This window comes from Cryptomeria japonica, chromosome 11 (assembly GCF_030272615.1).
Source record: "Cryptomeria japonica chromosome 11, Sugi_1.0, whole genome shotgun sequence".
NCBI classification, from domain to species: Eukaryota; Viridiplantae; Streptophyta; class Pinopsida; order Cupressales; family Cupressaceae; genus Cryptomeria; species Cryptomeria japonica.
In genome coordinates, this window is record NC_081415.1 from 336,398,986 (window position 1) to 336,461,900 (window position 62,915).

The following is a 62,915-nucleotide window of genomic DNA, read 5'->3' on the forward strand; positions in this document are numbered from 1 at the left end:
TATGATTTATGTTTATTCTTAATTATTATATCTTCTCTTCCAGTATTTGGTTTATGCATTTCGGTAAAAGGTTTTGTGTGCTTAAAGTTTCATAATCTATTCACAACTGATTCCCCCCCCCCCCCCCCCCCACTCTCAGTTGTTCACCGGTTATCCTAACAGAGTATTTTGGGTGACAGGGCTGAGTGAATTATTTTCTCCCATGCTTTCATCAAAGTCATCATCAATTTTGGCAAATTGTTCTCATTCTTCTTCTTCTTCTAATGGGAGTTCTATGATTGGTTCCTTTTTTTATGCTAGATTTGAAGTCTCTTCATCAGTAATGTCCATTTTTAATTGCATTTCTTGAATAGATTCTTTTCAGAATCTTTATCTTGCTCAGCATACACAAGTTCACTAATTTGTTCAGTTACCCCATTTTCTTGTAACCAGTCTATTTCTACCACAACGCTAGTGTGTTCCTTTGTGTTGTGAGACCTAAGAACCTTTTCGGGTTCATCATCATCAGAAATCCCTTTCCTTCTTTGTATAATAACTTTTCTTTGTTTTGTTTGAGCTTTCTTGTTATCTTCTTCTTCAGAACTATCATATTTGGAGTGAGTTGCCCTCTTCATAACTATATTTTTGACATAAGCTCTAATCTTATCTATCTTTCTAGAGGCTAAATCAACCAATTCTTTATTTTTTGATATATCTTGTTCAGTCCTTTGTTGGCTAAAAGGTTAAATAATAATGATCCTGGATGGGTAATACGATTAGTGCCTATCCTATGGAAAACAGAGTCTAACTACAAGTTAATGTCAAACAACACTACGGTAACTCATCATTATAGCAATATTTCAAATATCCCATGTGTGACATAAAATATTCAAGTGACTACTTCAAATTTCCTCACCCCTCCCAATGGATATGCTGCAATTTTCTTTGAATAGACTTTAGTTCATTTTCTTGAAATGAAATTGATCATGAAAAACATACATTCTATATTTAAGAGAAGATGAATCATAGCATTATTAACACTATAACTCATACAACATGAACACAAAAGAATGGGAGCAAACTAAAAGTGATCTCTTTTATTGATTTTCAAAAGATATGAGATACGTCACATAAAAGTTGCTTTCCAAAAAACTTTCAGGAAAAACACTATCTTCTATTACCTTAACTTCTAATACATACTACCATGATTTTTCATAATCCTTCTTGCTTGGCCCTGATTTCCCTTTTATAGGACAAGGGAGCAAAACCAAGCTTCAAGACAAGTAAGACACTTGTCAAATTTATATTGCCGATAAGCTAGATCTTGCCCTAAGGCATCTTTACATGTACATTTCAAAATTTCCATGATATCATTAATGATGATGGTAGAGTTGACAGCTTCTGGAGACTGGAGCAATGGGCTTGATGTGACTGGTGCAAGGGCGTTCTTCTGCAACATCATCTGTCAGAGTCAAATTGTACTCAAGTGTTGGCTCTGTCAGGTACTTTGGGGGCTGATGAGTGAAGAATGAGTGCTCTTATCACCCCATCTTAAATAGGAAACCTATCCAAAAATGTAGGAGGTGCAAAAATGGAAAAACTCAGACTAATCCTCCTCCTCAAGCTGACCCTCTTCTAGATAATAGTTCTTTTTGTGCCACGAGTCAATTTCATCAACTGGCCAAACAAATTTCTTTAAGACTTGCAGCTTATCCATTGCCTCTTTTGTATAATGAGCTGGCACAATTGCGGCCTCCAAGGTGAATTTATGGTACATAGAATAAACCTCCATAATTTTTTCAACAATTAAGTGATATGTATCACCTTGGGAAGAGTCATTAGCCAATGAATTTAAAATTGCATTGATTGCATCTTGGAATCATTGCTTCCACATACCTATATCCTTGATTTGTCCTTCACTTGTCAAAATAGTGTGAATATACCACTTCTAAAGGCCATTGAATAATTTCATCCTTCCACCCAATGCTTTATTCTCCTCTTCAATGTGGGGAAACTCTTTAATCAACAAATTGTACTTTTCCCACATTGTCCCCACAATTTGGGGTGTAGATGGCACATATTTCACTGCCAAAAGAATTTCCTTTCATGTTGGACCCTTAGGAAGCCAAACAACTCTGATGGGTTGAAAGAATTAAAGAATCTCATCCAATTTGTTGAGGAGTTGTGACATCAAAGAATAAGAAGCATGCACCTCATTTAGCTTATTAATAACATTATTAGAAACCCGCAAAATCATTGACCTTCTTATCTCAAAATAATTTATTTTTTCACCTTCCTTTGCCTTATGAAGGTCTTCCTTTAATTTCTCAAAATCTTCTGGCTTAGGTCTTGCCAGGGTCCCAATATCAGTCTTGGCCAACTCCTTTGTTAACCTCACATTTCTAATGTATAATTTATTGTGATCGTGTGTGAGGGCCACATGCATGTCCCTCAAAGTACCATGACTCTTTTCATCCTCTTCATCTACCAACTTCAAAAAATGTGTAGCGTGATATGTAATTGTTGTTGCCTAAATAGATGGAGTGTCAGCTAAGGTTTTGATTATTGCATTCCTAACCTTCTTCTCAACCCCGTATAACACAATTGGCTTATTAATTTTTGGGGCCTTTGGCCAAAGTGCAAAAGCCTTTACACTTGGATTAATCCCTAACCCATTCTTACCAAATTCTAGAGCATAGATTGGGTCCCTTTACCTCATAACCTGATCCAATAAGAAAATATTTTATAAGTCCCACGCCGGGATAAGCATTATATCACTTTTTCTTACCAATTCCCTTCCTCTTCAGGGGTGCACTTAATACTTTCTCTATCAAAACTCTACAGCTCATCCTCAAATTAATTTTTCAACTTCTCCCTCATCCAAAATGACCTAAATTTAGGAGTGTTGACAAAGTCATCATCTGACATAAATTGCATAGAAGCAATTATCCTTTCATATGTTGCTTCTTCCAATGGAATAGTGCTTGGGATGAGAGGCCTGACAAGGTCTATAAGTACTTCTACTTCCTCATCCTCTTGGAAGGTGTCCATTGGTGGAGAAGGTGGGTGGAAACTTGCATCAAATTCAAGCTAAATGTGTCCAAGAGCTTTTCTTTTCCCTTTTCCACCTTCTTTATTGGACCTGATGTAGGTTCCTCATTTTGTGGAGAGGCTTATCATGGGATAGCTTGAGAGGATTCCCCGGTTAGGACTTACTTTCCCTTTGACCTTGTAGGCTCATAATTTGGCCATTCTTCAAATTTCTCTTCTACTTGCTCACCATCTCTTCTTTTCAACTCAGTAGAAAGTATACTATCAAAATTCATTACCTTGTTCATCATTCTAGCAAGGTCATTCTAAATATTTGAACAAAAACCCTTGAAATTAGGGTCCTTCTCTTTCCTTTACCTCTCTAATTTTTGGAGATAATCTCATTTTGATCTTCTTTGAATAGCATCAAAGGGGCTAGTATTCCTAATTAAATCTTCTCTCTCATTGAATTGATGAGAGTACTCCCTTACCTTTATCCTATGGGTTCTTAGGTCATTTATATACCCTTCAAGGTCAAAATTTCTTGCCTGACCTACCTTGAGCCTATTAATTTATTAAGAAATTTTGCACCTGCTCAAGTGTATTGTTTCCCACCAAGAGGTCTTCAAAAATTGTCATCCTCGGGAGGTGTTGCCCCTTCTTCCCTGTTCTTACTATTTCTTTCTCCATCCACATTGTCTACCACATGAATTAAATGAAGGCAAGTCATGGGAGGACTATCACTGGCATGATATGTGGTGGTTGGGGGTACCCATAAACCCTGATTATGGTACAGTCTTAATAGAAGAAAAAATCTCCAAAATTGTGGGAGAAGTTGCCCTCTGGATATTTAGTGTTTTTTTCACCGACATCCTTCATTCTTAGGACCGTATCTATATGCACAGGGAATCTCGGTATCCTTGCTCCACATATCCCAAAAATTTCATGATAAAATGATCACAAAAATATTTGTAATCAAAAAACCTAGACCCCTTATCCCAAATTTGGGTCCACCTTTGGACTAGCCACCTTTCCTTTCTCCTTGGGTCAAATTTATTTATTTGTAGGGCATCATCCCAATCCATTCTATTCTGGAAAATAATCATGTGGCAAATCAAAGAATAATGCTTAAACTTTAAATTTTCCTTTTGATCACTGGCCTCCAATAGGCCATCATGCAGCTTATCTTCAAGATATGAAACAAAGTCATAGAGCTCCGTTGTTTCAAGGTGCTGAATTTTCATTTCTATTACAATGAAATCAATCGGCATCTGGGTTAACCCACAGTCCTCTCCTAGCACCTAGCATAAGGCATAATAAGTCCTTACAAAGTAATCTTCAAAAATGTTGAGCTCAAAGGACTCCCTCTCAAAGTCAAAAAGATAACTCCTTGATCCCTTGTACATTTTCTTCATGTAGAGGGGTAGAATCTTTCCCCTATATAGTTTCTTCTTTGAATAATAATCTGCCTCTAACATGTTCTTATTTATCTTGGTCGGGGCACTCCTATCTAGATCAAAACATTCAACTATGGCCTCCTTGGAGACATCCAGCAAAATATACCCATTGGCTACTCTTATAGTCATGCTCTCTGGATGTTATCTTTTGGCCAACTCGTTGATTAGTAGCGGCTCCACAAAAAATATTTAAAACAACCAAGTTCCCTAAATTATGGTTCCAGGGGTTTGAAACAGGGGCAACTTTATCCCTATTTCCATAGAAAAAATGGAAAATGTCCCACCCCCTCTCAGTGGTATGAGCATCCTTGCATTAGGAGCTAAGATCTCTTAAATTTGCCTTAAATTTCTCAATCAATTTTGACCCCTTGAACATCTCTAGGAGATCTTGGCTAAGACTGTGGGTTTCCTTCTTCTTTTTCCATTTAGCCTCTTCCAATTTTTCTGCAAGCTCCTTTGTTATTTCCTTGGGAGTCTTGGCTAGGACAAATGAGGATGGAACCTCTCCAAATTGCTCCTATTGAGCTTCAATCGAATTTTCGGTGGTAGGAAGCACGGGTTCTGTATCAGCAACCTGTTCTGATGTAGTTGTCACTGAGGATGTTATTTCTTCACGGGAGCCCTTCTTCTTTTAGGCTTGGGGGCCTCCTCTTAAGGATTTTCTATAGCTGGGGAATCTTGTGTGGATGGTTGAGCTGATGGCTCTTTAGGAGCGACTTTCCTTCTCTTGGGGGTAGGTCTTCTTTCTTTTGGAGAAGGGCTCGACTCAACAGAATGTTCATTGTCAGATGGGACCATAATAACATTCTTGACTACTCTCTTTCTCTTTGGTTTAACGACTTCCTGCTGCAGTGGTACACTTGACTCACCAGCCTGAGAAGTTTGAGCAGAAATTGGAGGGTTTTTCTCTTTGGAGGGTTTGTCAGTGATGGCATGGACTAGTGGGATAGTAGCCAAAGAGATTGCATGGGTGATCCTAGGCTGAGAAGAGCCCATTCTCATTTTAGGAATCTCTTGGGAATCAGTGGGAGTGGTTTTATTAGTTGGAGAGGCCATTACTATATCTAAGAATATAAACCCTTAAAACACCTTATACAGACAGACCTCTTCCTACGGCTAGGAAAAAGCTCAAACAAATTTACACAGACGCTCGCAAATTTTGCTACAAAAGTACAGAGAGAGGCTTGAAGAGTTAACTTACTATTTTGGATGCAAATGGGTTCTATTGAAAAACTTTGGAGATGCTTCAATCGCCTCTGGTTCGCCTTTTCTCTCTATCCTTCGCTCTTCAATCATAGGGTAAGAGACCACACTTTGAATTTTTCTTTTATTGCTTGTAGATGAATCACCATTACTCCATACGTGCAAGCTTCAAATGGTGGGTGAATTTTGAAATTCAAACACTATCATTGATCTTTAGATGAACAACCTCGATCTCCTGTTGACACCTTTGACTGCTGACATGGCACCCTCCTCATGTTACTCTGCCACCTTTGAAAACACATTGAAATTCACATTGAATTTGCCAATGAAATTATAACCTCTGCGGGATGGCAGGGTCCCCATGTTTCCTTGTCATTCATTATCCCGCATGGGTCTCATTATACCTTTCTCTAGGCTACGAGATAGCGGGAATTCACTAATTCCTTATTACTTGCTATCCCACGGTGTTTTTCCTTTTGCTATTTGGTGCAGCAGCACCTGATGGACTTTATGCCTCCATGAGGTAGTTTTGTAAATTTTGCTTTAGCATTGTGTTTTGATAACATAAGGTATTTTAGACAATTTTGTACTTATTTGTATTGATTTGGAGTCTTAGGAGGTCATTTGTGGGTTATATGGAAAATTATGTAAAATGTTGTTATGTTGTCAAATGTTGTCATGCAATTTTGCATTTTTGGTTGTATGTGGAAGGTGAAGGGTCAAGTCATTTAAAATTCAATTGTAATTGATCATTGTTTGTTTTAAAAGGCATAAATATGTCCTCCAACATGAATTCCATGAGTTTTTGAAGGTTTTTGAAGGTTGGAGAAGGACGGAATAAAGAAGGAATTTATTTTTGTAGCATCCCTACATTGTTTTTTTTTTAGTTTTTAGAATTTGCAGTATGAAACATGCTATTTTGTGGGCCTTTAGTGGTTTCATATTGAGTACTATAATATATGGATGGAAATATATTTGTTTCTAGTTTCAAAATATTTTTGTCTCATTAAATTTTATTGAGTTTTGTGTAAGATATGGTGATTTTGGTGAAGGTTGTCCAGTTTGATAGTTTTTGGTGAAGATAACAGTCTACAAAATTTGTGGTATGGAAATTATCGGTACAATTAAATCTCTCAAAAAAATTGGAAAAGTTAAAAAAATTAATATAGTTTAATCTAAAGGTGTTTTGGTTCAATTTTACTAAGTCTTTCAAAAGTTATAATCAATTTGGTGCACGTTGCTCGAACCCTAGCTAGGGTTAGCAATTTTGGGAAAAGTATCATAACTTTTGTTTTAACCATTGGATTTGGCTATAACTGACAGTAATTTTTTTTATTTATTCTTTCTTAAATCTAACCGAAGAGATTGGCTTAATTATGTTTCTAGTGAAATCTATTAAGGATTGTTCTCAAGTGGCAGATTTTGTCCTAGTACGTTGATATGGTTAAAGGGTTACAAAAATCAATCTATTGTGTTGATGTGAATCCTCCCTCTTTCATCACTATTCACCCTGTGGGATAGCATGGCCTCATTATTCACCTACCGCATTGATATCCCGCAGCACTCCTTCCTTTCTTGTAAAACACCTGCAGGATGGCGGGGAAGGTAAAATACTTACCCCGCTTTCCTGCTTCGCTTTCCTTGATGCTCCTCTTCTAAGAGTCTTGACTCCATCTTGCTATCCTACATCACATGTTTTCACTATTTGTTTTCATTATCGTCCTCATGCTTTCCTCCCTACGGGATAGCAGGGCCTTATCTCTTTGCATGTGAAAGTCATCCCACAATGTCTTAACTGCATCGCTTTCAACACAGCAGGATGGAGGTGTCTTCATTCTGTTCATTCGGCACTCTCTCCTGTTATCCTACAATATATTCCTTTCATCCACCAGGTCTCTGTGGGTGAAAACTATTTTCATTTATTTGTATCTCGTCATCCCATAGAGGACCATTGCTTTAATTTTTATAAGACAACGATGCCCTTCACTCCCCTTTGTATCCCATTGTCCCACATTGGCATCTACATTCTTGATAGCACCTTGTGGGGTGGCGGGCCTTCATTTCTTTAGATCCTTCTATCTTGCACAAATATTTCTTGCCTTTTGTTTTGCTTGCGGGAATCCGTTTTCTTGGCCTTGAAGTACATCCCGCTATCCCGTACGCCAGAGCTGGTCATACTAAACACTTTGCGGGATAAGGATCTTGTTGTTAACTAAGCTTCCCGCTATCCCACACCCTCTAAAAACTCATAACAAATGACCTATGGGATAGGAACGAAGGGCTCCTAAACAATGATCCTGCTATCCCGCAAAGACCTGGAACACAGGGGTGGATTCAAGTGAAATATTTTCAACATGTGGTGACTTAGTGAGGGGAAAAGGGGTAGTAACGCGGGGCACACCTAGGACTCACAAGCTTATAAAACATGGAACTTACACACGAATCATTGAGCCCTTAAGAAAAAATAAAAGCAATTGGCCCAAAAGGTAAAACCTAATGCGTAGGGATAGTAAACACATGACTTAGAACCCTTCGACGAATAACTTAACATGCAGAGACTGGCAATTCACAGTCAACAAACAATTTGAATAGATCCAAGGATAAATCAAAGGGCATTTAGAAAATATTGAAACCCCTCTAAAACCTTACCACCAAGGACATTTTAGAAACATAGAAGGCTCAGTTACAGCAAAAATTATCACTCCCAACACTCTCTTTTTTCCAAAGAATCTATAATTGTCTCGTGATCTTCCAAAGAAATTGTCCACAACTCTTTATTAGTAGGTCTCCCACAATATTTGACTAGTTGCATATTTGTTGAAACAATCAAATGTGAGTAGTGTATATTCCTCTTATGTGTTTCATAATCATTGAAAGCAGACAAACCATTCTTCCTTGTCAGATATTTCCTTAGCCAAGTTCCAACAACCACCACTAAACCAGTTGGATAATGATAGCCATCTTCATCTTCTCAAGGTTTAATTAACTTGTTTTTAGTCTCAACACGTCGAGCCAACCAATATTTTGTTTCCTCTTCATTTTCCTCAAGTGCAACAATGGCATAAACATGTCCTACAAACAAAATTAATTTTATAATTTCACCAATTTCCACATAATATAAAATATAAAATAAAAAAAAATTAATTAAACATGTTCATCAAAATTTGAAACAAAATAATCAAAGTACCTTTTTGTACAAGGTCTGAAATATGATCATAATCATTTGATGCAAACAGTTGATCATTATCTTCAATTGTTGTGTCAATCTGATCTTGTGTTTGATCAGGTGTCAATGATCTTTGGTTCCACTCCTAAACCCATTCACTATTCTCACATACATCGAAATCACCTTAAATACAAAACTAACAAAAACATGCAAGCTCCCTTATCCAGATAGTCCATGTGCTTGCATTTGAACTCTTAAATGAATGTCATTTTGTTGATCCGCTAATTATTTCACAATCAAGTCTGGGCACAATGTTTTTTTCTTCAACTAACCAAAAGAATCGCTAAATTATAGAGTTCACACTTAATCCAGTAGATAATGTTGTATTGCACCAATCCACAATTGCACGTGCATCTTTAAATTTTACATTATCCTCAAATTTTAATTTCTCTCTAGCAAGAATTCTTTTAACACATGCACTAGCTCCATCATGTTCTCCTTTACCATGTCCACCTTAAAAAAAACTCCATATATGTTGGATATTGTATTCCTTGTGAGCCCTCCTTAACCAATAAAACATTCAACATTCTTGAATTGTCCTATACAATTATCTAACCATATAAGATGTTCTATCATGTGGTTTCCTCTTTCTCTTAAATTTGTATAAATATGTTGAAACAATATTGAACAAACTCTAACGAGTACATCCGATTATCACTCACATAGAAATGGTACTCCCTTACAAAAATTATATCATCATATGTACTATCATCTACATGTCTATAAATAATATGAACAAAAAATAACAACCTGGGTGAAATTATATTATTGAGATTGAATTTCCTATTGTGCCTTAAGAGAATAGTTTTTTGCAAAGTCCACCACAGATAGTATACTTCCAACTAGAAATAAATTTCTACATGTGTGAAATCAAGCATCAACCATCTAGCATGTTGAGTGTGTCACATATTTTGGTACAATCTTACTCTGAAATTATGGCATGAATGCATGTACACTAATTTTTTATGTCATTAAGTCAACACACTTTTTTGTTTTGCCATCCTTTAAGGGATACTCAATATTCTTAAATCTTCTAACATCCACTAATTGTTGTCCAAAATTATTTTCACTACTCTCATGCATACATTATAATAATAATCAATTAGAACATTGTCCAAAGATACATGAACTTAAATAAAATAATTGTCCATCTGATCTTTTACAAAATAAACTTGCTACAAATTCCTTGATTGCTTCAGGTGGCATATCAATACCACATTCTTGGATAAGCATGTTACTATGCAAAACACTATATTGAAAAACATCATAATAATAATGGAATTGCACATGTATTTTACAAGAGATTCATTGCTTATTAATTTTCACATACCAGGGCTTGCATTTCTCAAATAATCTTTGACTTATGGTAATATTTCCAGGTAACACAACATCATCCAAACATTTCCTATAAAGTTCAGTTTCAGGTGTGTCTAATAGGTGTTTTGGATGAGGATCGCGACCTTTTTACCCCACTCTCAACTTCAAAACATCTCTTGCATTAGACGATACCCTTGGTTGATTGGATCATTTCCAATACTTTCTCTTCTCTTTGCCGCTCTTACCAATGTTTTAGGATGCATATTTAAAACCACTAATGTTGCTTAACATCCTTTTATTCAAGGTTGTTCTATTCACTATAGCAGTTGCTATGGCTCATCATGTCGCATTCTTATCTTTAGATTGACTCTTTTTTTCAATAGATTCAATGGCACTTGCAACAGTAGACATAGCATGCTTAACTGATTCATCTTTTTTTGTTGGTTTCACAAAGATGCCTAATTTTTTCATCACTTTTCTCATTTTCCACACTCTCATCAATTGCATCATAAGACATTGAATTGTTATTTTTTTCAATAAAAAAAATATTTGTATATTCTATTGGCATAAGCTCTTATTTGTCTCCAAGAAATCTTACTAGGAAGATTATCCAGAACATTTTTTTCAATTTTTATAAAAATATTTTCATGATCTTCAACAATAGGAGGATTTTCATTTTCAAAAATCAAAGGAATTTCATCTTCACCAACACAAGGATTTTCATTTTCAATATCTCTAAGTTTGTTCCATTTTGTCACAAACAATGCCAATCTTAGTTTTGCTATATCTTGCTTCTAATAAATCATCACCATCAATATCATCTATAATCACATTATCCATGTCTTTCAAAGGATTATTTGAAGATGTACCTGGATAATTTGAAGATGTACCTAGATTTGAGGATGTAGTAGGATTAGTCTCCATAATCGTATTATCTTCCACATCAACTTTTCCCATAATTGCATCATCTACATCCATATTATCCCCCAAGGGATCATCTTGAATGTTTGACTCTTCCATTTTCATGGATCTAGAAGCATCAAGATTATTCATTTCTCAAATCCTCATTCTTCTATCTCTTTTATGTTTTGCCTCCTCTCTTTGTGCTTGAATTTTCTCTGCAGCCATGTCTCTCCTTTGTTTCTTCTTTTGACGTTGTTTAGATCCCATGACTAAAAAATTATGGCTTTAAAAGTATGCAATGATTGACACCATCAAAAAATTGATATAAAATTGCAAGAAAAGAGCATCCACAAGACAACTAGATCGTAAAATAATGCATAAAAAATCGTACAAGAGGACATGTCATATTAGTGAAAATAAAATTGCTATAATACAAAATTAGTTTTTGAAAAAACATTAAAAAAGGGACGGGATCCTATTTATAAAACAAGATCCCAATTTTTTTTAAAACAAGATCCTGTTTGCAAATAATTTTTCTAATTGTTTTAAAAAAAAGGAACAGGATCCCATATTCTAAAAGGGATCTCGTTCATAAAAAAATAAATCTTAGGCCCAGTTTCCCCTTTGGATTTTGGTTTAGGAAATGGCTAGGAGTGTCAACCGTTTTCCTTGGACCTGGTTTGACATGCAACTTCAAGGCCAAATCAATCTCCATGCAAAATAATGACTTTGGACATATATTTGAACACCAAATTTTAAAAAAAAAAATTAACAATGAAAACCCATTACAGAAGAAATTGTCTAAACTCCAAATATGTAATTTTAAAAAAAAATGGATTATTTTTTTTTATTTTAAAATAATTTGTAATGAAAGAGGACCATAAACTTGAAATAACAAGGTTTTTTGAATTTTTAATCTTTTTTGTATTTAAGTTTTTTGAAAAAAAAAATCATATGGCATCAAACTACAAACAATTCTATACAATTTCAAATAAGAAATGAAAAATGTTAAGTTTAGGTCAAATTATGCTTGTTGTACACAAGGATTTTTAAAAACAACAATTATGCCCAATAAAAAATTAAGAACAAAAATGCGGAAACAAATTACAAAAAAATATCCTCATCAAAGGTGAGTGAGTTACAAATCTTTTCCTAGAAGGATTCTAAAAAAAACTTTCATTTTGGTCAAATTATGTTTGTCATACATGGGCGTGGCATGGTCTTGAAAAAATGACTTTTAAACTATAGGTTTTAGTAATGCCTATTCAAACTTAATTTCTATCATCTGGGTATTACAATAAATTACATATTTGGAAACTAGACCTCAAGCACTACATTTTCTATTACTGACTTTTTTCAAGATTCATTCTTTCAGCACTTCAAATTTTTAGGTCAAACAGGACGAACTCTGAAAAACAAGGAAAACAATTCCACTTTTTGGCCAAAAAGTGGACTCAACTTCTTGCAGGCACCCAATTTCATGTTTTAAAATCAACCCCTTGCCTTGATTATTTGGAGTCTAAAAAATGCACTCATATACTCATTTAGAATGTATTATGGTAACCCATGAATGTTTCTTAAAGGTTTGTGCAACTTGATTTCATGTTTATTCATCTCCTAGGCATGCTTCAACCTTTCTTTTGTCACTTGAAACATAGTGAATCTTTAGAAGGGTGTCAATTCCTCACAAGCATATTGTTGTTCTTTGGTCTTGATCTTTGTTGAAAGTTGACATTTTATGCAATAGTGAGCAGTTTTCCCTTTAACATTTCACAAACAAACTTTTATCTTCAAAATATGGAGCCTTGTTATTCACATGGCTAACTATACCTTCAGTATTGAGATTAGATATATCCTATCCTCAAGGTAATGATGTCTTGGCAAGGGTTCAAAACAAAACTTTGGCAATGTTGTCAATACTTGACAAAGGTTTATGGCTTTTGGAAACAAATCAATGTTTATATTATAATTCTATGTCAACCCTCTGATATCAATCATGGACACAAATAGGGCATACCTATTGTAAATATGAAATCCATTCATAGGGTTAAAATTTAAGAGTAGACTCTTCAACAATCATATACGGTTTGATAGACCTCATAAGATCTTATTGATTTGAAAGAAAGGCTCAAAACTATTTGAAAACAGTAGAGCAGAAACAATATCAATCAAAGGATTTTGAATTGTATCTTTTGTTGCCAATGATGCAATATAGCTATTGGACTTGTCATGGAGTCATAAGACTTTTGCATATTCTACAACTCTCAAATTAACACTAGATATGCTACAATGTGGGAAGTTGCCTCTTATGCCATTTGCAAGGTGTCATGTTTTGGTTTAAAATATCAACATACTTTGTTTAATGCAACCAAGTAGCCAATATATTTTCCAAGACATTATATGAATATATTCTTCATTCAATGTGCCAAATAACACCTCACACAATGCACTTGGCATTGTGATGTACTTGTTGTTGGAGTCTATAGGAAGCAAGGGTTTTGTCAGTGTAGAGGGGCTTTGCAGGTGCTCTATAGGGTCACTACTGAGGAGACTAACTATATGTAGCCAAAGCTAGACATTACCGAAGGTTAAATGATCTAGCTTTCAAGAGAAAAAAATATTGTTTTGTGAAAAATGGGCATAAGGGTGGCTCCAATGGTGGTGGTAGTGGAGGTCTTTGATTATGTAGAGATATGGAGTGCTCAACTCCTAGTTTTTCAAAAAATAGTGTGGGTTGTTCTAAATAATTTGAAAGGGAGAATGTGAATAGGTGTAGGGTGACTCGTCCAATAGGGAAAACAAAGGGCCCATCAAGGCATGGATTTTGTGAAGTGAAATTATTGTTTAGACAGGAATGGATGGATGGGCTCTGTTCTTGCTAATCCACATATTACATGATCTGTCTTAGTGGCCTTAGCTAGGAAATTTGATGAAGAGGTGGCTCATAATGAAAGAGTTTTTTATGTGTTAGGTTTTATTGAGAGATTCAAGGATCTATGGCCGAGTTTATGTGAGCTCCATAAATGGATCTCTACTAACTAGGAACCCCTGATGGAGGGTTGTGTTTAAATCTACCAAATGCCAGAGGGTTTTTTGTTGTAGTTTTTGAAAATGAGAAGGACAAGAATAAGATACTCTACAATCCCCAGTGGACTTGGGAAGATAATCATGTGCTTATGTTGAAACCATTGCATCCGACTTTCAACCCATCAATTGAATCCTTTGATTGGATTCATCTTTTGGTAAGGCTACCCAACCTTCATTTACAATATTTGGTTTGATTCTTGCTTCGAGGTTGTAGGGAACTCTCTTGGTATCTTTTTTATTGTGGATAAGGGCCCCTTAAATCTTTTGAACTCTACATACGCTCGTATTTTGATGGAGATAGATGTTACTAAAGATCTTCCAGAGGAGATTTCAATTAGATCAACGAATGGTTATTGGTTCCAGTCCTTGGACTATGAGGGCATCCCTGTTAGGTGCAGAAGGTGCGTTTGGATAACACACATTGTAGCTTAATCTTTCAAGTGTAGATTAGAAAAAGCAGAAACTTGGTTGAAAGATGTTTTCTCTTTCCATTTTTGGTGGAGAAATAGGATAAGTGGCAAAAGAGTAACCCTTAAACTTTGAATGGAGAGGATGATTGCCTCAACGACCGGGTCAATGTTGTACCTTTCCCTAAATACTCATATAGGGTCTTGGCTTTAGAAATGAACAAAGTTGAAGTTGGTTGTGAAAGGGAGTTGAAGCTCTCGGTGAGCTTACAACCTCTAGCGAGCATGGAGATTTATGGTAAATAGTTTATGAGATGGAGCGAGGCGGAGAGTCAAATTGGAGAAGAAAATATCGTTGCTATTGAGAGAAAAACAAGAGGAATGATGGGAAGAGGTTAAAGGGAAGAGGGAGAAAAGACAGAAAAAAGAGGTTCTAGGTCAAATGCTTCTCTGGTCTCATTTTAACGATAAGGCAAGATTGATTTGTAATTTTTTGACCTGTTAATGGGTCTTTTATTTGCTTCATGTATCTTTGGAGAGGTCGCTCCCCTTGTGTAGCCCCACCTAGTTTGTGCTAGGCCAAAATTTGGGCTTAATAATTATCACAAACCTATTATCGACCCAAAAAACACACAATTCCCTAAATCTTCCCCTCAAACCTACAACATGGAGAACTTCCTACATGGACCTTTTCAACACCATTATCCTTTTTTGGTTGCTACAACATGGAGATAGTTGCAACAAAAAAATCATTGACCTACAATGATATGTGCCCTATGAAAAATGAAACCTCTTTTTTTCTCTTGTTTGTAATTTCAAAAAAATGACTTAAGTCCCTTTAATAAACATGTGATCAAATATTTTAGCTTGCCTTAAAATCATCCTAGTTTCTATTTTTGCTAGCGGGTGGAAAAATATCAACTAGCACAAATTCCAACATCCTTTAGTCTTCATCTTCTAGGCTATTTAGATTCTTTATACCTTGTCACATTTTCCATAACTTGTTATATTGTACCAACTAGCCTAGTCACCCTAATTCATCTCTATTATCCATTCAAAGACTCTCTATAAAATGTGTCATAAACTATCATCATATTAGTCCAAATTCTAATCTCTCTTGTATTATCATGCTCATATATGGCATAGAATTTATCATAGATAGCTACCATCTTACAATATTATAAGATGCTCTTACATAACATAATGGTCTTAGTGCTCTTATAAATTCTTACACACTTTGCAAAATAGCCAACATATGGCCAAGGGTACCACCTCAAAGGACATGTTATTGCTCACATGAGGTCAAAATAATTCATAAATATAATAATCAATAAATATGAACATTAGGATGTATGTTGAGATGTTCTGATCTTTTTTTTTTATAAGTCACAACCGAAGCGGTATTTTTTAGCTTTTACCTAGAGCTAAGAACCGGTCAAGTAGACTCGAACCCATGACCTCCCATGTAGGAGGCTCGCAACTAACCACTACGTTGTGGGGTCATCCCCGTTGAGATGTTCTGATCATATTAGAAGATAAATTATTTTTTAAGATCAATTCTTTAGGTTTATAACCCTAATGAAATTTTCCCAGATCTAATGAATGCATCCATTCAATTTTTCAATGTTTTTCTCATGAAAGAAGGGCATGTGATGGCTTACGATAGTTTATTGTTTAAAAGAGGTTGATTATGCCTCTTATGACTTGGAGTTGGCTCTATGATTCATGTATTACAAATATGGAGGTGTTTTATATCAAGAAAAAATCTTTGAACTTGGGATTAGTCATTTGGGACTAGAACGTGTGTTCACTCAACCCAACTTAAGTTCTAGGCAATAAAGGTGGCTTGAAGTTTAAGTGATATGATTTTGACATAGGATACATAAAGGTAAAGAAAATGGTGTAGTCAACAAGTTTAATTGTGGAAGGTACATTGCAACTGTGTTTACTATGTAAATCTTATTTAAAAAGGAAAGATTGAAGGGCTCGTCATGTAAATTCATGTTACAAAGTGGTTAAAACAACAATAGTTTTAGAGAAGTATAATAATATATAAGATGGAATCAAATAGATTGTTGTGTTACAAATACAAAATCTGTGTTCTCAATGTAGGAAATATGTGAAAATTTGTCTAATAGAAAAAGCATAATACACCTTATGCAATCCATCCAAATGAATAAAATGATGCTAGACTTAATACTCTATAATTTTGGCTTATAATGAATAATATAGCTAAATTTGTCTTAAGCATTTGGACTTTGAAAGTGTAAACAATGAACATATTTATCCTATTAGCATGCTTTATTCATATTATATACCTAAACATAAATGGAAAACAATTAGCATGGACTTTGTACAAGGTATTCTTAATTCAATATGTCATAACAATACTATCTTGTTAGTAATCTATAAAATTATACAAGAATCTCATTTTATAACAAATAGCGTAACCAATAATGTTCTAACCTTGGCATGAAGGCTTGTGTAGGGATTATTCAAATTGTGCAAAGTTTCCTAAGATATTGTTTCTAGTATAGCTATTAGAACTACCTCCAAATTTTAAACAATATTGTAAAATGATTTAAGAACCAATTTTTTTTATCTCGTCTTATTATCTTGAATTATATGGTTAAATAAGAAGGGTAGATCAAGTTTTAGAGGACCTATGTATGTGTTGTATAGACCAACAATACAATTAGGAAAAATATCTTGATTTGGTGGAGTTCGCTTATAATTTCATGCATCTTTAAGCATGGCACTTTTTGAAGCTTTATATTATAGGAAGTATTAAACACCTTTGAGTTGGGACCAATTGGATGATAGATTATTCATTGGCCTTGAGATGTTGGAAAAAAATGGAAAAAAGTTTGAAACTTATCAAGCAAAGACTTAAGGGCACATTTGATAGACAAATTATCTATACAAATAAGAATTAGACTTTAAGATAATATAAATCAATTAATAAGGGATTTATGAGGGTAAATGCCAAAAAGATTCATATGACATTTTAAAAAATGTCCAAGTTGGCTTCACGATATATATGTCATTTTTATTGAACTAGCATGTCTTATAGGTGCAAGACATAGATATAATATTGGTAGAATTGATGAAGATACTAGAGGTTTGGAAGGCATAACTGTATTTAATCATATAGTGGAATAATGCAAGGTCCAACATGACCAATACTTATAAGATAATGCAACAAAGGAAGAAGCTATAGAAGTCAAAAAGTTGTTTCCTCATTTTTTCTTAATAACAATTTACAAAATTAAACTATTTGAAAGAATGTTGGGAAAATAATTATTGAAATAAAAAAAAACTATAAAGGTAGATTTAATAAGACATCCAAGATGGCGATATTCTAAGGGAGTAGGATGTAATGCCCCACACTTTGACGCTATCATATGAAATATTTCATTATTACCTAATTTTTTTTACTAGTATTGTTGTCTCAATTTTTGAATTTTCAAAAAATAGACAACCCCTACAAATTTTTATTCAAAATTTGTAGTTATCTTCTCTAAGGCATATTGACAAGGTTTAAAACTCGTATTTGTTAATATCAAATCGTTTGTGGGTGTGTTTGTCATCTTTGTCCAAGTTTTGGTCGGCCTTTGTTTTTGTTTTCTTAGCCTTTTCTTCAAAATCAAGTTTTAAGTCCCTTTCTGCAAGTAGGAACTTTTTATTTAAATTGCAAGTCAATTGACTTTACTTGTAATTGGGTTTTAGAAACCCGATTACAAGCTAACTTGTTTTTATAAAGTATTTATGCACTTGCAATCAAGTTCCTAAAACCTGATTACAAGTAAAGTTCACTTTGCAAGGAAATAAAGTCACTTGTAATTTACCTTCCTAAACCCAATTTCTTGCATTTCAATTTATACAACCTGAAATCCATTTTCTTTGGCTTTATAAGCTTCTTGCAACTTGTATCGGGTTTTTCATAACCCGATTCATTTTTTTCCTCTCATCATTTTGAATTGTCATTCAGCCAAATCCGCATATGAAGGGGAACCTCATTTTGTCTTTGGGTTAAAAATGATTGCGTCTCCTTCAAAACATCTTTGTAAGCCCTTATGTGGGGTTTTGAAACTTCATTTAGACCCTTCTATTTGGAGTCGCACTTGTGATTTGTGTTGGTGAGCATACTTAACGATTCATTACCAAGTGAGTTTGCACTCATGTTTTGTTTTGATTTCTTTTTCTTTTGTTTCTTAGCATCTAAGTGTTTGCTTCTTTCTTTTATTTATTTTGTTGGTTTGTTCCAAACACATGATTGTTGCAAACTCATGTTTGTTACAAATTTGCCTTTGCTTTTAAAGTCGTGTTTTCTTCTGATTTTTTTCAAATGCGCCATGATGGGTTTTGAATAACCCGATTGCATTTTTCTATCATTCTTCTTATTATGTGTTTTTCTTGCAATCGGCCCATAGGTTTTTTTATCTTTCTTATGCAAGTTATATTTACTTGTAATTGAGTCTCTAGAACCTGATTGCAAGTCTTTCTATTTGCCTTTGCATTATAACTTGCAATCGAGTTTTAGAAACCCGATTGCAAGCATGTAACCCTATCTTCTACTCGCCAAGTTCCCTTAACTTGCAATCGGGCCTCCAAAACGCGATTGCAAGCCAATATTGCAGGAATGTTATATACCTTTGCACTTGCAATCGGGTCTTGGAGGCCCAATTGTAAGCCAATGTTTTCCTTTGCAAGTGCAAACATCTTCATTTCCTTTGTTCTTCCCAATTCGTATTCCACAAATTCCGCATTCCAAGTTAACCATGTTTCACTTGCACTTGCATTCCACCTTCCAAGATCCAAAATTTTCCTTTTTGTTTCTATATGTGTCTTTTTCATATCATGTCATACAAGCTAGTCCATTTATTTTTCCCTTTTTCCATGATAAAATATCGTGATAGGTAAATATTTGGGCATTGTTTTACAAACTCTTTCATCTAAAGAAGGTATCATGGCTTCTCCAATATCCTGTGATGATGTTTTAACTCTTTAGAGTTTTCATCGTAGCATTGCAGATTCCTACTCAATGACAGAGGAACTAGCATCCCCTTCAAACAAGAGGATGAAGTACAAATATGACAACTACTAGATTGATATTTCCCCTTCTCAAGTGGGTTCTTCTATTGATGAAATCAAAGGTATAGAGATTGGGCATGTTAATATGTCAAAATTCCTTGAGAGAACTGAAAAGTCAACAAATCATGGCATGCAATTGCTTCTTAATTGTCATATTCACTTGGTTTCCACTTTCCCAGTGGTTGCCTTGGAACCAAAGTTTGTCCTTTCTTGTGTTGCTCATTTTGATAAGGAATCCAGGATGATCAAGGATGATGATGGAAATGTTGTCATCAGACTAGATGCAGAAACCATTCACAAAATCTTTAAGGTTCTTGTTGCTATAGTGTATGCGAACATGACCATGAAGAGTGCTCTTGATCACTATAATCAAAAAAGGGAGATTACATAAGGCACATTAATTCCAAGTGGCTTGAGACACCTATAACCTACTTATCTCGATGGCCCAAGTCGTACCTTTCTGATTTCAATGAAGAAATCAATGACATGATCACACTCTTGAGCAGGATAAGGGGGTTGAATCAATCTAATGTGTTTGAGGTCTGGATGTATAAATACATCGTGGTTATGAGGAAGGCTCAGTCACATATTTTTTGGGGTGAATTGATCAATGATAATCTGTGTGAGAAACTCTCACAAGTTCCAACTACTCTCACATTCTACATGAATCCATACTCAGTATACATACCAGTGTCGCTAAGATAGTTTCCAAGTCTTTCTACCAAGGGTGATAGGTCATTGATACCAATGTGGAAATACTATGATCAGCTCACCTTGAGACCAAGAAAGGTTCATTGTAGGAGGGTGTAGGATGCTTTCTTTGGTCATTTCATGTGTTTTTGTTATAAGACACTTAAAAACAAAAGAGTGTTTGAGAGAGATAGGAAAAAACTGAACGAGTTTGAATGCATGTTCCTCCAGTTCCTGACTTTCACTTACATGAGAATTGGTTGTTTTGAAGGTCATCCATATATACATCCAATATATCCCACTGATAGGATCATCCTAATGGAATTGGGGAGACAGATGATTGTAGTTCATGCATACCAATTAGCTCGGCATAAGTCGGGTGTCAAGATATCTTCACACAATCCTTTGCAGATTAGCAGATACCCCTTGACAACTTCAACAAGAGACAAGGAAATGGAAACAAAGCTTCAGAAAATTAAGTTGAAGAAGTTCAAGGCTAGGAAGGATTTTGACTACCAAAGTATGAAAGATAAAATTAGAAGGGCTTTCACTCATGTTCATCGCATCGAGGTTATATGGGTTGATCTTCGTACAGACGAAGACATTAGGAAGATGGACTATAGCAAGATTAGTTTGGAACAAATTTTATTCATAAATCTGACTAAGATTCTAGAAGACATGGTAGATGACAAAAAAATACTCAATCTAGAGTATATAGAGAAAAGGGTTGTGGACGCTCCTCTTCCATCTATACAGGGGTCGCAAAAAGAATTCGCCTCAATATTTGATAGATTTCAATCTATCCTTGCTAATACCAATGCTTGGTTGAAGAGAAACAATATTAAAATCATAAAGATTAAGGTTGGAGCAAAGGATGATTCAACGGGACCTATTAGGTGTAAATCTGAAATAAGAGCCAAGACCAAAGAGGGTGCTTCTTCTAGTACCACAATCAAGCTTAGAGTCAATAGAGCTTTGGTTATTCCTCCAGAAGAGGTATCATTGAAAGGGAAAGAGAAGCCTCAAGTGCAAATTTAGGTAATTGATCCTGAGGATGAGAAACAAGAGGAGAATACTCCAGAATCTCTCACTACTTCAAGCATGAATTCTCCTCACATGGCCCTTCCCTAAATGTATTTGGATGTCCCTATGTCTCCAATAGACACATATGTTGATTCCTTTTTTACGGTTCATGTTGTTCATGTTGTGCCAAGTGTATCCACTTGCACTGTTGTTTCATCATTAGCTGAAAAATTATCTTTGGATACCTCACATAACAACTTGGAGAATGTTTTTGATGTAAATCCTTCATATGACATCTTATCAAGTATGTGACTTCCTCAGATTGACATCTTTGTTATGAACTTTGATAGGTTCAAGTTCTAAGCCTTTCATGATATGACATCTGAGCAAACACTTCTTGTTGTTCAAACTGAAACCTCCCCTATAATAACAATTGTAGTGCAGACTGAGCCTATTTCTCCCCAAACTATAGTTTTTGTTACTGAGTCAAGCTCATTATATTTACCACCATGGTTGACCTCCATCACTCCTAAGAGGAAGAAGTAGGAAATTTTTCCTGATGTGTTTGACTTTCAGTAGCTTAAAAATTCCAAGCCAAAGGTTGTCAAGAAAGTCAAAATGGTTTTGTGAGTCATTGTGGATAGTAACAAGATGAAGTATGCAGAGGTGGAAGAACCTCTTACTGATAAGCCACAAGGGGAAATGCAATTGTCTGACTAAGGTTCACAAGAGTGGAGCTAGGAAAACATACACATGTTGGAGTGGTGCATGATGCTCAAGACTCTATAACCTCATTAGTTCAGAGTTATGACGAGCTCTTAGCAAAGAAATATAAACTCGAGGAGGAGAATGCACAACTCATTTCAGTGATCCAAAAGATCACTAAATCTTTAGAGAAGTTTGACCCCTTGACTTCTTCCACTTCTGAAGAATCCATCAAACAAGTCGAAAGAGTTGTGCAAAAGGCAAAGGCTATTGATTCTTGGGTAGATCAACTGGCAGATCAAAGTACTTAAGTGGTGAAGAAGTCTCTACAAGTATTGGTCAATGTGAGAATAGAAAATATGAAGCTAAACCAGGCTTTTGAAGATTTTAAGAAAAGTCAGGAATCTATGGAAAAGGATTTGAAAAATTGGCATGAGTTGGATCAAGTGAAGTTAGAGATCATGTGCAAAAACACTATGATACCAACTAGAGAAAGATACATTTAATTTGAAGAGCTTGTGATCAATAAGTCATTGGTTGTCAAGGAACTAATTAAAGATGTGGAAGCTACTCTAGAAATGAGTATTGAAATGGAGCAAGATATTATTTCTAGTTTTGATCAAATACCCTGCAAGGTGGTAAATCAAGATGAGGAGTTACTTCTTGAAGATGTGATACTCTCTAAGTTGGTGTCAAGGTTTCATCAGGAGCTTGAATCTGAACGGTTTACAGTGGCTTCGATCAATAAATTTGTAAATTACCAAATCTTTCTTGATAAGATGCAAATTGTTCTTGAGGAACATAGAGTAGCGACAATAAGAAATTTCAATGTCATCATCAAAACTATTGTTGTTGCAAGAAATACAATAGGTCTAGATCTTGATGAATTGCAGGATTCAATTTGCAAATTCTATTTTTTCATGGCCAACAATAGGAAGGAACAAGAAGTGTCTCCAGACACTTGAATCATGTTTTTGTTTTGTTGTAGGATGTAATTTTCCTTTGACAAATTACATGTAATATCAAAAATTATAATTGCAAGTAGTCACATTACTTGTATTCTTATAACTTGTAATTACATGTAAACAAATTACAAGTTGAAAGACAGTAAGACTATAATTTGGAATAAGTCATAGTTAGTTGTGGAATAATTCTTAGTTAGTTGGACTTCTCCCACTTTTTTCTCTTAGCCCCTCTCTTATGTATTAGAGGGTGCTCTATTTAATAAGGATTGATCTTTTTAGCAAGCAAAAAAAACTTTGCAAAACTTTACAACGATAAAGACTTTATGTTTTATACTTGTAAATTTGACTCTCAAGCAATATAAGGAGAACGTTTGAGTTTTCAAACTTTGTGTTGATACTTTATTCATATATTAATTGTGTTCTTATGTCGCAGTGATATATTTTTCTACATATACTTGAGATTCTAGTACGGGTATTGGAAAGAGCTTTAATTTGATTTCTTGCAGACTTTGTACTGCAAATATTGAGGGTTAAATTAGCATAGTTGAGTGTTCATAATAGAAAGAAGCTAAAAGACTTTGTACTGGTAACTATTCTTGTTCATTGCAGTTTAGAAATGCTTTATATTGATAGACTTTGAGTTGTTGTATAGTTTGTACGTTGTTACCATAATAATCATTTTAGAAGGTTGATAGGATAGTAGAAGAGTTGAAGACTTTGGGCTTATGTTTCTATTTTCCAATCTCGGGCAAGCGATAGAAGGCTTTGTGCTTTTATGGAAACTCTGCTTCCTATTATATAAGCACTTTTATAATTGTTGAGATTTCCCTAAAGTTTTTGAATTTGTTACTTAAGTTGTAGTTTCTTTTTTGAAAAAAAAAAAAAAAAAAGATGTTGTCTCAACCAAGTTAAATTAGTATTTATAGGTTATAGCCAATTTGTTATAGTTAGAAGAATTAGGAAAGGGAGAGCCTTCCCTTAGAATTAGTTATAGTTAGAAGAATTAGGGAAGGGAGCACCTTTACGACGAGAGAGAGAGAACAGTCAAAAGCAAGGTGACCCGATGAGAAGCACCTTCGACAGCAAAAAGGGATGCCCTCATAATCCAGTGGTTGAGTCCAAGGCCTATCCCCAACCATAAGAACCACATCCCTAGGGAGGGCCAGAGATATGTCAACATCAATTAATAGGCGAGCAAAAGTAGAATGACCCAAGGAGAATAAGGCATCATCAACCTTCAAAAAGCTGCCAATGGAGTTACCGATGGCCTCAAAACAAGAAGGTTCCCAGAAATGGAGGGGGAATTTGGGGAGGCAGACCCAAACCGGACGAACAGAGAGAAATTTCGTAAGGGGGTTGAAGGAAGGAGTCTAGGGCTTAATAGAGAGGGAGTGATCCCCCCAAGTCCATAGCTTACCCAAAATCAAATCATGATCATGAGTATAGGTAAAGGAGGCAACAAAAAACCCCTTAGCACAAGGGAAAAGCTCAATGCCATAAGAAACAAGGGGCTTCCAAGAATCACTCACTCAGCGATAAAGGTTCGAGAGGGAAAGCCAAAACCCAGTAAAACTGCAGACTAGAGCACTGCGTAGATAGAATTTATGGCATTAGACCTATCGGCCTCCTGTTGCAGGCACTCCCCCTACAACTGCTAGTTTATTAACATTACATATGAGCATATACGTTCCTCTAGCCAAACTCATATTTTAATCATTAATTATATTTGTTCTCTACAATTATCATTTGCCTTAAAAAAATTTTTGTTGTACAAATTGTACATAGTTTGGAGAGTTAATCTCAATGAGAGGTGCTATGTTTGCTCATAGTGCACACCAAGCATGACTCAAGCATTTGATTTTGTGGAATTATTGTGTTATTAGCATTTGCTTTTCTCTCAAAATATGTAAACCTCGTAATATTAAAATGCATTTTTTATGTACATGGGTGTATACATACATATAAAAAGGTATGAAAACTCTTGAAGTATATTAGACATTGCCACATTGATATATACAAATTATTAGTTCTTAATTATTTTTTGTTGATTTACATGAGTTGATAATTCTAAAGATTTTGTATTACTTTGTTAAGTATATACAATTTAGATCTATTATTGACTTTTAGTTTAAGAATATAGATAATTTTGATTTAAATAGCGTTGATTGTTTTAAAAAGTATAATCAAATCACATTCATCGATGAGCAACTAAAAGAGTACAAGATTAACGATTATGATCTAAGGTAACGTTAACAGGGATCATAGACTAATATGAATCCCAAATCAGAAGCTCAAATCATATTCTATTAAGGATTGTAATATGCATGTCGATGCATTTAGAATTTGGGAGGGTATTTTTTGTAATCATGTGCTCTGAAATTGTGTATTTGGTCCACCCATGATTATGAAGTCTTACGATGTTTCCAAGTGATGTCTTCCATGTATAAAAAGCCCACCGTTTGTTCTTCAATAGACTGCAGGAAAGGCCTTGTGGTTGGCGGTAAAACACCCCATGACCCCTCTTTTCCCATGATGCAAAGTTTGATATTAAAAATTTTAAAAAAAAATTATTAATATTAAACACATCTTTAACACAAGCTCTTGCCTTGCAGATCTTTCGTTAGGCCTTTAGATGTCAATTTTAGTAATGAAAAGAAAAGATATCTGTGAATTTTGAATAAATATGGTATAGAATTATGTTATGATTCCCTAACTTTGTATCAATTAAGAAATTAAAGTCATGCTGTTCATGATATGTCAACTTGTGATTAATTCATAGAGAAATTTACACAATATCATGGCTAATCTCTTCAATGAAGTGAATTCGGATATACTGCTTAATCTCCAAAGAAATGAAATGGAAATTTATATTTATACATGTTTTGTAATCATTGTTGATTTGTTGTTTTAAGTTTAAAATCTATGTAGTATTTCATTAATAACTGCAAATTAGCACGACTGTATATTTAAAGAAAAAGTCTTTGTAAAGAAAAAAAATTTGTAATCATTGTTGATTTATTTTTTAAATTTAAAATATAAGCATTTCATTACAAGCAACACCAAGTAACTCAGCGCTGATTGCTAGTGTGCTGTAAATGGGCTATTTTGGCCTTTGCTGTTAGAGGTCTGTACCTGACCAGTGCTAGTCTTTGTATAAGGCCAGCACCCTTGTTTTGCTGCTTTATTAATCAAAAACACCAAATAACTCGGAAATAAAATGCTGTTTAACGAAATATGAAAATAAAATCAAACTTCAATGTCGTCTGTATTTTAAAATTCTACAAATTACTACATATCAGAATCGGAGGTTATAGATGCACATCAGAGTAAATAACATTTTACCAAGCATCTCTAATATGATGCAACATCAAAAATGCAGCAATAATATGCTGGCCAATGCAATATTAACAAAATCAAACGAGAATGTTAACCTGCATTTTTTAAATCCAATAACTAGTTCTATCATGCTTTTCAGAATTTCAGGATATAGATGTATAACGCCAAGATTTTCTTAACATTTAAAATACGCTAAAATGAACGTACCAATGCAATACCAAATAATCCAGGAATTAAAGCTGGTCAATGAAATATGAACATAATCAAACTTGAATGCTGATGTGTACTTTCAAATTTCAATAAATTAATTAAAAAATAGAACAATGTGGGCTGTTCTTAGGAAAACATGAATCTCTAACTCTTTTAAGACAATTTAATACAAGCAATGGTTACAACTCACCGGACGATATTGCAACATGTAAAGAGCTTCACTTGTTCCTAACTTGAAGAATTAGGAACCAAAAAATGTTTTGATTCTGATAACTGAAGACATGATATAGCATCAAAAGATTAATAAGCTCTACAGACAACACTGCAATAAAAAAATCATATACTACAAAAGAGCTTTTAGAGCAGAAGCCATGAAAAATGTCAGATCTGTTCATATGATGATTTGTAATGTGGAACATGGTTCTGTAACCAGGTATCAAAGTGAGTGTCGCATTGATTTCCATTGTTAATCACAATCTTATCTTGCCCAGGCAACAGAATCAACTTCATCCCGAGCTGCCTTATACAACTCAAGTCTTTTGGCACATGCAGTCCTACGCTCCATTAATGCTGGATCTTCATCTAACAAAAGTCCTAGTTGTTTTCCCTGTTTCAAAAGTCAAATAAAACCAACAGTCAATCTAAATTCTGTGCATTTCTGTAGAGCTAACATCTACAGAACCTCTAAGAAAGCAAATCCCTAACCTAAAGCACCTACCTCCTTTTTGCCAATTTGAGTATAGAAGTGATCAAGCAAAGAGCGTTTTGCCTCACGGACTTGACAATGAACCACAGCTTTAGGTATTGAATTCCTTAGAGTATCGCACACCATGCCCACATATGCAGAAACATTGGAACCTAAAAAATGAAAGTTGTAAGATAGCTGATAGACAATAGTAAGCTAAAAATGTAGACACAATGCCCTTGGGTGTGTGCTTTTCTCCCACCTATTCTTCTGAGGTGAGCTTCTGTATAACGATCCATGGCTGGTGCTGCAGGATTTCCACCTTTCTCCACTTCTTGGGGGAGTTTACGGAAAAACTCAACAGTCAAATAACTAGATTCCATCTCCACTAATCTCAATGAAGTTTTACGGCCATCTTCACGGAACCTCTCCAAAGCTTCTCCTGCAGCAGCTGCTATTTCTGCTTGAAGGGTAGGGAAGCGCTTCAACTCCTGTAAATTCCAAAGAGAAAAAATATAGAGTTAAGCTCCTCAAATATGCAACAATATAACGTCCTAATATATCTGTTAACAAAGTTAGATATTCAAGGTAAAGACTAAACCCAACCTGAGTTTCACTTAGAGATTTGCGAACAAGTTCCTTGAGGATAAAATGCACCTGCATATTCATACATGAATTGCTTAAAATTCAAACAATTGTGCATTTGATTGCAATATTGATAAATAGTAAATAGAAGAAGATGCTTTACTGCGTCAACAGATGCTTCAGAGGGACCCTTGAAATAACTAAGAGCACCATCTATAAGCCTCCGATATCCTTGTTCAGGAGCTATCAAATGAGGCTGATAACCATCAGCCTCAGAGACCACCTTCCTCACATTTTGCAAAGAAAGATGTCGATCAAAAGGTAGTTTTTTCAAAGCTGCTGGAAGCTGGTTTTCAAAAACTCCATAGATTTTCTCCCCTCCAGGTCGCCTGAAATACAAAGTTTGTTATTAAATAATATGACAAATTCCCAAAATGCAGGCAAAATTGCTGAATGCTTAATGCTGTTCTACAAAATCCCCAGCAGTTACAATGACATAAATATTCAACTACATCCAAAAATCGTTCCAGCACTAAGGATTTCCAAGGAATGAATACATTGATCAGGGTTATGCCAAGCGTTCAAGAACTTTCTTCATGCAAGAGTCACAAGATGGAACAAGATCACTACCAAAAAAATAATCCCATCAATAAATAAGTAGCTCTAAGAAAAGAAAATTAAAAAGTAGCAATTCAGAAGGGAAATTTTGCATAGACCCTTGCTTCAGCTTAAACTGCTAACTAGTCCAGTTGTACCAGACAGATGCAGACTGCATACTCCTAGACCCATGTAACAGAGGTAATTGCAATTTTGGAGGCAAAATATCCGTTTACACCAAATCTAGCTAGTCAGCATGTATAATTATTTATTGTTTGATTGTGTCTAGAGATAAACTGTTGTGCATTTCAGTTAGATCTTTTGATTCTGTTTCCATTTATGTGATACATCAATACTTAATATAGTTGAACATATATCTCACTAATTTGAAACTACAGTCTAGCATCACACTTCTGAAGTTTTCTAAGTTCTAACATCTATCTTTTTCTTAATGATTTTCTAGTTGCATGCATGTGTTTTCTCCATTAGCTGTAACTACAAGTATAGACATCTTAAATACATCTATCTAAAAGATGCAGAAATATATCAACACCATAGAATTAATATAATATATTAATTAAATAATTATTAATTTAAATATAATATTCTTATTTATATAATTATTAAACTTTCTATTATAATATTATATCAAATACTAGTAATTAAATTGATATAATTTATTAGCAACTAGTATTTAAATATTCAAATTAATTTTTTTGTGTATGAAGAATTTTTAAAAAGAACATAAAGTAAAAGAATCAAGATATAGCTGTTAAGGGCATGATGTAATGGTGATGGTAGTGGTGTTGCCATCAAGGTCCAAACCTCCATGGGGATATTGTGCTCACAGGCTTTGCACCCCTGCAAGAAAGCTGAACTTGCAGATTTGGACAGTTTGTGTTAATGCAGGGGATTAGGTCCCCAGTCTGTGGCCTTAACCAGATCAGGGTTTTTACAAACACACTTACTCCACTATAATCCACCCCTTGCTGCCATTGTATTTTCACTCTAACCATAATTACCCATAATTCTATATTTAGGCTTATAATCATTTACAGTAGGTTATGCAATCCGATTCGGCATTATGTTAGATGATAATTTCACTAGCTTCAGTCACAGCTAGCCATAAACCTAGACCATCTGAGAGCATCGTATATATATTTGCGAACACCCACTATTTTATTTATTCTATGTTAAAAAATATTTTCCCTAGCTTCAAGCACAGCTATCCACAAACCTATGCTATCTGAAAGCATCTAGTAGAATTTTAGAGCCACACTTAAGACTTCATCTGTGGTACAATTTTATCCAAAATCTACAATGCGTAAAACAAACTATTATTTGTAATATTTGATTTATGTTTTTCATCATCTATTTTTTCCAAGGGATTGTTCAATAGAAAAAGATATATTGTTTGCAGGAAATGCACTATATACAAAAGACAGACATTTCTAGTACACTAGACACATACAACTCTAAACCATCACAAAATTTAATCTAAACTTATGGGATGAATCTACTATATGCGAAAGACAGACATTTCTAGTACACTAGACACATACAACTCTAAACCATCACAAAATTTAATCTAAACTTATGGGATGAATCTCTTCAATTTTATAGGTGTTGAAGCATCAAATCATCATGACCTTGATAAAGATCCAGCTATGACCAAAGGGCATGAAAATGGCTTACGTTGAGTCAAACTTCAACATGAAGTGATAAGATTTATACAAATATATTTACTGGAGACAGATCCAAATATTAAGAATGTGAAGATAGCAGCCACCATTTATATCAAGATAATTGACTTAGCCTTGCAATTATGACTGCATATTCTATATAGACAGATAAAATATGCATAGCAACATGCAAAAAAAGAGTTCAGCAGTGTGTGTACCCTCCATCAAGATGTTCTTTGAAAATACGATCAAAAGCACGACAAAGCTCTAATATCATATATAGTTGTGCCTGCATGAATTAAAACAGCACATTACAATCAACAATTTTAAATAAAATGTCAATCTTTTAAACTAAAAATATTCCGCAGTTCCAACATTTTAACCAAAATCTGATAATCAAGAGCAAACCCTACCCCTGCATCAACAGCAATAGGTCGGCCGAGGTGGTCCATTTCTGATTCAAGCTCATCAATGGTTTTATTTATCAATGAGACAATACTTGGTATACGTGACTTAATGACACTCTCCAAATGCTGCAAGTAGCATATTAAATAGAATAAACATTCAGCTGATAAATAACAAAAGCAATCAGCAGCTAGATAACCAAAGCATTCAGCTCCAGACAATAGTAAGTCAGTAACCTTAGAGAGTAGCTTCGCTAGATATTCTGAACCCATCCGATTTGCCAAGTGCCCATAATCAGAACTGGTTGAAAAATATTCACGTTCCCTCCGTCGAGCAGCTATCATATCAACACTCTTATTGATATCAGCTTGTGAGCGATTGACAACTCCAACCCATGGACGTTGTAAACGATATGATCGCCCTTCAAGAACCTTTTTTATAAGATGAAACGCATTAGCAGTAGCTAAAAACAGAAAATTAAGTATTAAGGCATTACAATCCCCAATAACATGGCTTATTGTAATACCACCTTAAAAATAAAAAATGGCCGACTTTGGAATAGAATCCATACAAATATTTCCTTCTTCACATTTTTTAACAAAAAAACAGTTGACACAGCAAAAGAGAACCTTCTAGATATTAAGAGATTTCTAGTAATATTACAAATATCTTTAATTTAACAAAAAAGCAGTTAATTTAACAAAAAAGCAGTTGGCACAGCAAAAGGGAACCTTCTAGATGTTAATTAATCAGTTCATTAATAAACCTACTATAATAAGGGCTAGAATCATTCCATATAATTTTAAGGGAATAACCTTCCCTACAATTCTATGGGGGCCTCAGCTTGCACTCGATAGAATTTCTAGTAATATTACAAATATCTTTAACAACCACCATCTACTTCACAAAAAAAAGTAGCATCCCTAAACTCCCTTCATAGAAATGAAATGAAGCAAAACTCACATCCAAAGCATTGGTTCCCTTATCCATGAGATCAAGCTTTGTCAAGACACCAAATGTCCTTTCACCTGAAAATGGACCACAAAATTGTAAAAATTGGAACTTTAAATGAAATGTAAACAATGTGATCAGAACAAACTACATAAAATCATCCAAAATCATAACATAAAATTGAGTTCTAGCTAAAACCACTTAGCAACATGCACCTTTGGCAATAGATGACAACTAAGTAAAAGCACATTGGCATTGATCAGACATCTAGATGAAAATCCAGTTATTTTTAAAATACACATCGTCCTTTGTTTTATGTCCGTAAGGAAACAATTAAATTAAAAACTATTTTCTAGAAATAGTCAGTCATTTTCAGAGTAATTTATGTAATAAATACCTGTAGGATCCACCTCTCGGGCCAGTTTTATGGCATCTGATGTTGCAATATCTTGGTTTGCAGGAGAAATTGCCAGTATAATACTATTAGGCTGCAAACAAGGTCAATGTTACATCAGAAAAGCAACATTTACACAGTTTGTCCATATTTGTGTATACATATAAGATTCTATCCAAAACAACACCTAATCACCTGAGTATATTTTTTTTTAAATCTTAACACACGTATGATCAACTATCAGACCACCAATAGTAGAAAACTTAAGCAATCAATACAGCATACCAAAATAAAACCAATTGTGCATAGCAAAAAAAAATCAAATTCCATAAATTAAAAAATACAAGCCAACAAAGAGCATAAATAGGCTACATATAGTTGCATCTGACAGAGAATCCAGTAAACTATCCCCTACTTGACTCATAACAAGTATGAGATGCTTGCCAATGTCAACTCTTCTAAAGAACCTGAACTAAGTTAACAGGTAAGTAAATTGGCCTTTTGTCAGAAAATTAAGTGAAGCAGCACATTTCTTCTATAAAAACATGAAAGTGAAACAAAAAGAAACCTTCTAGTAAAAATATTATGGTTTCAGCTTTCAAAAACAAAATCCTGCTCTCAAATAGTTAAATGCCATACTGGCATGATATGCTCTTAGACACTGCAGACTACAGTAAAAAGAGCAAGAAATTGCTAACATCATCAAGTAATAGAAATATCATAAAAAAACATATATTCCATTCAAAGAACAGCCATTTTCAGACAAAAAGCATAGCTACTCCAGGATTGCAAATTGCAGACTTACACATACCAGAAACAGAGCAGTCCATGGAACATTTAAAAATTAGCATGCTGGGAGGGGGTTAAATTCAAATTACAAAATTCTTTGTGCAATGTTACCAAAAGAATAGTACCTTTTCAACATAACTTCGAACCATGTTTTCAATGTCACCAACAATGCTCTCTGGCTGTCCGTCTGCAACATCCAAAAATTAGCACCTCAAGATTTTCACAATATGTTTATATGCCAATACTGCTTCAAACTAAGAAGCAAAAAATCAGACAAATAATATTGAACCTCACCTACAGCAACCTTTGTTAATCCAGGCAGATCAATGAGTGTCAAATTTACAACTGCAAATGAAAATAAAGCAAAAGTCAGCTTAAGTATACATGATCCAATGTATTCTTGCATTGCTCTCTTCAAATATATTAAGCCCAACATTACATAACTTGATTTTGCACCAATTAATAATATAATATCTCTTTTGACAAACTGTTTAATAGGATGAATAGTACTTAAATGCTTTCATCAATATTTCATTACAACACATGACCCACATTTTATATGGCATAATAAATTATGGTCCTAGTAATTCTCTTCTTTTACAGAATGAAACATATAATAATAATAAGTCTTACGAAAGTACTTTTGAATGAATGACCAAAGACAAGATAATATTGGATAAAGTAAAATTCATTGAAGCAATGTCAATTGTCAAATATCAATTCAATCAATTGTTAAGTTTTTTAATGATCTGAGAATTGTTAGTTTGTACATCACATGTAGGTAACATAAGGTCGCGGGGGAAGTTATAATATCAGGCGTCACAAACATAGAAAGTCAATGGATGTTTATGGAAATTTATTTAATTATGCCTTCTTAATATTAAGAGCTGCGCATTTAATAAAAAGACACTGCTATTAAACTGTACATACAGTGTTATCTATCTTGTATGTTCATGGATTCTCTGCTTAAATTTCTAGCATATGGTATCAATGCCTGGAGCCAATTTGTTGCTATATAAAAGAGTTTTTGGAAATACTGCAGACACTGTAGAAGAAATTAAATTGGAACAATGTGGTAGTGGATAATTAAAGACTCTATGCAGATTTTGTCAAAGAAACAGCTAACTGAAGGCTGAAATTTGAATTATTGTTTGCAACCATGACAGATGTAAATAAGTTAATAACAGTTAGAAAATTCAAAATTATAGGAAACGTGCAGAAGCCTCTTTTGGGACACTAGAATGGAATAGCCAAGAGAATACATACAAATCGCAGAAAAGGAACATAATGCTGGGCCAGATGAGAAGAAATAACTCCAGATTGCCAAGAGATTGAAAAAAACACCAAGTGAAATGAAGGAACAAGTGGAAGCATATGCAATAAGAAAAAGTTACTATAGCATAAGAAGGATATATGGTGCACATAATAACCTTAAACATACGCATGACATGACCAGGGTGAGTGTCAAATGAGATTGCTACAGAGATGTGCAGCAACTTTTCCAATAGATTCAAAGTTCACCAGATGATAGCGGGGCAGGATGAACAGTACGGTCAATGGAACTTTTGAGAAATGTATGAAAGACAGATAGAGCAGGTGTTTGATGATACCATGTAATTAGACAGTGAATGAAGAATAGAGAAGGATGCTGGTATAAAAATGAACTGGTCATACACACAGAGCACATCAGAGATGTAGGTGAAGGAATGAGAATATATGGGAATGGAGTGATATGAAAGTAGGTTTACAGTAGTAAACACTGGAAATAAACATTTAACAGTTCCCAGCAAGCCACTGAATGCTAAAAATAAACAAACAGATATAGAAGACTGAGAATTTCGAAAAGGATTAACAATATCTTTGATATTCAATTTCAAAAATTTAATATAATTAAATAATATAAAAAAAAAAAACCAGGCCTGCCCCAAATTATTATCTCTACGTGTATATCGCAGTTGATTTGGTGTCTTCCTTATAATATGATGTTTAGATGTGTATTGCAGCGCTATGATTACTTTTTAAAACAGTGCAATGGAGTAATGTCAACAATATGTGATAAAAGGTATTGTGATGTCATATTTGTGAAGGGATGTGCCTGTCAGTGAGCAATCAAAGTTATCAAATAGTCAAGTTTCTTAGTTTCATGAGGAAAGTTTCATAAAAGTAAAGTCTGTTGAATTATGTCAAAGTGGAGAGTAATGATATTTTCTCAAAATTGAAAAATAAGTTAGTGTCCTAGAGTAAAATACCAGCTGAGTTTGGAATTTGAATACAATCAATCTTGAGTCATAATTTGATAAGAAGCTGCATTAAATCAAAATAGAATCAAGTTTTGAGTTAAGATTATGTACTGAAAGAACAAGAAGCACATTATTTGAGAAAACAAAACTTTAGGTTACCAGGAGCACCATTGCAGATAGATAGAAATTTGTTCAATTAATATCAAAATTGCATGGACACGGATACAGATACGGTATCAGATACAGTATCAGCCATTTTTTAAGACCCCCAATATGGATATGGCTGGATACGTCATTCATAAAAAAACACATACACATACATTTAACACAATTTTCTAAGTTATTCGAGGAGATTTTCATTACTTCAAAAGCAATATAGACATATAATTGCTAAATAAATAATGATAAGTTTATTTAACATTTTACAATATGCAAAAATAGTAGAGTTTTGGAAGATAACCCAAAAAATGGGTCACTAAAATAGAAAAACATTTCATTTGTCTTTCTCATTGGGTGTAGGTTTTGTTTATACCGATTTTGTTTTTAAAAATGCATGAATGAAGTTTTTTTAAATTAAATTTAGGAAGATTTCCGTCAAATTTAAAAAAAAACAAATCACATAGTATCTAGCATGGTTGGAAATCAAGGTTTTTTGGGCACGTGTGGGTGCAGCATTCAATGTGTATCTGGGCTGTATCGGACACGTATTTATTTTGGATACGGGAACGGATACGGTGATACGCGTGCCCAGGGAGGGACAAAAGAGTTTCCGGCTACTCTGATTAATATAATTGCAGATCCAACCAATCCGCTATTATAGATGTCCGGCATATGGAAACATGATTTAAACTAAGGTGTTGGACCCGAACCATTGAAATCAAGGTGTTGGAACAGGACACTGAAACAGCAATAAAAGCATTGACTGTAAAGTAAGAATTTATTATGTCATGGATTTCTTGGACCATCAAGAAATTCTGTCTTTGGTAACAGATTGAGTATATCAATTGTAGTAGGTATGATCAGCAATAACATTAAAGGGTGCACAAATGACAAGCCAAGTGCTTGACAAAAATACTCTCATATTGCTTAATGTTCTTTTACGTTAACAGACACTTTACCCTCCTTTCCATCACTGTAATGGTTAACTTATCATACAATTATAAGACTACCATAAGTATAACAATATTTAGGTATATTATCATATTCAAAAGTTTTTACACTTAAAAACTCTTTTCTAAAGCGTATGATGCAGTAATATCACCATCTATGTTAAACGACAACCATAGACAATCTATTTGAACAGGATGGAAGAAACCGGTCTTGACTGAAAAACATTGAAAACACAAAAATAAGAGGCTAAAGAATTTGAATCATAATTTTCTTAGCCAATGCAGAAACCATAGATGCCTACCATTTGGAGAATATATGCTGAGATGAATTGGTACAGGAGAAATCATTTTGGTGCGTCCTGTAATTCTGTCAGTTTCCTCTTGAATCTCACTACGCACCTTAGCTACAAAATACAAAGACGAATTCCAGTTTATATATGCAAACTTCAAAAATTTCTTCTCTAAATCAAATGGCATGAATGTTGTGCTAAATATACCACAGAACAATGCACAAATTGAAATGGCAAATATGCAAGTGAGCTGCATAATAAAAGAAAGTAGTTAACTTACCTCATTAAAAATTTAAAAGAAACTAACAAACCAATTTACACACATCTGATTAGAATAAAAAGGGGCCTCCAAAAAACATTAAAAACAATTTAAGATCATCTAAAGGATATACTGTTAATTGGTATACTGTTGTGGAAACTGATGAAATAAATTCATTAAAACTGTCATTCTAAGAAATTCCTACCTATCATACAAAAATTTAAACCAACAGAAATGTTGTCTTCTTAGTTATGAGAATTTAGAAAGCCCTAATTTCCTCCCATGGGTAACATAAATCCAATGATACATAAGGTACTGCAATACAATCAGCTCCCTACCTAAGTCCATCGAGTTATGCATATTTTACCAAGCCTACAAAATATTACAAGTTTCTAAAGATGAAATATATATTATTGGAAAACAAGACACTAGAAAGCATGAGAAAGAGGGAGAGGCTGGTTTGACGGTGATGCAGTATACGTGGTCTATTTCATACTGGCTTCCAAAATTATTGGAGAGTTTTCATATCTTGCATTTACTCTGGAAGCTTTTTTATTTTTCTCACCCTTTGGCATTTTACCTCTTTTTAGTGGTGCCAAAGCATTCCAGTTCATCTGGACATGCCGGAGCAGTTGGATTGGGAGCTATGTCCAATGGCACCAGCTGTTAAAAAGACCTGGAAGTTTGTTTGAATGGTCTTTCACAAGATGAGAGTTCTGAAACTCCCCTGAATGTTGTCCTTCTCATTCCTGATTTTAATAATGCATGTAAATGGTTAATTCTACTTGGGTACTCCATGGGGATAAGCAAAATGAAATCCATAACCTAACCAAGGTTTTTTTTCCTCTTCCTCTTTGCAGAAGTCAAACAAGCAGACATCATTCTTAGATATGACCAGCAACCCCTTAAAGTTCCCATCAAAACCAGTTCAGCTTGAGTTTCATGGTCTTCCTTTACCCTGTTAGCCATTCATTGGTCACATTGCTGCCTCTCTTGGGAGAGAGGTATGTGTTGAAGCAAATAAATTTTTATGTTTCATCCTCTATGCCAAGTCTGAATAAAAGGTGACTTTGCCCAGGGCCTCAAAAGATCCATTGATATATTAATTGATGATATGTGCCATGTTCAAAGATTTTGTGTATCAACTTGTGTAACACCTGTTTTTGGTGTCAATCCTTGGAACATAAAATCAAAGATTGACTGTGAGTCAATCGCAGAATCAAACCAGTATCCAAGCCAAGAAATGATTTGCCCCAAGCAAAAAATGAAGAACGATGGACTGCCACTGAAAGCCTCAGCCTCTATTCCTAACACCTGCCATACTGTCAACGACAAGGTCAAGTGAATTGTGCCACCATAACCTTCCAGGAGCCCTTCAAGGAGATTAGAAAACCTCAATTTTATAGAATGCCACAACTTCGGACTACTTTTTCCTTGTAGCAATCCAGTGTGGATATTGTTTTTCATAATACATCTTCTTCAAAGCATCATAGAAGCTCCTACATACTCCTCTTTCAATGGAAGACTGCGAAATTCCAAAAAAACACCACCTACAATATAGAGAGTTCTCTCCCAAAAACATGGCAAGTTTTTGCAGAACAATTACTCTGATTTTAGAAGGGTTGCACTTCTGATGATATGTCTTACAACATTAGTTATAATTAATTATTATCCATGGAATGTCAAGGGTCTAATGGATCCACAACACAAATTCATTGTGCAGAAGTTTCAACAAAGATTTGGTCTGGACATTTTGTCTTCAAGAGATCAAAGTATTTTTTCAGAAGCAATCATAAGCAAGGGCATAGAGGCCTAGAAACATTTGTGTCTGCCAAGAGGCAGCCTTATTACGTTGCACATGGTTGCAACCCATCAAACAAGACTTTGTGGGTCTTTTTCAACCTAGAAAACAATGCTCTTGATTTTCTAAACATCTACACCTAGAATGTTGATAATAGGACCAATCTCTAGAGTTGGCTTGCTGATGAATTATCTGAGGCTTATTATATACTTAATAACAACTTCAATATAGTTGAGATTGTAAATGATGTTCAATTCACATTCAATATGCAAGTTATATTCTATTAACTTAATCTTGTTGTATATATTATTGACTTAATGTATGAATCTGACTAACTTCTTGTTTGTGGCAGGTGAGAGGAGCATTTTATATTTTCTATGTCCTATCTCACGAATGCCACTTAATATAAGTATATAACAAATGGGGCACGGTCAAGCAATGCCTTGATCGGTCATGACCGATCAAGACATTACTTGATCATGCTCTTTGTTTATACTAAACAAATGCATGTTCAACGTAAATGCCAATCGGTGTGGGAGGAGTATTACAACAGAAGTGACCGATCAAGACATTACTTGATCATGCCTCTTTGTTTATACTAAACAAATGCATGTTCAACGTAAATGCCAATCGGTGTGGGAGAAGTATTACAACAGAAGTCTATCAGTGTTCGCTTAATGCTAACAGCCAATAGTTATCGGTGTGTTAGCCTTAACAACCGATAACTATCGGTGCAGACTAACACCCGATAACTACCAGTGACCTTTGTTATATTGCCACCCGATATATATTAATCGGTGTTTTCATTAATCATTTAGTTATCATTATTTATGTTAATCGATATACATCTAAATACAAGATTTATTAGATGGATGAACATAAACAAAATACATAGTATGATTATCAATAGGTTGTTTATATGCAAATGTAGAATGGCTATCAAAGAGGAATTAATTGCTTGAAGGTTTTATCATAGTTATCGATATGATAAATGATTGAATGAGAGACTTCATTTATCTCTCATTCAATCATTTATCTTACCGAAGCTGCATTAACACTCCCTCTTAGCTAGGTAAGATGAATGTAGACAATATATTCAAGCATCACAATTCAGTTGATAGTAATCATTTTAGACATTCATGGGAAATCATACCACCTAATCATTTGGTATGAAGTATCACCTAAACACGTGATACTAAAGTCCATCACATCAATCTTGTGATTGACAAGATATCACTTAAGCATGTGATATCAATATTGCCTAAACACACAATACTTAAGGATAATCATATGAGAAAGATTTAAATTCTCATCTTAGAAAATCATATCACCTAATCACATGATATGAAGTATCACCTAAACACGTGATACAAATGTCCACCACGTCAATCTTGTGATGATAGGATATCACCTAAGCATGTGATATGAGTATTGCCTAAACACGCAATACTTAAGGATAATCATATGAGAAAGATTTAAATTCTCATCTTAGAAAATCATATCAACTAATCACATGATATGAAGTATCACCTAAACACATGATACAAATGTCCATCACGTCAATCTTGTGATGATAGGATATCACCTAAGCATGTGATATCAGTATTGCCTAAACACGCAATACTTAAGGATAATCATATGAGAAAGATTTAAATTCTCATCTTATCCAAGTTGTGGTATGTGCACAAAACACTTTATACAAATGTTTTACCACAACACAATCATGGTACATCCATGACACACCAGAGATCCAACATGATAACTGGTTTGGATATTATAAGATCGTCACCTTACAATGTCTACATACAAGTGTTCATTATCTTGAGAGATCGTCACCTCTTAGATATGAACTCAGGGGATAAAATGCAAAATGTCTTTTCATGACAAAGAAGTTTACACATTAAACAACTTATTGATATGCAAATACAGATTACAAAGCAAATTACCTTTCTATCATACTTGAGCCTTTTCTGAAGTGATCAACCTTCACTCTGGGAAGAGGTTTGATCAGAATATCTACAGTTTGATCTCCAAGGGAAAACCCTCCTACTCGAGGGAGAAAAATCTGATTGGCCTTCTTCACAGGATCGATCTACTCTAACTAATATATAAAATGCTCTTCATATAAATTAAATGGATCAAAGAATGAGTTTGCATCTTCTATATATATATATGAGGGAGGCACCCTTTCATAAGGGGTCGGTCCTCAATGACACCATATGTCTCTTCACAAGGGTGGCCACTACAACATCAACACTCCCTCTTAGCTAGGGAGGAATCCTTGTTAATAATATAGTCATGAAATGACATCCACCATGGCTACTCCTAGAGAGTGGAACACGATTCATCACGGTACTCAACATGATGACATCCATCATGGCTACTCCCATGTATGAGAATGCATATGAACACAAGTGCTCATCATGGAGTTGCTCAACATGATGTTTTCATCTCATCATGACGTTCACCATGACTACTCCCAGAGGGTGGAACAAGGGCCTTCACCTCAAACTTCTCCCTTACAGAGAAGAGTGTATTAACAAGGGCTTGCTCCTCAAACTTCTCTCTCACAGGGAAGAATGCATTAAGCATATCTTCATGATGGTGTGGCTGCCTCTGAACCTAATATCAGCCTTTTGACCTCCTTGTCTAAGGTTGCTTCTGATGAAATGTTAGACTCCCTTTGAATCTGATATCAACCATCTGACCTCCTCTTCGAAGAACCAGATCGCAAGGACAAACTGTATGGGTTCTTCTTCTTCAATAAATTCTTTACCGCCATCAACTCAATCCTATGACTGCAAGCATCGAGTTCTGTCCTTTCTTTATCTCGAAAGATCACCTGCAAAACATGACTTATAGAACTCTGGCATGTATTTAGCAAATTCACCACTAGTAGCATAAACAAGAGCCCCTATGGTCAACATTGCTTCCTCATGGACTGTTGCACTTCTGCAGGCAAATACTTGTTTATAGAATGGAAATGCGAAGTCTCGGAATCTCCACTAAAATCCCCTCCAAAACATGACTTATAGAACTCTGGCATGTATTTAGCAAATTCACCACTAGTAGCATAAACAAGAGCCCCTATGGTCAACATTGCTTCCTCATGGACTGTTGCACTTCTGCAAGCAAATACTCGTTTATAGAATGGAAATGCGAAGTCTCAGAATCTCCACTAAAGTCCCCTCCATATTCTTCCTGAATTCTTCATCACAAATAGTACTTCAAAACTCTATAGCCTAAAGAGCAATAAGCTCTTCATCACTTTTAACTGCTTTTGTTGTGATTCTAAAGATGTCCTGCATGTAAGGGGCAAGTTTCTCATAGTACGTTGAAGAAATTGAAACAAGATATTCAAATGCAGCTTGTCGTGTGTGGACACCTACTGACAATGTTGATTCACAAATAACACGCATAATGTAATTGCATGAATTAATAACTACATATGAAATTTATGACCATTAATCAAACATGGATTACTTATCTCTTTGTTTATTAGTCTTCCTCGCAATCCAACAATTGTTCATTCCTGATGCTTTGCACTTGAAGATTTAGATCTCATTTGATGGTTGCTCTTTGATACACATACTTTTAGTTGTTGTGTTCATTTGACATAACCAAGATCTGTGAGATGTTGAGCCCATATGCCACGCACAGGACACTCAGCAGTATCACTGTGGCATTGATCTTCCTTAATAATCTTCCCAGCCATGCATTCAAATGAAGACCCTTCTTTGCAAATATGTGCATGCTTATGGAAATAGAGCATCGAATTGGTTTTGTCTATAGTAAGACCGTCGCTTCTCATGTTGCTCTCTGACTGGCAAATATATGAGTATAGTTTCCAATGTTATGGCGCTAGCGCCAAACAACATTAAAAATAAACCTTAATGCCCAATTTAATAGATGGAACTACCAATCACAAAAACTTGCTAAGTGATTCGATACACAAACAATCCATCAAATTTATGTCAGATCGAGATCTTGCCGCCTCCCTTGAACTTTCGTTGTTGATCAATTTTTTTTAATTTTTTTATTTATTTTTTATTACTTCGGCAATTTGCTCTAGTCTCATAAAGACATTTGTGACTGCATCTTGTCTACATGTAATTGCATCGTCCAGAGGTGTATATTTCCAGTCATCTTGAACGTCTACTTCAGCTCCCTTCTCAAAAGCAAATGAAACGTATTTGTGTGACCCTGCCGAGAAAACAAGATGAGGAGAAGTCTCTCCATCTTCATATTTGTTTGGAGTATTTATCAACTGTTTTCCTCCATCGCATTCCTCCAGCCAAAAATCCTACAACTTTTATAATAGCATCATCTTCAATACACCTTACAACATCTAGGGTTGTCAATGCATTATCTATTAAATAGACTAATCCAACCCAAGCTCCGTAATCTAATAAACTCATTACTGCCAATATGACATGTCCTGCCTTCTTTTCCAATCGACTAGGAGCATGGCCACCGGCTACAACGATTAGAAGCTTGTTTAGAAGATCATAATTTCCGATCTAGTTGTTGCTCTTCCACATTGCATTGCTTTGCAGTGTCTGCTTGGAACATGGAAGATCATCTCTCCCACATTTTGACGCTACATACTCTATCATCTTTGTAGCACAACTGTATCCGTAACTGTGTTCACGGGGTGTGTGTACTATGTCATCGCCTCTACAAAAACAGCCTGCGATAATATCCATCAACTTATGTTTCATTACTCTATGAATGCGATAGACCTCTTCATGCGGCATGTTCGAACCCATCCTCGTACAAAAAGGCACTTGACAAGATAATCTTGTCTCATGGTAGGAATGCCCGACAATTGATCATACAGTCGTTGTTGTCTAATGATAACAAGGCACTGCGAACAAGTGTTCATCCAGAGTGCATTGGTTACTCCTTTGATCTTATGGATAGTTAGAGACACATATCTGCCATCAAACTTTGACTTGCAACCTTCCTTATTGCCTTGTTCGATTCACATAAAATCACTCCCTGGTGATTCCACAAAGAACTTGGCTCTTAATGTGCAAACTGCAGTTGATTCCCTGAGAGTAGAGTTGATCTCCTTTAATATCCAGATTGCATTAGAATAGGCAATCGAGATATTCAAATCACCATGCTCAAAGAAGTTCAGACCTAGACGAGGAGTTGTCTGATTGCTTCAACAAATCTGATAGGATCTTCAAATCTGATGGCGCTACCCATTAGAAGAAGTTTGATGTTGAATATATGCTTGTTTGAATTTTCCACAAAATTGAACAGCCTCAGGTTCGATTTAACCTGGCTCTGATAACATGTAAATGATGTTTAATTCACATTCAATACGCAAGTTATATTCTATTAACTTAATCTTGTTGTATATATTATTGACTTAATGTATGAATCTAACTAACTTCTTGTTTGTGGCAGGTGAGAGGAGCATTTTATATTTTCTATGTCCTATCTCACAAATGCCACTTAATATAAGTATATAACAAATGGGGCACGGTCAAGCAATGCCTTGATCGGTCATGACCGATCAAGACATTACTTGATCGTGCCTCTTTATTTATACTAAACAAATGCATGTTCAACGTAAATGCCAATCGATGTGGAAGGAGTATTACAACCGATGTCTATCGGTGTTCGTTTAATGCTAACAGCCGATAGTTATCGGTGTGTTAGCCTTAACAACCGATAACTAACGGTGCAGACTAACACCCGATAACTATCAGTGACCTTTGTTATATTGCCACCCGATATCATATGCATCCCGTTATATTATATGCAATCCGATATATTATATGCAACCCGATATATATTAATCAGTGTTTTCATTAATCATTTAGTTATCATTATTTATGTTAATCGATATACATCTAAATACAAGATTTAATAGATCGATGAACATAAACAAAATACATAGTATGATTATCAATAGGTTGTTTATATGCAAATGTAGAATGGCTATCAAAGAGAAATTAATTGCTTGAAGGTTTTATCATAGTTATCGATATGATAAACGATTGAATGAGAGACTTCATTTATCTCTCATTCAATCATTTATCTTACCGAAGATATCATGCATTAACAGAGATGGCACGTAACAAGTAAGGCCACCTAGAAATAAGATGGGCAGTTAGCACAAAAAGGCATGGTTCTACATGCATAATAAATTTGATCCTTGTGGCCCTGATGTTGGTTCCTTTGCATGGTTTGAGTGGTCCAACTTGCTTCGTGAGCCTGATAGAAAAATCGAGCAGCCCTTCTCTTTTGCCAAATGTTTCACTCTCCCGATGAAGCCCTTGATGGATATTTGTCCTTTTCAATCACTTTCCAATCCACTTCCAAATCAAATTGGGTCCACGGAAGCCAATGGTAAAACCCATAGTTGAACTACTCGTCAAAAACAAAAACTCGCCTAGGCCCAAAACATAACTCAATGAAAACCCGGCAAAAAATTGGCAAAAAATCAGCAAAAACTCATCAAAAAACCCAGCAACTTAAAAAATTGCTTAAATTTAATTAGAAATGCATTTTTTTTTTTTGCAAAATTCATTGAGGAGATGCATCCAATGAGTCACTAAATGAGTACACAAAAGAAGCAAGTTGAGTCTAGATATATTTGATTGATTTAAATGCAAATTGGGTACGAAATGGCAAATTGTTTTTGTAAAACTAGAAGTAAATATTACAGAAAAAACATTTTCATCTTCCTCCTCCCACCTCAATGAAAACCAGGGGAGAGATAGAACTCGAGGGTCTAGTCCTAGGAGTCCGATGTGGCTCCTCCACCCTTCACCAAAATGAGGTTGAGGGTAGCACCCCTTACAGGGGTCTGAGGGTGAGAGGATGAGGGGTGGAGAGATAGGTCTAGATCTTGAGGGAGAGAGGAGAGAGTGAGATAGAGAGTGAGATAGAGGAAGAGTGATAGGAGATGGATAGGTCTAAGATTCGGGGCATAAAGTGAGAGATAGAGAAAGAGTTTGAAAATTTAAAAGATCTTCTAAATTCTAAAATTTGCATTATAACTCCTAGAGATCTGAAAGCACTCTCAAACATCTTGCCAATATATACATGAAATATAACTTAAAGTATAAGTAACATTTTTCTTTCTTATACTTAAATGTTATATTTCATGTATAATCTGATGAGAAAAAAAAAATTGATAGTTTCTTGATGTGTTTGGGCCTCTTTTATACACAAACTCGCCAAAAACTCGGCGACTTTTGGTGGCGAGTCAATGGCGTTATTATTCACCTGAGCCAAAAACTCGAGTTTTAGGCAAGTAGTGCATCTATGGTAAAAACGACGCAATTCTTCTTGAACACGTCACTTCTCACGAACGAACCCACTCATGCTCATACCTGTTAAAATAATATTATTATCTTCTATAATGGTCATCTTCTATTTTAAGTTGTCGACTTATTTAGCTTGTTAAGTTAGCTTTTTATTATGTAATTAGCTTTTAAGCTTTATTTAGCATTTAGCTTTTTAGTTAATTAGCTTTTAAGCTTTATTTAGCATTTAGCTTTTTCTTTTTAGTTAATTAGCTTTTAAGCTTTATTTATAGCTTTCACACTTAACTTAGCGTTTAGCTCTTTAATCTTTTACTTTAACATTATGTTCTAATTATAGAACATCGTCTTGTAACCTCTATATATACGTGTGTATATCGTTCAATGTAATCATCCGATTATTGAATCATTCATTCAATTTATTTTTCAATACCCAATGTGTCTAGAAAAGACTACCGAATGAGAAAGTTCATTGCAAGAAGCCATACAGCTAGAGTAATGGCAGACAAAAGATGCTTCTTTAATTTTGAGACTCTTCAGGATCCTTTTGTATGTGGTAGCATACTTCCAGGCTCGAGCATTATAAATGTGACATATCTCTCTAATTAATAAAATGAGGAAATGAATGACTGTGAATGAGAGTACAAACACAGAGGATTCAATTGATGGTGTACAGCAGAGTTACCAGCTATTCTTAGTTGGAATTACGTTATGCATCTTCAAGTTTTAACTCTTCCCATAGAAGTATTAGGAAGGGAATGAGAATCATGCTCTAAAAGCTCTTTGTACTGACTTCATTGCTCAAGGGAAGAAGAGGAAGGTGTTCAATTGCTCTAGGATGAAATACTAAGCATTTTCAATGCAAAATTTGAAAGAGCTTGCCCACAAATAAATAGGCAAGTTTCTCGGCTGTGTAAGAAACTGACACGTATTTGATGAATTTTAAAATTATGGTTTAAACCATAGTTGTGAGAATTGCACTATTCAGGCCTGCAGGCTTGCAGCCACCCCTGCTCAGCTCAGCAGACTCAGCTTTACATATTTAGGCAGTAATATTGAACCTGCACACCCAAATATTAAAGGGTGGGCCACTTGCTCAAACTTGTTGAAACCACAAATCCATCTTTCTCCAACCCAAGAAACAACCAGCCTTTCTAGTTGGGACACTAGATTGGAAACAGGCTCGGTTGTCCCAGATTGGTTTGACCATAGCTGTGCAGTGCACGTACCTCATTTCTGCAGTGCAGCACAGCTACAAAACAATAACTATGCAAAATATTCATTTAAGCATTTATTTGCAGGAAGAAAACTCTATATTGTCTGAAATATTCAAACCTGCCAACTAAGGTTGATGAAAAGAAATCTATTAATAGCTAATAAGCAGTGCTACTTCAATTTTGAGTAAGCCAGTTGAAGAGATCTATAATATCAAAGGAAGCATCTTATTAGGAGCAGGATGGAAACCAATTATAAGTTTTCTGATACTAACCTACAACTTCAACAGAAAATGGAGGGCTCCTCATGTTTGTATTGTTTTTTATTTATTATTTCTTTTCAGTGTAGTTCTTCTTCAATGCCTAATTATTTTCAGTAAGATACAACAAATAATGAGGGACAGCTCAATATTGTGAACATTGGTTATAATTATGTACCTCGGAAGTATGCCTGCAGATCCGAACATCTTTAACGTCAAATCAACCATAATCTAATCCAGCAAATTCATTACTTTCTGTTTTTTATATTTCCAAGTTCTGCCGAAGTTTTGACAAAAATATTGGTAAAGTTTTAGTCTCAACTCTCAACACTATTATTCATACCATGCAAAATATTTATGAGTGTGTATATCAATGTTGATAAAATCAACAATTTTGATTTCTTGGACCAAGCCATTTTATCAAAATATTTAGGGAAAACCTAATGTTAAGGAAAAAATATGGAATTACAACTCCTAAAAAATTTCAGACAGAAAGAAAGAAAAAAAGATCCCCCTTTTTTTATAATTATTATTTTTTTCAAAATTGTCCACAATAACAATTTTGATAGCACTGGTCCATGATTAAAACCTGGTGTCAATAATTTAACTGCACTTGTTACTTTTTACTTTGCAAAGCACACCAAGAAAAAGAGAGTATAAATGAGCATTTTTTGTAAGTATGACTAAAACACTCTGCTCATATTCATATGGGCAATGTAAGGCTTATGTCTAGAGCATTCCATGGGATAGATCTGGTACTGCATAATACCAAACATGATGAACATACCAAAAGAGAGACCCTCCATTGTCATTCAATGTGCCAAGCACACCAATTCAAAAGGAGGCATTAATGATTACTTATTAATGATGACATTTGAACAGCTATGCTGTCGTGTTTAGATGATATTTCTGTGGGAACCAAAGCTGTAACTTGGCTTCCCCGAAAGAAACTCTTCAAACAGATCTCTGTTGATAATTAATACCTTTAACCATTAGCCATTAGAAGTGAAAGCTATATTGTTTAAAATTCACAGGTCAAATGCAAAAATAGATGAAGTAACCATGAAATTCACAAAAAGTTTCTCTGAACCAAGACAGTTAGGACAAATTGTTAATGCATAATAGCTTCGGTAAGATAAATGATTGAATGAGAGATAAATGAAGTCTCTCATTCAATCATTTATCATATCGATAACTATGATAAAACCATCAAGCAATTAATTCATCCTTGATAGCCATTCTATATTTGCATATGGACAAACTATTGATTAATCATACTATGTATCTTCCTCATGTTCATCTATCTAATGAATCTTGTATTTAGATGAATATCGATTAAACATAAATAATGATGACACCGATTAATATATTATCGGATTGCATATTATATTAGATCGGGTTGCATATTATATTGGGGTGCATGTAATATATATCGGAATGCATATCGGGTGGTATTATGTTAGTCACTGATAGTTATCGGTGTGTTAGTCTACACCAATAGTTATCGGTTGTCAAGGCTAACACACCGATAACTATCGGTGTAGACTAACACACCGATATACTATCGGGTGTTAGCGCTTGGTAAACACCGATAATCTTCGGTCATACTCCACACCAATTGGCATTTACGTAACATGCTGTTTGTTAGTATAAACAAAAAGGCACGATCAAGTAATGTCTTGATCGGTCATGACCGAAGGCATTGCTTGACCGTGCCTCATTTGTCATATAGTAAGTGGCATTCTTAAGATCGGACATAGAAAATATTAAATGTTCCTCTCATCTGCCACAAGCAAGAAGATAGTTAGATATATACAATAAGAAAGTAATAATACCAAATTAGATAATAGAATATAACTTGCATATTGAATGTAAATTGAACATCATTTAACATGGTATCAGAGCTATAGTTAAATTGAACCTGAGGCTGTTCAATTTTACGCAAAATTCAAATCAAGTATATATTCAACATCACAATCCTATCAATGGCCAGCGCTATCAGATTTGAAGACAAACTTGGAGGTGACGATTTCTCCGCATGGAAATTCAGAATTCAAATGATACTAAAAGATAACAAAGTTGAATCATTCGTAAAGACTGAATCCAAAGAACCTGAGACTGAACCTGATCAAGCAATTTGGAGAGAAGGAAATGATAAGGCTATCAAAATAATAGTTGATGGGGTGAGGAACAATATTATGCCCATTATAAAGAAACACGAATCAGCCTTCAACATGTTCAAAGCACTTGAAGACACTTTTGAGATATCCAATGCCAGTAGAACCTTGGCTCTAAAAAGAGAGATAAATCATATAACCATGATGAAAGGAGAATCAATCAATGCCTAATTCATGCGGATATCGAACTTAAAGGATGAACTAGCAACCCTTGGATATGAGATCCAAAACAAAGAATTAACCCTCATTGCTTTAGATGGGTTACCTAGTATCTGGGAAACGTTCGTCCAAGGCATCAGTGCAAGGGACAACTTTCCAAAATTTGATAAACTAAAGGCTGACTGTCTCCAAGAGGAATCAAGGCAAAACAAAAGAATATAGATGAAGATCTTCAAGTTCTAACTACGAACTCAGATAGAAAGGGCAAGAAGAAGCAATTCAAGAAGAGAAAGAGTCGTCATGGCAAGAACTCTTTCAAAAAGGACCTCTCTCAAATTCAATGTTACAGATGTGACAAATTTGGGCACTATGTTGCCAAATGTCCAAAAAGAGCTAAACAAGCCACATTTGCCAAATCAGGAAAATCGAAAAGGGAAGAGGACTCCGAGAAGTATGTGCTCTATTCAGCACTCACACATCAAACATCAAACAAAGTGAACTCCTGGGTAATCGACAGTGGCTCATCCAGACATATCACAGGATTCAGAGAAGTACTAGACTCTATGAGAGAGGAAAATGATGAAAAGGTAACCATCGGAGATGACTCCACACACCCTGTCAAAGGAGTTGGAAACTGCACCATCAAACTGAAGTCAGGTGTATCATTACAACTTGAAGGAGTACTATATGTTCCAAGCATTAAGAGGAATCTTGTCTCAATATCAGCATTGGAGGACAATGGATACAAAGTGACATTCATGGACAACAAAGTGTTGGCTTGGCCAAAGAACTCATCTATCAAGAAAGCTAGTACAATTGGTCAAAGATAAGGCTACCTATATGAGCTATGCACAGAGCCCAATTTAGCCCTAATTCATGAAACTACAGATGCCAATGAAATCTAGCATAGAAGACTGGGCCACCTAAATTTTTGAGCTTTATCATCAATGGGAGACCTTGTCACAGGTCTACCTAAGCTAAAGCAATATCATTCAGGGGCATGCACAGGATGTGCCCTAGGCAAAAATACTAAGGGTGCTTTTCAAAGTAGTACTAGGAAAACAAGTAAGGTCTTAGAGTTAATTCATTCTGATGTATGTGGACCTATGTCTGTAAATTCATTGGGGGGATTTTTGTATTATGTGATATTTATCGATGACTAATCTAGGAAAACTTGGATCTACTTTCTGAAATGCAAAGAATCAGAAGAGATCCTTAATAGGTTTAAAGAATTCAAATCATTAGCAGAAAACTACTCAGGAAACAAAATTAAAACCCTTAGAATTGATAATGGGGGGGAATACACATCAGAATTATTTAAAGAGTTTTGTAAAAATTCAGGGATTAAGAGGGAGTTAACAATACCTTACAACCCTCAACAAAATGGGATAGCAGAAAGGAAAAATAGGACAATCGTTGAAGCTGCCAAAGCTATGATTCTTGATCAGAATCTAAATATCAATCTTTGGGCAGAAGCAACCAGCACTGCAGTATACATTCAAAACAGATGTCCTCACTCTCATCTTGAAGACAAGACCCCTAAAGAAGTCTTTAAAAAATCAAAACCAGATATAAGCCACCTTAGGATTTTTGGATGTCCAGTGTATATTCATGTACCTAAGGAGAAAAGATTATAATTAGAACCCTCTGGAAAGAGAGGAATCTTTGTAGGATACAATGAAACCTCCAAAGCCTACAGAATATATATACCCGGCCAAAAGAACATTGAACTAAGTAGGGATGTGATCTTTAAGGAAAACTTAGCCTTCAAAAGAGCCCAAAGCTCTCTAGATCCTGAAGTCCATATTCCTAACTCCAGCTTAGATAGAGATCCTACTCCTGAGCTTCAGAGGGAGAATCCTGAGGAAACTATGAGTGAAACTTTAAGTCCACCTAGAGAAAACCTCAAGAAAAGACCACTATGGGCCACCAAAATTGTAGAAGAAGCTCAGAAGTTTGCTGCTCCCTTAGGAACCTTCAGAGAAAGCAAAAGGCCTAATAAATTTGCTAGCTATGTTACCCTTATGAATGACCTCTCTAAAGCTGAACCAAGCAATGTATCAGATGCACTTCAACATCAAGTATGGAAGGATGCCATGTCTGAAGAGTATCAATCCATTATGAAGAATGATCTTTGGGAGATTGCTCCTAGACCAACCAAGAAATCTGTGGTTTCATCTAAATGGTTGTTCAAAATCAAACATGTTGTAGACGGCAGTATTGAAAAACACAAGGCCAGATTTGTAGCTAGAGGCTTCTCACAAAGGGAAGGAATAGATTATGAAGAAACCTTTGCACCAGTTGCCAGGTATACCTCAATAAGAGTTGTATTAGCCATTGCAGCAGCAAAGGGATGGAAGGTACACCAAATGGACGTTAAGACAGCTTTCCTAAATGGCGAGATCTCAAAAGAAGTCTACCTAGAGCAACTTGAAGGCTTTGAAATTCATGACACAAAGTCTCATGTGTGTAGACTCAAGAAAGCTCTCTATGGGCTCAAACAGGCTCCCAGGGCATGGAAGTGATCAACTTATAAAACAATGCAAGAATGATCTATCTAAAGAATTTGATATGAAGGACTTAGGATTCCTTCATTACGTCCTAGGATTAGAAGTATGGCAGAATTCTGACAACATCATACTAAACCAAGGAAAGTACACTTTGATATTTTGAAGAGATTCGGAATGCTAAATTGTAGACCCATGACCTCTCCTATGGAAACCAACTTACATAAACTTAAAGAAGCAGAAGCAGAGTCACAACCCACTGATTGGGTCCTTGATGTATCTGGTAAATACAAGACCAGATATCTGTTATGCAGTCAATGCTCTAAGTCAGTTTATGTGTGAACCAAAGGAGATACACCTGGTTGCAGTGAAGCACATTATGAGGTACCTACAAGGTACTCTAAACCTTGGTCTCAAATACAAGAAGGTTGAGATAGACTTAAATGGATTTACAGATTCAAATTGGGCTGGAAGTGTAACAAACAGGAAAAGCACTTCAAGGTGTTGCTTCAGTCTAGGTTCAGCTATGATATCTTGGATCAGCAGGAAGCACCCTTCGGTAGCTCAAAATTCCACCAAGGCAGAATACATTGCAGCTTCTATGGCTGCCCGAGAGGTAGTATGGCTTAGGAAGTTGCTTGTAGGATAGTTTGGAGAACCTATGAAACCCATTGTTATACATTGTGACAATCAGAGTTGCATAAAACTTTCAGTAAACCCAGTGTTTCATGACAAATCCAAACATATTGAGATTCCATACCACTATGTGCGAGATATGGTAGATAGGAATGCAATCCAACTGGAATATGTTTGTACAGGAGATCAAACTGCAGACATTCTGACCAAACCCCTTTCCAAAGTGAAGGTTGATCACTTCAGAGAAGGTTTAGGTATGACAGAAAGGTAAATTGCTTTGTAATCTATATTTGAATACCCATAAGATGTTTAATGTGTAAACCTCTTTGTCATGTTAGGACAATTTTTGGATTCTATCCCCTGGGTTCACATCTAAGAGGTGACGATCTCTCAAGATAGTGAACGCTTGTATGGGGACATTATAAGGTGAAGATCTTATAGTGTCCAAACCAGTTATCATGTTGGATCTCTGGCATGTCATGGATGTGCCATGATTGTGTTGTGATAAAACATTTGTATAAAAGTGTTAGTGCACTTATCACAACTAGGATAAGGTGAGAAATTAATCTTTCTCATATGATTATCCTTAAGTATTGCGTGTAGGCAATACTGATATCACATGCTTAGGTGATATCTTGTCAATTGCAAGATTGATATAATGAACTCCAGTATCACGTGTTTAGGTGATACTTCATATCAAATGATTAGGTGGTATGATTCCCATGGATGACTAAAATGATCACTATCAATTAAATTATGATGCTTGAATATATTGTCTACATTCATCTTAACTAGCTAAGAGGGAGTGTTAATGCATAATAGCTTCGGTAAGATAAATGATTGAATGAGAGATAAATGAAGTCTCTCATTCAATCATTTATCATATTGATAACTATGATAAAACCATCAAGCAATTAATTCATCCTTGATAGCCATTCTATATTTGCATATGGACAAACTATTGATTAATCATACTATGTATCTTCCTCATGTTCATCTATCTAATGAATATTGTATTTAGATGAATATCGATTAAACATAAATAATGATGACACCGATTAATATATTATCGGATTGCATATTATATTAGATCAGGTTGCATATTATATCGGGGTGCATGTAATATATATCGGAATGCATATCGCGTGGTATTATGTTAGTCACCGATAGTTATCGGTGTGTTAGTCTACACCGATAGTTATCGGTTGTCAAGGCTAACACACCGATAACTATCGGCTGTTAGCATTGACAGTCACCAATATACTATCGGGTGTTAGCGCTTGGTAAACACCAATAATCTTCGGTCATACTCCACACCGACTGGCATTTACGTAACATGTTGTTTGTTAGTATATGACAAATGAGGCACGGTCAAGTCATGTCTTGATCGGTCATGACCGATCAAGGCATTTCTTGACCGTGCCTCATTTGTCATATACTTATAGTAAGTGGCATTCTTGAGATAGGGCATAGAAAATATTAAATGTTCCTCTCATCTGCCACAAGCAAGAAGATAGTTAGATATATACAATAAGAAAGTAATAATACCAAATTAGATAATAGACTATAACTTGCATATTGAATGTAAATTGAACATCATTTAACACAAATTGGTATTAACTATGTAATTTGTTTGCAAGCAGTGACTCCCTAAAGAGCACACTAGCGACCAACAACCACCAAACAGTAGTACTAAGGATGCCTTTCAATTTCATAGGACTTAACATAAACTTTTACAAATTACTTTGGGTTATGTGATTGTATATGTGTAAATACTAATGCAGTTGTCCAGCGCAGATTGATGCAAATGGTTATTAGGTTGGCACAGTCGTGCATTAAACAACTTCTAGGGAGGTCCTTTTCCAATTTTATTTTATTATGTCGTTAATTTAAACTCGGTTCACAAGATGCGTCAAGCTGCTGGAAAACTTTGTCAAGTTCCTAGTTCCTGAATCACGTCTGAACACCAGATCGACAAAACATGATTCTCTGTACAATCAAGTTCTTGAAAGATAGAAACTTAGTGCAATCAACAATGACATAAAATCAGAAAGGATCTGAACAAATCATACAGAAAACACTTATCAAAGCAAGAATACTATAAGCATCGAGGGAATAAAAACACATACCAAAATCTGTAATCTTTTTGTTGGGACGATGTAGAAATTCTCCATATTCAGGTGTCCCTTCGTCTGTTTTGTGAAGTTGTAGTACAAGGGGCCTTCTTGTCACAATACCTGTAAGAAAGAAACCCTATTATCGTATTCCGCTTTTCAAACAACAGAAATACGTCACAGATAAATATTAACCAATTGAATAATCCAATTCTGGCTCTTAAAAATTAACTAAATGTTCGTGGCGTTTTATCAAAGTTTCACAGAAAAGAACCATTCGCCTAAGGTACCAGGCCTCGCTAGAAAACTATATGTTGTTATGAAATATTAGGATACAATCAGAATGATCTACTACTTTGTTGTTTTTAACCTTCAAACCATCAAGCCCTTCAAACTCTCATTTGATCTACAGAGATATATATATGTTTAATTGTGTTGCAAATCGTAAGCCAAAAATGATGTACCTGAACCCCGCGGCAAAAAGTCCCTTCCCACAATGCTCTCAAGAACAGATGATTTTCCCGAACTCTGTGACATTAAACAAGAGAAATTTAAAGGCTGATTTGAACCCTAGAAAGCCGAAACGAAAAGGAGAAAGAGGAAGAAGAGGAATACCTGGCCTCCCACCACGGCCACAGAAGGAAGGGACTCCCAGAGCGTAGGAAGGGCACTGTCACCGCCATAGTCCCCAAGAACTGTACAAGCCATCTGAATTCTGTTTACCAGTCCGATTAAATTTTCCATCGTCGCCATTCTGATCTGCTCTGCTCTGCGATCGAATCTCAAATCTGCACAAGTGACAACACACCTCTTCGCCTACCAAACGTATATGTGGGTAAATCTGAGGTTGGATGGGAGACCGTTGGGTTATTTTTAAGTTGTGGGATGGCCAAGCCGCCAGGGGAGAATTTTGATTTTTTGGTTGAAATTTTCAACTCCGCATCTTCTAATGCCTGCTCGAACGTGGAAAAATGGAAATGTTCTAGACAACTTCGAATTTTGCGATTCTCTTTCTTCTGGTAGCTTGAAAAATCCTCTCACCGTTAATAACCGTGAAAACTTCACTTTCACGTTTTGGGCCCACTGTCTCTCCCTGAAATGTTTTTTTTTTTGAATGAAAGTGGTAAATAATATTAGTATAATCTAACTTTATGTCTATGTATTTTAAACGTTCCATTTTAGTCTATATTATTGTCTTTATTACAATGGTGTATATATATACTACCATAGTATAGATGTCATATACATTTGTTTTGTTTATATGTTTGGAATTTGTTGTGTAACTATTATATTTTTATATATAAACATATGTGTATTTGTTAATTTCAAAATTATGTTTGTATGGCAAAAGTTTTAATAAAATTGATAAAAATAGATGTCTATTTTTGTATTTTTATATAAGAAATTGGTAAAAATGGATGTTTTGAGAAGGATATATATCTATATATATAGTGAGACAGATATAATGATATAATATTGTTAATTTTTAATAAAATATATTATAATATTATTATATTATTTTGAAAATAAATAATAAATTTGCATATATATTTGTAAATATGATGTACTTGTTTGGCTCTGTTGTGACTTTGCACCTTGGAGGTGCCCTTAAACTGTATTTTTTTTGTATATGCACCTTTTGGTGCCTCTGTTGTTGCTAGGCACTGATCTGATACTCTGTATTGGTGTTCTATGATATTTAATCCAAAAAAATAAATAATAAATGTGTTTGTAATAGTGCTAGTGGGTATGATGTTGTTTTCTAATTGTTTTGGTAAACAATCATGTCAATATGAAGGATAAAATATTTATATTTTTAATTTTTGGATATTGTCTCATTTTCATTATTAATTATTTATTCCTAAATGAATGCATTCTTTTATTCATTGTGTGTTCTTTCTTACATCAAACAAAACTATTGAATGTGATGCATTCTTCTTCAATTTTGCATGGCTCATACTATAATACATAAACCAGTTTTTATAATTATTGTAACAGCATTGACTAACAATAAAGAATTGTACTTATTCCAATGACTAACTATAAAGAATTGTTCTTATTTCAATGTAGTATAACGAAATTGACTAACTATTACTAAAGATTCATGTTATTTCATCTATATTGTAACAATGTTGATTAATTATTTAAGCACATTCATAATTTCAAACCTTTTATAAGAGAACATTTTAAATTAAATTGTTTTGGGTTGTGCAAACGACAACACTTGAAAATAAAAAAGATTGAATGTATTATTGAAATAGCTATGGAAGCAGCATAAATAAAGAACACAATACACCCAGTCTTTCAGCATAAACATGCTTAAAAAGAGAAGAAACAAACAATTTTAAAGAAAGAACCTAAATCTTGCATCAAATGCATGAGAAAGAAAATTAGAAACTTGCATAGATCTACCAATTACATTATGCATACAAGCATATTATTATGCATCAAAGGAAAAGTAAAAAAAGATTCTACAATTAACTCCAGTTTATCATGCGTTCAAAGAAAAATTAAAAGTTCAAGTATTAAACATTTTTTTTAAGAAAAATTAAATATTTAAGATTGATTAACTCATAATATGAAATCAATTAAAATTTATGTGTGTCGCAATATCTTAATTTGGCACACTTATGAGGATGATGGTATGTTTCCTTATTTCACTATCAACTCTTGACAAAGCTCTTGTTATTATATTATTTTGTATCATCAATATAAGGAATGAAATGATTGATTTCTAATTGAATGTGTTCTTTTATGCATTGTGTATTCTTTCTTACATCAAATAAAACTAATGAATGTGATGCATTCATCTTCAATTTTACATGGCTCATGGTATAATACATAAATCAGTTTTTATAATTATTAACACAGCATTAACTAACTATAAAGATTTTTCCTTAATTTAATTACTAACTATAAAGAATTGTCCTTATTTCAATCTAGTATAACACATTTGAATAACTATTACTAGACACTCGTGTTATTTCATATATATTGTAACAATGCTAATTAATTAATTAAACACATTCATGTAATTTCAAACCTTTTATAACAAAATTAACTAACTATTCACAAGACATTATTTATACTTGCAAATAGGTGATACTAACCCTACATAACCTTGATTGGTTCTCTTTGTGGTTAGAGTGAGCCACTTAAGCAATTCAATAACTAAAAACTCTTACTTCTACTCTTGAGTTAACTACACCAGACTTTTATAAGACCTTTCTAATAGAATGTGATACTTTTAGACATTTTATTAGGGCATTAGTAATGCAATAAGGGCATCCCTTAGCGTTTGAAAGAAAATAACACAAAGGAAAGAACTTTGTAAGACCCATATATGAGAAATAAATACTAGCTATATTTCATGCATCAAACAATAACATGTGTATATAATGGGAAGATATTCCAAAATCAAGATTGATCATGAGAGTCTAAGATTTTTTGGAGCAGTGATTTCCTTTAGAGGAGAAACAAAACTAATCACCAAGATGTAATGGTGTGAATTTAAAATTATTTATAAAAAAGACAAGGAGAGTATTATACAAGATGCCCTAGTATGTTAGGGAAAGGAACTTCCTATGGTACAAATATAGGTTATTCGTATGCAAATGTTCTTAGTTAGAAGCTACCATGTTGACTCAAATGCATGACTCAACAATAGGAAGACATATGGGGGCCTTAAATACCTTTCACTAATATTTCTTTCGGTCGATGGGGATATAAAGAAATCTATATTGAATGTTTAATATGTGAGTAAAATAAAGGTGAAAAAATAAAGATCGTACACCTCTTAGAACCATTAAGCATACCAACATAATGTGAGGAGGAAATATCAATAGATTGCATTACCAAGTTGTCAAAGTCAAATAAACTTGATGTGGTTTTGGATATAATCACTATATGCATATTTTGTGGACTATCTCATCCATTTCAAGCTAGTATTATAGTAGAAGTATTAGTAGAAAATATATAAAACTTATTAGTATTCCCAAAACTATTGTGAAATTGATCATGATCTTATCTTTACTAGTATCTTGTCTGGACAAACTTATTTCCAGCGTGGGACACAAAACTAGCACATAGCTCATTCCATCATACACAATTACATGGGTAAATGAAATTTTTAAAAAAATATTTGGAAGGGTATCTATGTTGTTTTTCCTGTAATAAGCAAGCACAATAGAATAAATGGATTTCATTAGAAAAGTGGAGGTATTACACATCATTTTACACATCAATAAGGATAACTTAATGTAAGGCCATTTACAAATACACCCCACCATTACTAATTCTTATCTAGGTAAGGTCATCTCAAAGCTCATGATCTACAATCTATCATATTCAACACCAACAAGAAATATTTTAGATTCTTGAAAACATGATCGGGGATTAGAATAAGATGAAACAACATATAGATCAAAGTCTATAGTGATCTATGCATTTAAGAAGGGGCATTAGATATTCCTTCAGTTGCAACCTTGAGGATGTCACTTAAGCAACATAAGCACATCATGCTTGCACCCAAATTTTATTGTCCATAGAAGACTCTCCACTGGATTCTAATGTAGCTTATAAGTTGGAACTTCCACCCTCATTCAAAATTCATCTTATATTTCATGTATTCTACACAAAGAATGTACTAGATAACAAAATTATAATCCAGTTAGAATTGCTCGAGTTAGATGAACAATGGAAGTTTATTTTGGAGCTCAAAGTGGTCATTGAGAAATTAGCAAGGCAATTACCAAAATAAATCATTTCTAAATTTTTAATCAATTGGAAGAATTTACTTGCTAAAGATGAATATATGAGAAGATGAGCAATTCATACAAAAGAATTTAGAGTTGCTAAGCATTGAGGAAGATAGTTTTGTGAACAACATGGGCATGGTATGTCCCTAATATTGCTATTCCTAAGTGTGGTAAGGTTGGGCACCTATTACATGCTCAACCTTAATATTTCATTTATTAACTCTATTAATTTTAGTCCAACTTAATTAGGATGAAGAAATGTGTCCCTACCTAATTATTTTTATAAATATGAAAGAGAAAGTCTCTTCCAAACCACAATAAGCTTTAACATTAAATTCACATTCTCATAATCTAATTTTTGGAGGTCGCCCCCTTGAAATGGTATAATATTATTTTTATGCTCACCTTTAATTTTAAGAAAAATCCTAATATACAGTGAATGGTGGAGTTAATGTGAGTTCAACATTATATTCAAATTAGCCAAATTAGTTTTTGTTTTTTTTTATCAATAAAAGGCCGAAGCCAAATTTTATTTCTTTTGTAAATTTTTTACATCTCCATTCAGTGTGGGCACCGGTAGGAAAGAATGGAGATAAGAAAACCTCTGGTCTAGCCCAGATCCCTTAAGGGATCAGATAACAAAAACAACTGAAATTTTTTTACAATTCCTCATCTGAGGGAGATGACTGTCTTAATAAGACATTTTAGTTTCTTTTTGTACATAAAATCTTGCACCAATTTCTGGATGGACCCATCTTCGCAAAAATGGAGAAACCACTAATACTCCGAGCTTTAACTTTAAGACCTGTATCCCGCATCTGCAAAAACCTTATTGCAACTTACTTTGCCAAACTGTTAGTAGCATAGTAAACATGATAATTTGTAAAAATCATTCAATGAATAATAACATCTTTTCTATTTTATGTAAGAGGATTGTAGCCTGGATATCCCTTAGCTTGAAACCATTTTAACCTTTTAGGATTCAATTTAAGAGATTATCCAGGCTACAATTCTGCCTACACTAATGGAAAGGGTCAATTTCTAACAGTTCCTTAATCACTTTTAACACATCAGACATCTGATACTCCATAGCATAAATAAATTCATAAGCCTATGTATGCACATTTAAATGTCAATATGCGAGATTATCATGGAGTCTGCCAGGATCATGATTATAAACAAAAGTCCACAGTAAAATATATGTCTGGATATAGGAGAAAAACAACCAAAAGAGCAAAGGACCTGTACAGAGGCTAATTCAATAGGACCTACTACAGATCTGAAACAATGATTAAGTCTGGACTGATCTCAACTTCCCTCCACAAAACCACTAAAAAAGACATTCCATTATTTCGCAGAAGATAGTAATAACCCGAATGAACCCCACCCGATAGAGAAAAGTCCAATACCACAGCTTATACCACTATAACTGCAACATAAACCAGAGTAATCTGTCCCCTATATAAAACAGGGCAAATATCAATCACAACCGATGCAATGAATCAAGAATATCAGAAAACCAAGCCAGAAACCTTAGCATGAATACACATAGCCTGGCAGACACCAATTGTCATAAGAAGACATCATATCTACCATAATGAAGACTACACCCGTGCTGCCCAGGGCATTCTAAACACAGATACCATGCAATGGAGTGGAAACCTGCATGTGCCAGAACATGAATAACCGGCATCAACCAAACTCCTTGCAACACTCCTGAAACACCCCTTTACCCACAAACAGGGTCAGGAGAGGAGAGGATGATACAAGCATATGTGAAGGTTTGAATAAGGATATCTAAGAGTTAATTTTTGAACATATATACACATACTCATATTTATATAGTATCTGTATTTATATATATGTATATTTGTGTGTGTGTAATAGTATGAATATCTATTTTCGCCCTCACACATACACACACACATATATATACAATATATATACAATCTAACAAATATACATATATATATATATATATATATGAATATATATATATATATATGAATATATATATATATATATATGTTAGATTGTATATATATTCATATATATGCAACACCACTGTTAACTAAAAACCAAGAAAAGTCCAATACCACTGCTTTACCACTATAGATGCAACAGAAACCAGTTCTAACTGTCCCCAATATAACACAGGGCTATCAATCGATGCAATGAATCAAGAATGTCAGACAATAAAAAACCAGAAAACCTTAGCTTGAATACACATAGCACGGCAGACTCAAATTTGTCATAAAAGACATCAAATCTGCCATTGAAGACTATACCCACGCTGCCCAAGTCATTCTAAACACAGATAACATGCATTGGAGGGGAGACCAGCATGTGCCAGAACATGAATAACCGACAACAACCAAACACCTTGCAGCACTCCCGAAACACCCCTTTTCAGGTGAGGAGAGAATGATACAAGCTTATATGAGTTAGTTTTTGTACATGTATACACAAACTCATATATATATAATATCTGTATTTATATATGTGTATATATGTGAGAGTGTAAGTGTATGAGTATCTATTTACACACACACACACACACACACACACACACACACACACACATATATATATATATATGAGAATATATATATATGTCTATTAATAAGATTGTATATATATACATATATATATATATATATATATATATATATATATATGTATATATTTGTATTTATATGAGTACACCATCTAACGAATCCATATGGGGTAATCTACAAATATATACATATATATATATATATGTGATCATATATATATATATATATATATATATATATATATCTGTATATATATCTATAAATATTTATCTGAAACTAAGACTACCAAAATGCTGTAATAAGGAAACCATGACCGCATATCCTAGAATATATACAAGAGGGCCAAGGAGAGGACTTGGAGAGGAGTGAAGTGAGATGTTGACATGGTCAACGCCAAAGTTTTAATCCGAGGGAGTATCCTTCATAAAGACAGACGAATAACCATCTGCCCCTAGATTTGCTAACTTGTCAACTATAGAGTTACCTTCCCGATAGATATGCTTAACTGAAGTTTCCTCAAAATATTTGATCAAGTCCAGAATTCTTTTTAATTCCGTTTTCAATCTCCAGTTAGACACTTCCCTAGTCCTGACTGCATTTATAGTTAATGACGAATCACCTTCAATTTCTAGATATTTAATCTTGAGTGATTTGGCTATAATCAGTCCCTCCCGCAATGCTAAAAACTCAGCCATGTTATTTGAAGCCACACCTATGGGCTTATTTATGCTAGCTATTAGATCTCCGTTGTCTTGATGGATAGCACACCCAATACCTGCTACACCAGGGTTCCCACGGGACGCGCCATCAAAATTTAGCTTAGCCCAG

At 34.6% G+C, this 62,915-nt stretch overlaps 1 protein-coding gene across 1 annotated transcript; it reads right to left on the minus strand.

Moving 5' to 3' along the window:
• Positions 1-26,704: 26,704 nt before the first annotated feature.
• On the minus strand, positions 26,705-55,801 carry LOC131074969 (phragmoplastin DRP1E). The gene is made up of 16 exons (XM_058011729.2): positions 55,388-55,801; positions 55,237-55,300; positions 54,788-54,895; positions 36,372-36,473; positions 33,015-33,065; positions 32,846-32,907; positions 31,935-32,025; positions 31,550-31,614; positions 30,823-31,017; positions 30,595-30,714; positions 30,400-30,470; positions 28,066-28,291; positions 27,924-27,974; positions 27,580-27,808; positions 27,351-27,490; positions 26,705-27,239 (listed from the first exon to the last, which is right to left on the minus strand). The coding sequence occupies exons 1-16, from the start codon at positions 55,523-55,525 to the stop codon at positions 27,111-27,113; spliced, it is 1,842 nt and encodes a 613-aa protein (XP_057867712.1). The 5' UTR covers positions 55,526-55,801; the 3' UTR covers positions 26,705-27,110.
• Between the last annotated feature and the right edge of the window lie 7,114 nt (positions 55,802-62,915).

What these genes read in the sequence shown, in the direction of transcription:
- LOC131074969 (XM_058011729.2), bottom strand. Translation starts at nt 55,525, where the DNA reads ATGGCGACGATGGAAAATTTAATCGGACTGGTAAACAGAATTCAGATG. An exon ending in AGGGAACCAATGCTTTGGAT is followed by an intron (nt 31,018 to 31,549) that starts GTGAGTTTTGCT and finishes CTTATAAAAAAG; the next exon opens with GTTCTTGAAGGGCGATCATA. An exon ending in CTCAAATTGGCAAAAAGGAG is followed by an intron (nt 27,240 to 27,350) that starts GTAGGTGCTTTA and finishes CTTTTGAAACAG; the next exon opens with GGAAAACAACTAGGACTTTT.